The sequence below is a fragment of the Anolis sagrei genome, chromosome 4 (genome assembly GCF_037176765.1).
Source record: "Anolis sagrei isolate rAnoSag1 chromosome 4, rAnoSag1.mat, whole genome shotgun sequence".
NCBI classification, from domain to species: domain Eukaryota; kingdom Metazoa; phylum Chordata; class Lepidosauria; order Squamata; family Dactyloidae; genus Anolis; species Anolis sagrei.
In genome coordinates, this window is record NC_090024.1 from 133,318,334 (window position 1) to 133,390,422 (window position 72,089).

General features: G+C 40.5%; 2 protein-coding genes and 1 pseudogene across 3 annotated transcripts; 1 reads left to right on the forward strand and 2 right to left on the reverse strand.

Moving 5' to 3' along the window:
- Window positions 1–8,047: 8,047 nt before the first annotated feature.
- PCDH12 (protocadherin 12) lies at window positions 8,048–26,348 on the forward strand. Its single transcript, XM_060774269.2, has 5 exons — window positions 8,048–10,082; window positions 12,856–13,715; window positions 16,987–17,084; window positions 20,719–20,831; window positions 24,446–26,348. The coding sequence occupies exons 2-5, from the start codon at window positions 13,113–13,115 to the stop codon at window positions 24,841–24,843; spliced, it is 1,212 nt and encodes a 403-aa protein (XP_060630252.2). The 5' UTR covers window positions 8,048–10,082; window positions 12,856–13,112; the 3' UTR covers window positions 24,844–26,348.
- An 859-nt stretch (window positions 26,349–27,207) lies between these two features.
- Window positions 27,208–49,942, reverse strand: DELE1 (DAP3 binding cell death enhancer 1). Of its 2 annotated transcripts, none has more exons than XM_067467704.1 (11): window positions 49,800–49,942; window positions 49,603–49,696; window positions 44,379–44,451; window positions 44,094–44,229; window positions 43,772–43,912; window positions 40,522–40,583; window positions 39,170–39,263; window positions 35,798–35,940; window positions 29,673–29,834; window positions 27,727–27,868; window positions 27,208–27,623 (listed from the first exon to the last, which is right to left on the reverse strand). In XM_067467704.1, exons 1-11 carry the CDS (start codon window positions 49,834–49,836, stop codon window positions 27,394–27,396), a joined length of 1,314 nt encoding a protein of 437 aa, XP_067323805.1. In that variant the 5' UTR covers window positions 49,837–49,942; the 3' UTR covers window positions 27,208–27,393. The 2 variants fall into 2 exon arrangements, with proteins under 2 accessions (XP_067323805.1, XP_067323804.1); XM_067467703.1 differs by having other exon boundaries at window positions 43,772–43,915.
- A 12,006-nt stretch (window positions 49,943–61,948) lies between these two features.
- On the reverse strand, window positions 61,949–62,010 carry LOC137097042 (U6 spliceosomal RNA; annotated as a pseudogene).
- Between the last annotated feature and the right edge of the window lie 10,079 nt (window positions 62,011–72,089).

The following is a 72,089-nucleotide window of genomic DNA, read 5'->3' on the forward strand; positions in this document are numbered from 1 at the left end:
CCAAGAAAACCAATAGAAATTCAGAATAATGCTGCATTTTCAAGGAAAAATTAATGTATCTGAAAGAACGGGAACAATGCCCCCCACCAAAGGCCCCAGAAATATTCACAAAACAACAAGAGCATCAATTATTTCTTAAATATCAAATTAGCAGCACCTCCTAATCTAACCAAACTATCATGTCAGCTGCAGAGAAGCTTTAAATTCAAACTTGGTTATCTGTGCAGCATTTGAAAAAGATGACCATAACAAAACCAAGGGAAAACTAGCAACATTTTCTATCCAAATGGATCCAAATAGTCATGGCTGTGCCATGTGTCAAAATGACTCACTGCGCAGGTCTCCCAAGATGGGATTGTTGAGATTCAAAGGAGATGACATCTGCCAAAGGAGATTCAGTTCAGGACACCTTCACAATCTCAGCTATGATTTCCTTTGGTTTTCCCCAGATTTCCCTGTTGTTCCTCCCTCCACTTTTGGGGGGGATATATTTAACATTCCTTCACCTGCTTTCCCAATCTCTCTCATCCTACCTAAAGTTCTGGCAATGGAAGAAACAGAAAAAAGCCCAGTATGAAACCAGTGGGACAGCCTCACTCAATGGAATCAGCTGGATCCTTCCGCCAGCCATTGCGCATCATAAAGGAAAAAAGTAGTTCCTGACCACAGGGCTCAATACATGCCTTGTAAATCCTTGCTCACATAATAGAAGGCCGAGCATCCTTTAGCTGGAAATCCGAGATACAAAATGCTTCAAAATCCAAACATATCCACTTGGATAGCTGAAGAAGTGACATCCAAATATTCACCAGGGATCATCCAAACCAGTTATTCCCAGACTTTGGTTGTCCAAAGCAGCTGGGGGATCAAATTTTGGGAAACACTGGTCCAGACTAGCTGGGTCATGGATGTATACACACTACAGAATTATCGTTTGACCAGATGAATTGTCACAGTGCAATGCTATGGGATTGTGGGATGTGTAGTTTTGTAAGATATTTTCTCCTCTCTGTCCAAAAGCTCTGATGTCAAAACAAACTACAAATCCATAGGATGGAGTTATGGTGGTTTATTTATTTATTTATTTATTTACAGTATTTATATTCCGCCCTTCTCACCCCGGAGGGGACTCAGGGTGGATTACAATGTACACATATATGGCAAACATTCAATGCCAAGACACACAACAGAAATAGACAAACAGTCGGAGGCTATTTAACTTTTTTCTGGCCGCCAGGGGAGCTGTCACTTTCATCGTCCATCTGCGACACTGATGAAGTACTTCCACATTCCCCGCATGCTTTTGCTGGAGTGCTTTGCTGGAGTCTTTTTTATGGCCTTGTAAATTTTGTTAAATTAGCCTCCCCACACATAGGTGGTACCTAATTTTCCTACTTGACAGATGCAACTGTCTTTCGGGTTGCAAAGGTCGACAACAAGCTACACAATTGGGCGGAAGCTCACTCCGATCCGGGCTGGCTTCGAACTCATGACCTTGTGGTCAAGAGTGATCTTAATGCAGCTGACAGACAACTGTGCCACAGTCCCAGTTAAAGTGGTCTCAATCTGCTACAATTCTGCAGTGTGGATGGTTCCTTAAGTCTGTGATGCCCAAATTTCTTTCATCATGTAAGACTTTAGAAGGCATTTATTTTCTGTGGAACCCAGACTCTATCCCTGATTTGTTTAATCAAAACGTATATTCTGGATCATTTTGCAGAAATTCAAATTCGTTTCCCAATTTCCCATATAACATTTAGCTTATCTATGATCATTAGGGCAGCCTTCCTCTCGGTCACAAACCTGGTTGGTGGGAACGAGAAGGAGGGTCTTCTCTGCAATTGCCCCTCGCCTCTGGAACTCTTGAAGGAGATCAGAATGGTCCCATCACTGTCCTCCTTTGGGAAGTGAATAAAAACCTTCCTATGTACCCAGGCTAGGAGATTAAGATAGTCTGGGGAGGCCCTACTCTCAGTCTCGCCCACTTCACAAGTGCAACTGGTGGGGTGGAGAGACTCCCTCCGTAATGGGGTCAGATCAGCCCTCTCCATCCTGCCTTTCAAAAAAAGGCTAAAGGTGTGGATGTGGGATCAAGCCTTCAATTAGTAACCCACTACAGAATTAAGGAATAGTGCAATGACAATTTTGGGACAGCCATATACTATGATTTTGGATAATGTGATTTTAACAAGTGATTTGAAGGTTTGTTATGTTTTTATGATTGTTTTAATATATATGTTAATTTTATTATACATGTATGTTTTACATGGCATTGCATTGTTGCCTATATATGTAAGCTGCTTTGAGTCCCCTACGAGGTTGAGAAAGGCAGGGTATAAATAAGGTAAATAAAATAAATAAATAATAGTTTTGAAAATAATTGTCTGATTACATTTTGAATCACAGAATGTTGTCTGCAGTGAGTCAGGATAGGTAGGGGATAATATATTATTGTACTGTGTAAACTGTTATTTTTTTATTTTTAAAGAAAAAAATCAACTGTAAAAAAATAATGTCCTTTAGAAAACAGGCCTTATATGTAGATCTGGGTTAATAAAAGGAAAGCTGTTTAAAATGTTTATTTTTCTTTAGTAGAGAAACCTCTCTTATCTACTGATACAGAAGGAAATTACAACATTTATCTCCCGGGATAAATGGTGAAGGTTTATTCTTTTTAAGGTTAAGGAGAACAAAAATAATCAACAGAAGGAAATACTATTGGCCCAGTTTTCCAAGATGCTTAAAAAAACACCAGCTAATTCAGGATCCTATCTAAACATGTTTCTCATAGGATCCTTCTACACAGGCCCAAAACCTGTGATGGGTTGCTGGTTAATGTGAGGCATCCAAATAATGCCTTGGATTAATCCAAAGTAAACTGGGATTTCCTCCCAGATCAACCTCTGGTCAACCTGGAAGGTATGTAGCCAAATTCGCGGAGTTTGTGTCTGGTGTGGAGCCTCAATCCCAAGAGGAACTGGGATTTAAACCCCAGTTCCTCTCAAGATTTTGACCTGGGCGGAAGGGACAATAGGCTGCTAAAGAGCTACACTATCATATATATATAATCCACATTATCTGCTTTGAACTTGATTATACGAGTCTACACTGCCATGTAATCCAGTTCAAAATGGACAATCTGGATTTTATATGACAGTGAAGGGTCAGTGTAGACTCATAATGTAGGCCACATCTACATTGCTATATAATGCAGGCTGAGGATGCAGTTGAACTTCATTGACCTTTGCCTGGATCGACACTGCCGTATAATGCAGTTTCAGAATAAAGATTAACTGCATTGAATTGGATTATATGGCAGTATAGACTCATATAAAGGGCGGAACATAAATGTTGTAAACCAGTGTTTCTCAACCTTCCTAATGCTGCGACCCCTTAGCACAGTTCCTCATGTTGTGATGACCCCCAACTGTAACATTATTTTGTTGCTACTTTGTAACTGTCATTTTGCTACTGTTATGAATTGTAATGTAAATATCTGATAGTCAGGATGGATTTTCATTCGCTGGACCAAATTTGGCACAAATCCCCAATACACTCAAATTTGATTACTGGTAGGGTTGGAAGGGATTGATTTTGTCATATAGGAGTTGTAGTTGCTGGCATTTATAGTTCACCTACAATCAAAGAGCATTCTGAACTCCACCAACGATACACTTGAACAGAACTTGGCACACAGAACTCCCATGACCAACAGAAAATACTGGAAGGGTTTGGTGGGCATTGACCTTGAGTTTGGGAGTTATAGTTCACCTACATCCAGAGAGCACTATGGACTCAAACAATGATGGATCTGGACCAAACTTGGCATGAATACTCAATATGCACAAATGTGATCACTGGTGGAATTTGGGGAACATAGACCTTGACATTTGGGAGTTGTAGTTGCTGGGATTTATAGTTCACCTACAATCAAAGAGCATTCTGAACCCCACCAACAATAGAATTGGGCCAAACTTCCCACACAGTACCCCAGAATCAACAGAAAATACCGTGGTTTCTGATGGCCTTTGGCGACCACTCTAACACCCCCTTGCGACCCACCCGTGGGTCCCAACCCCCAGGTTGAGAAACACTGTTGTAAACAAACAAACAAACATAATCCAGTTCAAAGCAGATAATGTAGACTATTGGCTTTGATAATCTAGATTATATGGCAGTGTAGAAGGCACCTCATATAATCCAGTTCTATGCAGTTAAATTGCATTCTGAAACTGCATTATGTGATCAGTGTACCTCACATAATGCAGTGTGACTATTTTAAACTGCATTATACGAATCTGCACTAATGAGGCTTCAAACTGCATTATATGGCAGTGTAGATGGATCCCAGTTTAAGGAGAAGCATTAAGCATCCTCAGCTAGTGCCTGTCATGCCCTAAACTAAATCCTAGTGCCTGCCATTCCCTAAACTAAATCCTAAACTGCAAACCCTAATATTCCATGTCAATGAATGTAGAATAATTGTGCGATAATAGGATGTTGCGGAAGAGACTCTGCTCAAGTATACTGATAAAACCCCATTTGCCCTGGAATGCTGCACACATGTTTATTTTTTTAATTTCGGATGTATTCTGTATTTTTGGTGAGTTTGCATTATTAAGTAAATTTATTTGATCAACATCCACATTTCTACTTGTTGGGCCAGGTTGTTTTTCCGTCTCCCGCTGCAACTCCCGTGCCATCTGGAAGCATATTTCCCAAGGCCAGCGGAGGCGGCGGCTACTGCTGCCGCGAAGTAACCATGGAAACAGGAAGTCAATTTGGAGACAAATTGTGGAACCAGGAAGGAAATGTGTAAATGGGGAATATGTTTTAAAATCGTTTGGCTCCCCTGATCTGAGCCTCAGAAGCGATAGAAATGAACTTTATTTGGAAAATGGTATCCAACTCTGTGCTATGCTTTCCCCCCTTAAGAAACGGAAGCCAAACTGAAGTTCGAATGGGGATGTGATGAGTCTCAGCATGCACACCCCCTACCATCTATCACATAATTTTACTCCTGGGGCCTAACTACCCTAAAAGTAGCAGATCCTGTCTGATCTTGGCACCGACGTACAGTCATCCTTGGATGGGAGATCACCAACAAACACCAGGTGCTGTAGGCTATGTTTCAGAAGAAGGAACTGGTAAAAACACTTCTGATTATTCGTTGCCTAAGAAAACCCTATTGAATTTATGGAGTTGTCAGAATTCAAGAGGTAATTTGAAGATACGTAGATGCAATATTTGAATACACTAGACCCACATACTGTGCAAGTTTGCGTTATGTGATTTTAGTTATATACTAGCCGTCCCCTGCCACGCGTTGCTGTGGCCCAGTCTGATTATTTGGAAAATAAAGTAATGAGAAAGTGTTGGTTTTTAATATATGTAATTTCTTTCTGCTTGTGGGTAAACAGTATTTCTTGCTGTTTCTTTGTCAGTGTTGATGTAGAGATTGTCTTGTTTGCCTACTCTGGAACATGCAACATATAATTGTCCTTCTTCAGGGGTCCCTTTCAAATCTAGGATACTATTGCAGTGAACCTAGGCTCTTCTGAAAAAAAAATCCCCACTAGAGTTTGTTGGAAAAGTGATACCTGGGCATATTTTATTTTATTTATTTATTTGCTGTGCTCTCACACCCAGACCCTATAAAAATAAACTAAGATGTGCTTCTCTCTTTGTCTGGGTGGACCGCTGGAGTCTTTTTTTTAGAAGCTTGAGATTTTCAGCAATTGAGGCTACTTCAGTCTTTAAACATCAAAACAGAACATTTATTTCTCAAAGTCCTTGCAGACTTGGCACAGCTTGGCAAAGTTACAAACAAAACAGTCAATTGGTGAAACCTTAAAGATGATCTTTCTTTCTTTACCTTTAGTTAATGAGATAACTTTTCCTCAAAAGGCAGATAAGATTCTGGAATCTTTCACCCTAACCCTGAGCTGCTATGGTTTAGAAAAAAGCAGGTTTTTCTCCTATCTATAGCTCAAGGTTAGCTTTGGAGATGAAGTAATGCTCAATATATAACTCAATACCTATTCTATCTATCTCTATAGTACTCAATAGCTTCTCTATATAAAACTCAATATGCTTCTATATAGCTCAATATCTCAACAATACATTTATCTATCTATCTATTTCTCAATCATTATTATAATGGTTTTCTCAGAGTTACCTGCTGACCAACAGCACATCTGAAGCTTTCTTTCTGAACTGAAAGAGGCAGGGGAGATTCTAAAATGGAGATTTTAACCTAGGAAAAAAGGCGGTCCCTAGACCCAAAGAGATACTTTCTAAACCAATAGCTGCAAAGGAGAAGGCTGGCTTTCTAGCCTCTAATGCTGTACACTTTCAGAGTGCAGCTGAGATTGTAGCAACCCTGGGGAAATGCAAAGGAACACTATCCCATGCAACTAAAGGTAATGCAAACTATGCTCCTGGAAGACGGAACATTTGCTATATTTATACCCCACCCTTTTCACCCCAAAGGAGACTTAGAGCAGCTTACATATAAGGCACAATTTGATGCCACACAATTATACATCAGACAAGATAAATAAATATATTAAAAACCAAGCACTAAAAACATATCAAGCAATTAAAACCACTTATTAAAATCACATAATGTAATACCATAGTCAAAGGCCATTCCAATTGTCATTGCACTATTCCACATTCTCTTATTGCACTGGGAGATTGCTATTCAAAAGCTTGGTTCCACAACCACATTTTTAGCTTTTTTTTCTGAAGGCCAGGAGGGAGGGGGCTGATCTGATTTCCACAGCCAAGGGGCCACCACTGAGAAGGCCCTGCCTCTTGTCCCCACCAGCCGCAACTGTGAAGGAGGTGGGACCGAGAGCAGGGCCTCCCCAGAAGTTCTTAACCTCTGAGATGGTTCATAGAAGGAGATACATTTGGACAGGTAAGGTGGACTGGAACCGTCCAGCATAAAACACAGAAAGACAGATTAATTCTTGTTCTATGTGGCAACTCTGCAAAACATATGATAAAGCCAAGTGTAGTGCGCAGATTAAAGATTCCGCACACCCTTAACAAGAAAAGCAAGTTTTTTCCTGGCAGCAAAATATAAAATTGTAATTGACAGTCATCTTGTTGACTGAATGGTTTCACCAATACTATATCCCAGTAATGAAAAAAATATTTACAACAGGAAGGCTTGGCCTATATGGTTCTATCATTAGTAGATAATGTACCTGGGTTACCTGTATCTCTTTGATATGAAAATATTCAATATTGTCTTCTTACCGCCCATTACAACCACACTGATTCAGCCCGTTGACCAGGCCATGTAGACCCAACAGGTATTTGAGCACTGTGTGGCAGCAATTGATACGGATCCTAATGTGGATATAATGCAATGCAGAAAAACTTTCACAATTGTTGATGCAGAAACATTAATCAAAGCTGCAATGGATGAATTAAATCCACAAATTGCAAGATGGAGGAACTTATGGAGTGGCGTTGTGGAGGATTTACATTTCCTCCTGAGAGTTAATGCAGAAGTTAGGAGAATCATTGAAGAAATATGACAACTTGGAGAAACAGAGATGGATGCTGGATGAGGAAGTGGAAAAACATCCTACCGGCAACATCTGCTTCCAACATCGACATTGAACTATTATCATTCTCCTGGTGCTACAAACTAGGATCACCTTCTCTTTCCTCTTCTGACAAGATCTCTGTATCAGAAGTCTTCAATGGCTACAAGGCCTTTGTCATCCATTTTAGATTTTAAAAAAAGGTTCTACATGATATACAAAAATGAATTATGCAAAAGGTATAGGAATTGACCCTTTGCATAGTATGTGGACCTACTGTAATTTTAGAGCACCCTCTGCTGCCCAGTCTGTAAAGATCTTACTTTTTGTTTGCCAGGCTTCAAACATCTTTTGTAAAATATTCCCAGAAATGTTAAAATAGTAATAGATTATAATCTTTTCATCCTTGTTGCTAAACAGGAATAATGCCTGAATGTGTAAGTGTACATACAAATCATTTGTTTACTCACATCTTTTCTCTCATATTCTCAACAAAGCCCATACCTTGGAGTAGGAATTTGACTTTTTTTGTTTGTGACTTGCATGTAGTCATTACTGCTTTGAAAACCAACAAACACTGCAAATATATACATAGAATCATAGAATCAAAGAATCCTAGAACCATAGAGTTGGAAGAGACTTTGTGGGCTATCCAGTCCAACCCCATGTCAAGAAGCAGGAAAATCGCATTGAAAGAACTCCTGACAGATGGCTATCCAGCCTCTGCTTAAAAGCCTCCAAAGAAGGAACGTCCACCACACTCTGGGGCAGAGAGTTCCACTGCTGAACAGCTCTCACAGTCAGGAAGTTCTTCCTAATGTTCAGGTAGAATCTCCTTTCCTGTAGCTTGAAGCCATTGTTCTGCGTCCTAGTCTCCAGGGCAGTAGAAAACAAGCTTGCTCCCTCCTCCCTATGACTTCCCCGCACATATTTATACATGGCCATCATGCCTCCTCTCAGCCTTGTCTTCTTCAGGCTAAACATGCCCAGCTCTTTAAACTGCTCCTCATAGGGCTTGTTCTCCAGAACCTGGATCATTTTAGTTACTCTCCTCTGGACATATTCCATACAACACTTCTGGGATCTTCAAAATGATTTCTGAAGCTCTTCCCTTTCCCCCTTTGGATGGTATAATATGGTCGCCTTTGCAGTCTCTAATAGTTGGAATTTCAATGAGGAGTGGTGTGACTCAAGGTGGAAGCCCAAAATTTGTGAAGTCCAAGTTACTGGACTAGAGTGTTTCAAGCAGAATTGGAGTGTGAAGTCGCTGGAAAAGAACACAGTAAGCAAAGCACTGATAAGATCGAAAGTGAAAAGTGAGGGAAGTAAGGTTGACTTTGTTCTCATGTTAACATGTAATGAGGCTTTTCTCCATACCACACACTGCTTGGTAAACCAAACTGCTGGATGCAGTTTTGGAGTCAATAGGCCACCATGTGGGACATGCTGACTACAGACTTTGCTGAGTAGACCAAACTGATTTCTTTGTTTTGGCATGTCCAGGTCAAGTGTTGGGTTTTTTCGTCACACCTTAAGTCTTGGTGTTGCCTGTTGGATGCAGACGAAGCCATACGTTTTCCCAGTTTCCTTGCAAGCCCATCTAGGTCAAGCATCACACAGCTGGCCTGTTGCCTCCCCTTTCCTGTAGGCGAGGTTTCCCTAGGAAATGGCTTGGCAGGAAACTGAACGAAGTAAAGGGGCCGGGGTGCACACATTGTGCTCTTACTGAGGCTCTGACAGGGAGGGAAAACCATGGGGAGCACTAAGGTGAACATTTGGACTAGAGCTCCTCTTATCTAGAGACTGTAGTCTTCCTGAAACAAACAAACTGGAAAGGAGGATCCAGTGTCACCGTGGAGTTTGAAGGATAGCAGGGCTTAACTATGCTATGCTTTCATTCATAATAATGTTGTTAGTATTATACATTCTGGTCATTCATTTTTCTGTTGGTTGATTGTCAGAAAGTTACTACATTTGCCAGATTATATTGTCCAGTGTTAGAGGAAGTACAGATTAATAATGTGTTGAAGAGGCTGAGGAACTTCCTATACAGAGGACCATTGGAATATTAAAGGTATTTAATTCTTTTGTAGATTTTTCCCCACTTTCTTAAGATGGTTTGTTAAGTACATGGAGGTGGTTGAAGAGAGAGCCACTCTACCATCAGAGAGAGACCTGATTTGTATTATTTTTGCTTCCAAGAATATGGATCAATGTGGAATTCACATCTTGGATATCACTGACAGTTTGCCTCAAATTCTGGCACTGGAATTAGAGGTACCAGAAACTGTGTTGTTAGACTGAGCCCTGAAGCCAGATGCTGGCTCTAATACCTTCTGTTCCGACTTCCTGTTATCCAGTGAGAATTTTGTCTCGGAAATAACAGCTGGTTATGACAACACTTGCTTGGCAGCACTGGTGGCAGTTAAAGAAGTGGATTGGGAGCTCAACCCTTCTGATGTAGGTGTTCAAGACAGAGGCCATGATACGAATCCCATTCCAGCACATTGCAAAAATTTGGTAAGTGGATTTGTCAGCGATAATACTTTTGATATTAAAATCACCTTGGTAAGACAGTCAACAGTTGGAAAGTTAACTTAAGGATATCTTTGTTGTTCTGATGACAGTATTTGACTCTGATTTGTGGCAGTGTGGATTTTACAGCATCAAATGTATACCTTTTATGTTGTGAACCGCCCGGAGTCCCCATGGGGAGATAGGGAGGGACAGAAATAAAGGGCCATTCCACACAGCCCTATATCCCAGAATATCAAGGCAGGAGATCCCACGTTATTTGAGTGTGGGCTCAGATAACCCAGTTCAGAGCAGATATTGTGGGATTTTCTGCCTTGATATTCTGGGACATAGGGCTGTGTGGAAGGGCCCAAGATTTACTTACGTACTGTTTCAGGTAGTTATGGGCAAGTAGATTGCTACTCTGGTTTGGGTGGCTAGCCTTTTATCTTGAAAACAGTCAAAAGCTGTAAGCCACCATTTATACCAGTGGTCCTATTTATTTGTCGTGTCAGGGCAACCAGTCGATTATATTACATTTCTAACAGAACAAAGCAAGCAAACAAACAGACAAAATACAAAATTTGTGAGTTTGGTAGTTGATTAAATGTCCTTTGACCAGTAGCTGGCCACTTGGAGTGCTTCTGGTGTTGCTGCAAGAAGGTCCTCCATTGTGCATGTGGCAGGGCTCAGGTTGCATTGCAGCAGGTGGTCAGTGGTTTGCTCTTCTCCACATTCGCATGTCGTGGATTCCATTTTGTAGCTCCATTTCTGAAGGTTGGCTCTGCATCTCGTGGTGCCAGAGCCCAGTCTGTTCAGTGCCTTCTAAGTCGCCCAGTCCTCTGTGTGCCCAGGGGGGAGTCTCTCATTTGGTATCAGCCATTGGTTGAGGTTCTGGGTTTGAGCCTGCCACTTTTGGACTCTCGCTTGCTGAGGTGTTCCAGCAAGTGTCTCTGTAGATCTTAGAAAACTATTTCTAGATTTAAGTCGTTGGCGTGCTGGCTGATACCCAAACAGGGGATGAGCTGGGGATGTCTCTGCCTTGGTCCTTTCACTATTGTCTGCTACTTCCCGGCGGATGTCAGGTGGTGCGATACTGGCTAGACAGTGTAATTTCTCCAGTGGTGTAGGGCGCAGACACCCCATGATAATGCGGCATGTCTCATTAAGAGCCACATCCACTGTTTTAGCGTGGGGAGATGTGTTCCACACTGGGCATGCATACTCAGCAGCAGAGTAGCACAGCGCAAGGGCAGATGTCTTCACTGTATCTGGTTGTGATCCCCAGGTTATGCCAGTCAGCTTTCATATGATATTGTTTCTAGCACCCACTTTTTGCTTGAACCAGCATGCAAGCAAGCAACCAGTGGTCCTCAAACTTTTTAAACAGAGGGTCAGGTCACAGTCCCTCAAACTGTTGGAGGGCCGGATTATAATTTGAAAAAAGCATGAATACACATATCTTATTTGTAGTGCAAAAAACACTAAAAAACAATACAATCATTAAAATGAAGAACAATTTGAACAAATATAAACTTATTAGTATTTCAGTGGGAAGTGTGGGCCTGCTTTTGGCTGATGAGATAGGATTGTTGTTGTGTGCTTTCAAGTCGTTTCAGATGTAGGTTGACCCTGAGCGAGGGCGGGGTAAATGACCTTGGAGGGCCGTATCCGGCCCTTGGGGCTTAGTTTGAGGACCCCTGATTTAGACAGAAAGTCGAAAGAAGCTTTCTGAGGTTGCTAGTATTAAATTAGAGGACCCTTTACCTGCTCCAACTAGATGCTTCATTGTTCAGAGCAGAGATGCTGATGACAATATTCCTTGCTTTGAAGCAAATCTTTATAATGTTTCCATTGCTAAAAACAGTGAGATTGCATCTACTTTGCAAGTTGTCAGGGATGCAGAAGTATGCAGTGGGAACATCTGAGTCCATACAGGATCCATTGCTGAGAAGATTACCAGCTTTGACTTCAAATTGTAATATCTATGAATATACAATAGCCTGGGTTATCCTCCAAAATTTATGTTAAAGTCAATGCATGTGGTGTTAATGATAGCTCTGGAATGTGTCCAAAGTAGGGTGACTAAAACGATCAAGGGTCTGGAGAACCAGCCCTATGAGGAGCAGCTTAAAGAGCTGGGCATGTTTAGCCTGAAGAAGAGAAGGCTGAGGGGAAACATGATAGTCATGTATAAATATATGAGAGGAAGTCACAGGGAGGAGGGAGAGAACTTGTTTTATGCTGCCTTGGAGACTAGGACGCAGAACAATGGCTTCAAACTACAAGAAAGGAGTTTCCATCTGACCATTAGGAAGAACTTTTTGACTGTAAGAGCTGTTTGGCAGTGGAACTCTCTGCCCCAGAGTGTGGTGTAGGCTCCTTCTTTGGAAGCTTTTAAACAGAGGCTGGATGGCCATCTGTCGGGGGTGCTCTGAATGCAGTTTTCCTCCTTCTTGGCAGGGGGTTAGACTGGATGGCCCAACTCTATGATTCTATCCTTGTGGATAATAAAACTAGAGCTAGGTGGTGTCTTAGGCTGGATCTACACTGCCATATAACTCAGAGTATCAAATCAGACAATTCAGGTTATCTGTTTTCTACGCTGCCATATAATCTAGTTCAAAGCAGATACCGTAATCTGAGTTTTATATGGCAGTGTAGATGGGTCCTAGGTGAGTATAATCTGTGTGTGGATCTTAAATGGCTTATGTTCTCAATATTCTCAACCAATATTCTCAGCTAATATTCCATTTATTGTTCACTCTACTTGCAACAGGTGGGGATTCTGGTCCAAATTGGGCATTGCTGCACAACATTCAAAACGGCAATGAAACTGGTGTGTGAAGATCTGCATTGCTAGAAGCCTTGTCGTGAATGTGACCTGAAACTATCTGTGAGTGACCAAGGGGAGGTACTGCTCTACCCCAGCTTCCGGGTGAAGATAATATTTAGTAGACATTTTGAACATATGCTGGATCTTTTTCCTGTATCCCAGCCTGTCTGTAGTAGTTGCTTGCCTTTTCTCTGGTCAGCATGGGCTTGATTATGTCTTTGTGTAGAAGGGAGAAGCCTGGTACTATGGCCTACAACTGCCGGGAAGCAGAACAAGTGTACAGCCAACAGCTGCTGAAGAAGCCTCCCAAACCCATTGAGAAAGCAGACATCTGTATAGTGCCCGTATTGCGGCAGGAAGATGCAAAACAACCAGGGGCTGAAGTAGAGGCTCTGCCAGAAACTGTTTGGACCGATTGCTTGGGAAAGACATGCCACATGACTCCAACTCTGTACAGGACTCTGAGGAACCAGCAAAACCAAATCAGCTTTGTTGAACGAAGCGAACGGTTTGCTCTCCCTGCTATGCATGTGCAGCACAAGCCTTTGCCTGCTCTGAAGACTGGAAATCCTTGTGCTCAGGATGTGCAGCCCACTGGCCAAAAGGGCTATTCTGTTTCCTGGCCCAAGGGCCCTTTATCAGAAATGGCTCCACAATGCCAAGGCAGGCTGATTCCCAAAGCAAGCCCAGAGGAAGCTCACAGTCGCCGACACATCTTGAAGAGCCTGGTAAGGCTCTCCATGGCTGCACTTGCCGAACAAGTCCCTGGAGGACAGTTAAGCATCGAATCAGCCCCTGTACAGGTAAGAGGTGGCTGAGAAAAGGACGTGATGGGAAATGTATGGGTACAATAGTAATGGTAAAGGTTTTCCCCCTGACATTAAGTCCAGTTGTGTCCGACTCTGGGGTGTGGTGCTCATCTCCATTTCTAAGCCAAAGAGCCAGCGTTGTCCATAGACACCTCCAAGGTAATGTGGCCAGCATGATTGCATGGGCTCCTGGGTACAATCGGCATAGTTATATAATACAGTATTTTAAAATACAATTATTTTTTCAGATCTTTGTTTCAAAAATTACAACTTTTAAAAAGTTAAAACGAATAATTGGCTAAACAAGGGTGGTAGGCCATGAGGTAGGCTGATGCTGACCCAATAACAAAGTAAAGCACAGTTGTCTATTGGGGAGGAAGAGGCAGCATTAATATGATGATGATAATAATAATAATAATAATAATAATAATAATAATTTATTTATACCCCGCCACCATCTCCCCAAGGGGACTCGGGGCGGCTTACATGAGGCCAAGCCCAACAACACATCAGCAAAAACAAAACAGCAAGCAAATAAAACAGTACAATTAACATAACTTACATATAAACAATAACACAGAGAATTTAAAACCTTATGGCTGGGCCAGATGTAATCTTAAAACCTTATGGCTGGGCGTGAGCAGAGGTAGGATATATCTAAGCAGGAGGGTTTTAAAAGATAATGTAGGGAGACCAACCCAACGGGTAGTAAAGTGCATTGTTTTTCCAGGAACTGGTACCATGTTTATATCTGTTCGCTCCACTTGTTTCACTTTTTCCTGGAAGCTCTCCAGACATTGGCAGTTGATAAATCAATGATACCACTAGTCTAGTGGTTCCCAACCTTTTTTTTTTTTTTACTAGGAACCATTTTGACCAGGGACCACTTGACCAGGGACCACCTTGACCAGGGACCACTCTCCAACATTAGTACCAAAACGGTTACGAATCAGTTTTTGGTCAACTTTAGATTCAATTTGATTATTTGGGGTGCTGAATCAGAAAATTGCATTGGATAGACCACATCAGCTCTAGTTTCTGATACAGAACATATGCAATCCAGTAGTCACCATCTGCTTGCTCACAGAAAACCATATTTAATAATCTAGAGCTGCATAACTTATTTTAGGCCCACAAATTGGGAACCGCTGCACTAGTCTATGAACCACCAGACAGCCATACTGAATATCACTGGCTGGGTGAGAAAATATTTATTTATTTATTTACCGTATTTATATACCGCCTTTCTCAGCCCAAAGGCGACTCAAGGCAGTTTACATTCGGCACAATTCGATGCCCCCCAACATATAAAATACAATTAATATGAGTTCATAAAAAGTCAATAAAAACATAAATCCTTAGCGTCTCCTTACTAAAATCACTATTCCATTGCATCGTCCATCATTCCATTACTTCTGACTAATTACTTAATAGGGCTGCACATGTCTCTATTTATTTCTAGAGCCGTAAGATCGTCTGGGGAGGCCCTGCTCTCGGTCCCACCTCCATCTCAGATGCGTTTGGCGGGAACGAGAGACAGCACCTTCTTAGTGGTGGCCCCTTGGCTATGGAACACCTTTCCTGGGGATATTAGGCCTGTCATTGCCTAATTACATTGTATTTGCAAATGCCTGCTCAAAAAGCCAGGTTTTAACTTTTTTGGAAAATGTTAAGAGGGAGGGGGCCGATCTAATATCCCCAGGAAAGACGTTCCATAGCTGAGGGGCCACCACTAAGAAGGTGCTGTCTCTCGTTCCCGCCAAACGCATCTGAGATGGAGGCGGGACCGAGAGCAGGGCCTCCCCAGACGATCTTAGGGCCCTAGAAATAAATAGAGACATGTGCAGTCCTGTTAAGTAATTAGTCAGAAGTAATTCTCATGTCGTTCAGTGAGATGTAGGACCCTTCTGGACTGCCATCTAAAATCCAGATTATCTGCTTTGAACTGGATTATATGGCAGTATAGACGGCACCTTGGTTTATTTATATTTTATTTATTTGAGGTTCTTTTACCCTGCCCTTTTCACCCCGAAGGGGACTCAGGGCGGCTTACAGAAGCAAGGCACAATTCGATGCCAGCAGTACAAAACAATCAAAACATAAAATTACACAATTACATCACACTAGTTCATGCATTATATCAATAACATCAATAAAATCAATAAAACCAATACAAACCCAATTCCTCTCTTATATGGTCAGCGATCGCTAACTCATAGTTCTAGTTTTCCGTTCCACTTCATCAATCCTGTTGGTCTTATTCGCCTGATTGTCTTATTTAATTGCCAGATTGCCCAAAGGCCTGGTCCCATAACCACGTCTTCACCCTCCTCCTGAAGGAGAGGAGGGATGATGATGCCCTGATTTCCCCTGGGAGTGAGTTCCACAGGTGAGGGGCTATCACTGAGAAAGCCCTGCTCCTCGTCCCCACCAGCCTCACTTGTGACAGTGGTGTGGTCGAGAGCAGGGCCTCCCCAGATGATCTTAGATTTCGGGGTGGGACGTAGAGGGAGATACGTTCGGACAGATACACTGGACCGGAACCGTACAGGGTTTTGTAGGTCAAAACCAGCACCTTGAATTGTGCTCGGAACTGAACCGGCAGCCAGTGGAGCTGACATAACAGGGGGGTGGTATGCTCCCTGTATGTCGCTCCGGTGAGCAATCTGGCTGCCGCTCTTTGGACTAATTGAAGTTTCCGAACAGTCTTCAAGGGCAACCCCACGTAGGCCGCGTTGCAGTAGTCTATTCGGGATGTGACAAGAGCGGTTTCAGATATGCTTTTTGGATTTTACAAACCATACTCCATAGGGCTGAATATAATGCCAATTTCTATTTTGTTTGTCTTCTACCTTTCACTGATATAGTGACAGATACCAGTGAGACATGGGAGGGGAGAGTCTGAATCTCACCCCAGTCTTCAACATGTGTAGCTACTGTACTCTTTCAAGTTTCCAGTAGCGGATGTTGATGAAGACTTAGCTTAAAGGCATCACTGCTACTCAGGTTTGCTTGATTTACATCCTGTGTTTGTTTACACAGAAATAAGCTGCTGTATATATATATGAGGCACCTCATACCAATACAACTGGCTTGGGGTGAAGGGAGCAAGACAGAGAGAGTTCCTACTCTCTGATATCCAACTGAAAGAAAATCTCTTTCATATATATATAGTCCCTGAATGATGCATTGAGGTGGGGATATCCTGTCAGGAAACAGCTTTGGCAAGAATTGTTTGCAATAATTGGCTCTTCCTGCCTTTCAGCAAATCTCGCAGCTGCTGTCTCTTCTGCATCAGGGCCAAGTGCAGCCTAAACCCAACCACCGAGGGAATAAATACACTGCCAAACACGTCTGTTGTCGGTGAGTTTTATATATGCCGTGTGCTCTAAAGAGATTCAATCCAGAGATGACTGTGGCATTGAAGCCTTGACTGTCACTGGAACCATCAGATTGATAATAGGCGCAATTCTGTGCCTATAGGGCAATGTTTCTCAACCTGGGGGTCGGAACCCCTTTGGGGGTTGCGAGGGAGTGTCAGAGGGGTCACCAAAGACCATCAGAAAACATAGTATTTTCTGTTGGTCATGGGGGTTCTGTGGGGGAAGTTTGGTCCAATTCTATCATTGGAGGGGTTCAGAATGCTATTTCATCGCATGTGAACTATAAATCCCAACAACTACAACTCACAAATGTCAAGGTCTATTTCCCCCAAACTCCACCAGTGTTCACATTTGGGCATATTGAGTATTTGTGCCAAGTTTGGTCCAGATCCACCATTGTTTGAGTCCACAGTGTTCTCTGGGTGTAGGTGAACTACAAACTCCAAAAACTCAAGGTCAATGTCCACCAGACCCTTCCAGTCTTTTCTCTTACAGCTTACAGCTTTTTTATATTCCACCCTTCTCACCCCGCAGGGGACTCAGGACGGATTACAGTGTACACATATATGGCAAACATTCAATGCCAATTTTTGACATACAAACATATACAGACATACACAGAGGCTATTTAACATTTTCTGGCCATCAGGGAAGCTGTCGCTTTCATCGTCCATCTGCGACGCTGATGAAGCACTTCCGCATTCCCCGCATGCTTCCCCGCTGGAATGCTTTGCTGGAGTCTTCTTTATGGCCTCATAAATCAGTTAATTTAACCTCCCCACACTTTAAGGTGGTACCTAATTTTCCTACTTGACAGATGCAACTGTCTTTCAGGTTGCAAAGGTCGACAACAGGCTACACACAATTGGTTGGAAACCCACTCCAACCCGGGCTGGCTTCAAACTCATGATCTTTTGGCCAGAGTGATCTTAATGCAGCTGACACTCAGACAGCTGCGCCACAATCCCGGTGCAGTCTTGGTCATGGGAATTCTGTGTGCCAAGTTTAATTAAATTCCATCATTGGTGGAGTTCAGAAGGCTCTTTGATTTTAGGTGAACTATAAATCCCAGCAACTCCAACATTCCCAAATGACAAAATCAATCATCCCCATCCCACCAGTATTCAAATTTGGGCATATCGGGTATTTGGGATTTGAAAATACATCCTGCATATCAGATATTTACATTATGATTCATAACAGTAGCAAAATTACAGTTATGAAGTAGCAACAAAAATAATGTTGTTTGGGGGTCACCACAACATGAGGAACTCTACTAAGGGGTCACAGCATTAAGAAGGTTGAGAAACACTGCTATAGGGGTTGCTTTTTACTTCTCCCACAACTCGCGAACTACACAGAAGCTACTACAGGGGAAATTAGACAAAGGTTTAGTTGTGGCCTCACCTGCAGTTTACTGGTAAAACAATGCAGCCTCTTTCCTACTTCTACTTAGGCGATCCCTATTTGTCTGAGTAAGATTGTCTTCCAAGACCGGTATACTGGTGGTGGGTCTGTAGGTGACTGTGGAGCCCTATTCTTGATCTGCATGTTCTCCTTCAATGAGGGCATTGGTTCCCAGGTATAAGGTGGTCAAGTTAGGGTTGGCTTGACGCGCCTTCCTCTTGGCATGTTTCTTTCGCTCTCCATTCATAACTCTTCTAATTCTACAGCACTGCTGGTCTCAGCTGAGCTCCAGCTGGAGTGCTCAAGGGCCAGGGCTTCCCAGTTCTCAGCGTCTATGCCAGAGTTTTTAAGGTTGGCTTTGAGCCCATCTTTGAATCTCTTTTCCTGTCCTCCAACATTCCATTTTCCATTCCTGAGTTCGTAGTAGAGTGCCTGCTTTGGGAGACGATGGTTGGGCATCTGGACAACGTGGCTGGTCTAGCGGAGTTTTTGGCGGAGGACCATTGCTTCAATGCTGGTGGTCTTTGCTTCTTCCAGCACCCTGATGTTTGTCCGCTTGTCTTCCCAAGAGATTTGCAAGATTTTTCAGAGGCAACGCTGATGGAATAGTTCTAGGATTTGCATGTGACGTCTATAGATAGGCCACGTCTCGCAGATGTATAGTAGAGTTGGGAGGACAGTAGCTTTATAAACAAGCAGCTTGGTATCCCTACGGATGTCCCGGTCCTCTTTCCACTCCTTTTGCCAAAAAAAAAAAAAAAAAGGGGGGGGGGCGGAATTACCAATCAGTGGAGAATGGGAGTAAACTATGGTGTAGTTGAGGCTTGCGAGTTTTGAGACACTCATTATACTTAATCTCCTTTTAACTCTAGCATCAAATACATTGATCCACACCCAGCAGTGAACCATCACAGATCAGTTGCTACAGACAGATTTTCAAATTGTCTGAGGCCAATTCAAGCATAAGGTTTCCATTAGGTTTTAGTGTCCTGACATGCCCCCTCTGAAACAGCAATTGATGTGCCTTCCCATCAGTATTTATTTACTTACAGTACTAGCCATCCCCTGCCACACGTTGCTGTGGCCCAGTCTGATGATCTGGAAAATAAAGTAATGAGAAAGTGTTGGTTTCTAATATATGTAATTTCTTTATGCTTGTGGGTAAAGTATAAAGAAATTATAAAGTATTTCTTGCTGTTTCTTTGTCAGTGTTGATGTGGACATTGTTTGGTTTGCATACTCTGGAACATGCCACATATAATTGTCCTTCTTTAGCGGTCCTTTTCGAATCTATGATACTATATATCTGTGTGTGTGTGAATCATATCTGTCTATCTATATCTATGGCTGGATGGCTCTTTGTCAGGAGGGCTTTGATTACGTTTTCTTGCCCTAGTGAAGGGAGTTGGACTGGATAGCCTTAAGTATTTTCTGTTGGTCATGAGGGCTCTGTGTGGGAAGTTTGCCCCAATTCTGTCGTCGGTGGGGTTCAGAATGCTCTGATTGTCAGTGAGCTATAAATCCCAGTAACTACAACTCCCAAATGTCAAGGTCTATTTCCCCCAAACTCCCATCTGTGTTCATATTTGGGCATATGGAATATTCATGCCAGGTTTGCCCAGATCCATCATTGTCTGAGTTCACAGTGCTCTCTGGATGTAGGTGAACTACAACTCCCATTATGAACTCCAACAATGGAATTGAACCAATCTTGCCACACAGAACTCCCTTGACCAACAGAAAATACTGGAAGGGTTTGGTGGGCATTGACCTTGAGGTTTGGAGTTGTAGTTCACCTACATCCAGAGAACACTATGGACTCATACAATGATGGATCTGGACCAAACTTGCCATGAATACTCAACATGCCCAGTGTGAATGAACACTGAATGTGAATGAACACTGGAGGAGTTTGGGGAAAATAGACCTTGGCATTTGAGAGTTTTAGTTGCTGGGATTTATAGTTCACCTACAATAAAAGATCATTCTGATCCCCACCAATGATACAATTGGGCCAAACTTCCCACATGGAACCCCTATGACCAACGGAAAATACTATGTTTTTGGATGGTCTTTGGCGACCCCTCGTGACCCCCCCAGGGGTCCCGACCCCCAGGTTGAGAACCACTGATATAGACGATGATAACTGTGATAGGATGTCTGGTTTCTGCTTTGTTGGGTGGTACCAAGCTGCTTCTTTTTCCCAGGAACCCTCACCCAGATGCAGAGCATCTCATAACTAAGGAGAGCAACGAGAATAGACATCATGACCTGGACCTACTAGGAGAAGAACTTGGGAATCTTTTAGATTGTCCATCAGGTGAGATATGCTCAGTCATAGCTTTTCTACATTAGTGGTGGTAAGTGCCTGGAGCAATATTCTGCCTGTCATGGATCCATGAGTGAAAAGGTGAGAAAAGAACAGCCAGTCAGCCTTCATATTTCACATCATATTTCTGCCCTTACTCCTAACATAGTGATAATACTATATTACCTATGGATAGGCACAGAAAGAGAACAGCATGTTGCTAGGATACTTTTGTGGTGGCTAGTGAACGCAGTAGGTCTCCTGAGTGAATAATTTAGCTTGTTTCTGCTAGGAATAGACAGAACAAGGAACTATGTTGCTCACTGGCGCCTTTTTATATGCCCAGTACTTTGCATATAAAATTGCTTGGACCCATTCTGACTTGGCTGCTGGACCCAGACTGCTGACCAGGGTTAGGTATAAAGAACATATAATTCCCTTGTTACATCTCTTTGGGGGTAAAATTCAAAGCTGGACCTCTACAATCCCATATGGCTTGGGCCTCAATTATCTGGTGTGATAATCTCCCATATATATCGACTTGATTTTTGAGATCTTCAGGGGAGCCCCTTCTTTCTGTCACATCATTCTCATAGTTACATTTGGGGGAGGGACAAGAAGGTCTTTCCAATGGTGGCTCTGGAACAAGCGTCCAAGAGGCTCTGGAGACTTCTACAATGTCCTTGCAGCAAGTGTCAAAGGCTTTTCTTTTGATGGGCCTTAGGGAACTGATTGCTCATGTACTATGTGCATTTTTTTTTTACTTTAACGCATTAATAGTTCCATTCTATCTCAACTTTTGTATGTTTTCAGTGATACAATGTTTTTAAAAAAATCTGTTTTCACTTTTTAAATTCTCCTTGAGTCTTTAAGCTGGGGAAAAGTAGGAAATGAGTAAATGATCTGTCTAAATTTATATAAATAAAAATGTAATGGTCTTTTGTGGGATTAACATAACTCAAAAACCACTGGGCGAATTGACACCAAATTTGGACACAAGACACCTATCAGGTCAACCAGTGACTACCACTCATAAAAACACTGAAAAACACAGTGGAAAGAGACTTAAAAGCCAAAATAAATAAATAAATAAACATCACAACACATGTGCAAAACCACATATAAACACGCAAACACACATATACACACACACAAAACACATATACACAGACTGGGCCACAGCAACGCATGGCAGGGGATGGCTAGTAAATTAATAAATAACCCCCAGCCACAATTTTAAAAAATCTATTAGCCTGTCCGCCTGCTAATATTTTTATATATTCCACCTTTCTCCCAGTATGGGATCCAAAGTGGCAGCTCCCAGTACAGGCCCATAGTATACAATAGGACTGAGCTTCCCTTGAATTTTTTATCCATAGGGGGTCCTGAAACCAAATTCCAGTAGTGACCAGGGAGCCACTCTATTCATATGCACACACACACACATGTACACACAAAGGTATACACATGTACCTTCCTTTATGCATGCACGCATACAGAGAACAAACTTCCTTGTTTGGAGATGAAGACAAAAATCTTAGCTAACAAAGGGGAAATGAAGAATGACCATATTTACTCAAGTCTAATGCGCACCTCACATTTCAAAACCCTGAAACCAAAAAAAGGATTTGCTGGCGAATGTAATGTACAGCGGCAGCAAATGCACTGTTTGTAATTTGGCCAAAAAAGGTGCACATTGCAGTTGCTGCCTGCTTAGAATTCCTTCTTCCAAAACAAAGGCATTAGTACACCAAAGCTTCCAGCAATGGGAAATAAAACTTTAGGGTGCATCTATCTATGCTGTAGAATGAACCCGCTTTAAATGTCCTAGCTCAATGTTATGAAATTACATAGTTTTACAAGGTTTTGAGCTTTCTCTGCCAAAGAATGCTGATGTCCCACCAAACTACAAATCCCACAATTGCATAGCATTGAGTCAGGGCAGTTAAATTAGAGGTGACATTCCTCAAATAGGAGCACTAAGTGTTCCTGAAGCAGTTTTCCCCTTTGCTTTGGCACAGCAGTAAGATTACCGTATTATGCAAATCTAATGCACACCCTAATTTTGGTGAGGTAATTTAGAAGGTGAACATTAGACATGGCACTTCCTCTCATTTACATAGATGGAAAAATAATTTGGCTGACATGCTTCTAGCCAGCAGATGGAGACAAAGCAGTAGGTGAGCTCTGGGATCAGTATAACTGGGAGGAAAGGAGAAAGCTAATTCAGCAGCTTCGTAAATGCATTGTAGAGTCTTTCAAAGTTGCTGCAAGAAATCAGTTAAACCTTTCAAACTGTAACTAGCAACTGCTCTGATAGCTAAGTTGGAGATTTCCACATAACCTTTCCCTCATGCCTGAAATGGAACTCACAGAAACTTGAGTACCGTATATTCCGGCATATAAGACAACTGGGTGTATAAGATGACCCCCAACTTTTCCAGTTGAAATAGAGTTTGGGATATATTCGCCGTATAAGACTACCCCTCTTCCAATGCACACCAAATGAAAATTTAAAAAGCATCAGATTTGATTTCAATATGGTGATTTTCCTATTACTATACCTCCTTCTCTGCCTCTCAGATCTCGCACCTGCGCACCTGCACCACTTCACTGCACTCTTCAGGAGCGAGATCTGAGAGGCAGAGTAGGAGGTACAGTAATAGGATACAAGGGTGGGCCAGACAAGTAAAAGAGGTGTGTTTGTTTGGGCCCAGAGCCACTCTATCTCTTTTGTCTATACCCCCGGGTGCCCTGGACGCCTGCAGCTTGCTCCACCCTTCACTTACACCTTCCCGGTGAGGCGCCCCTTCACCTCACCATCGGGACTGCATTCAGTCCACGAATCCTGATGAATGGATTTTCTTCTACCGTACTTGTACAACGTTGCCCTTAACGCTTTCATGCAGTCGCTGCATATGGCAGGGACACGGCCATTGTCATTTTTGAACTTCCCCCACCATAAGCAACAACCACAGATTCTCCAATCCGATTGGAAATTTCATCACCCGCTCTATAAGATGACTCCCATGTATAAGACAACCTCCGCGTATAAGACGACCCCACATATAAGATGACCCCTGACTTTTGAGAAGATTCTTGAGAAGACTGGGTTAAAAAGTAGTCTTATATGCCAGAATATACGGTACTTGTACCCTCAACCCCCCCCCCCCCTTAGAGATAACCCATAAAAACTACAGACTCAGGACCGGACCCTACTGTCAACTTCTGCTGGAGGGCCTAGAAATGCCTATTAGGTTCACCTTCCCATCTCTAGCTTTTGAGATGTTCCCAGGGATTTGGAGCCAGGGAAGGGGTGGGAAAAGTACAGTGCAGCCTGAAAAGTGTAGCATAAACAGATTTTTAAAAGATGAAAACAATTGGGGATGCGGTCTAAGGGCCAGCCTTCCATGGTTCTATGGGAGGACAATACATCACCCTAACTCCCAGCAGTTGCCCATTCCTGTTCCAAGGGTCAGAAGCTTGTCTTTATTATTATTTCAAAGGAAGATTGAGATAATCAGAAAATCTGAATTCTATGATCAACGGGATTGCAGAACTCATACGGTCTTGAGTTTGTTTCTTCCATGGCAACTTTATTAATCTGTTCTTGCCCCACTTTGTAGGGCTTGGCCTGGACCGGCAGACTGAAGCAGACCCAGCATGGATGAGCAGGCTATCCATTCCTCTCTCAGTTGACTACAAGGACAATGTTGTCTCTCCCAGTGCTCTACTGTTTCCAATAAGTCAGGAAACTACAAACAGAGACGAACCCCACACTTTTGAGACCTTTGGCAAAGCAAAAGGATGCAAACTGAACACAGCCGAGCCGAGGCTGGCAAGCACCTTCCTCTCCGAAATGGGCACTCTGTTTGAGATGATTTTGGCTCAGAATCCCAGACCTGAAACTGATTCATCATTGAGCTTCTTGCAGCAAATGTCAATATGTAACAAAACCCTAGACCTGGATGGAGATGCTTTGGGAGCCAAGAGTAACAGACCTTTGGGCCACAGAACATGTTGAAAAAACGTTTTCAGTACAAAGGTATCTCTATGTCCTCTAGTTGCACCAGCAAAGTTGTGTGAACAAAAGTGCATGCACCTGCATGAAAAGAAGCACATGGAACAACCTTAAGACATAATCATATATATGCCAAATCTTTTGCTTTCCAGGTACTGTCAGCCAGTCTGCCAAATTTAAGAAATACCTTCTTAACATGGAGTGAAAACTGCAGAGATTCTAATTTCATTTCCTCACAAAACCAGGCTATAGGAAAATTTGTGTGGGAGGTTCTAGCTATTGTGTTGTCGAAGGCATTCATGGCTGGAATCACTGGATTGCTGTGAGTTTTCCAGGCTGTATGGCCATATTCCAGAAGCATTCTCTCCTGACATTTCACCCACATCTATGGCAGAACCTCTGAGGATGCCTGCCATAGATGTGAGTGAAACGTCAGGAGAGATGGCTTCTGGAACATGGTGATACACCCAGAAAACTTACAGCAACCCAGTTCTAGCTGTTGTTAACATGGATGGGACAATGAAAGGAAGTTTGGAGTACAGAAACATTTTCACCTCAAAACCTTTCTGATTCTGGGAGCAGGACTCTAAGGCAATACTGAAGTTTGATTGTCTTGTCTTTATCACACTTTCAGCCTCCAGTAGAAATTTCAGCATACTTTATGTTCCCATTCTCTGGGTTTGTGTTTTTTTTTTTTAACTAATATGACATTCTCAGGAATCACAATTTTGCTTCTAAACTCAGTTTTTATTCCAGCAGATTGACACTGCTGGTGAGAGAAAAGATTTTAATGTCACACCACTTTTGATGTCACAAACCTATATACTGTACAATCAACTTTGGGCTTACAGCTTGGATAACTCTTGGCATCATTTTAAAATTTCTCTTTTCAAAAATGTAGGCAAGAACTAGTTTTTTTGCCATAGAATCCCTTTTCTAGTAACAAAAGTTCAATGGTTTTTGTAATGCACTATGGACTGCAGGACCAGTGCACAGTAGCTTAGCATTAGCTTTAAAAAATTATTATTAAACCAACTGCCTATCTTACATTGGTCCTATCCATATCCAGCAATATTTCAGTACCGTGTTTTGAAAATCTTCATATTGGACTTTGTATCAGGCATTGAGTTTAGCTTAGAAACCAAATTGTTTATTGCATTCTATAAACTTCATCTTAATGAAGATTTGCTGTCATTGTCCGATTACTGCTGAAAAGAGACTTGATTGCCCGCTTCCCTCTGATTAAATATTACCTAGATTCATCATTTCAAACGTACTGCCTTTTTTTTTTTTTTTTGCTGCAGCAGTAAAGTCCAGCTCTGAAGTTTGTGAGACACCCTTTCCTTGAGCAAATCACCACTTTTACTTTCCTAGGTATAGAAGGAAAATACCATAGTCACACTTTTTATCCCTTTTTTGTTCAAAGTGGGGTGGTGGTGTGCAAATATTATGTGATTAAAAAAACTGTCTTTTGTTCTTTGGTTTGTTTTTTTAAAACAAACAAATAAACTTCCCTATTTATTTATTTACTGTGTTTATATACCACTTTTCTTTTCCGAACTCAAGAATGGAAAACGGAATGTTGGTGGGCAGGAAAAGAGATTTAAAGATGGGCTCAAAGCCAACCTTAAAAACTCTGGCATAGACACTGAGAACTGGGAAGCCTGGCCCTTGACCGCTCCAGCTGGAGGTCAGCTGTGACCAGCAGTGCTGCAGAATTTGAAGAGGCACGAATGGAGGGCGAAAGAGAGAAATGTGCCAAGAGGAAGGCACATCAAGCCAATCCTGACCAGGACCGCCTTCCACCTGGAAACCAATGCCCTCACTACAGGAGAAGATGCAGATCAAGAATAGGGCTCCACAGTCACCTACGGACCCACTGCCAGTGCACTGATCTTGGATGACAATCCTACTCGAACTATGAGGGATCGCCTAAGTAAATAAGTATACCACTTTTCTAACCCCGGGGGGAACGAAGGATGATCTGACCTCAAACAAACAACGCCATTTCTGTTTGCTTTTTTACTTAAACCTGCCTTGCCTTGGAGAAAAAAGGAGGGAAGATTCCCCCTCCCTTCCTTCCTTTCCTAAGGCAAGGCATTTTACAAAATCTGGAATCGAGCTGTTTGGAGAAAGGAGGGGAGAGTGGAGCTCCAGAGACTTCCATTGCATAGTTTCTAAACTGCCTTGCCTTTGGAAAAGGGAGAAAGGGAGGGAGAATCATTCCCAAAGGACTCTGCTGCTATTTGGCAAGAAATGCAAAAATACCAATTTTGCCACCCAGAAAAAATGGGGGTGCAACCATTATGCATTGGTGACTATTATGCAACGAAATATAGATGAGATAAAATAGGACAGAATCCAGGGTTGCTTTATTTGGCAGCATTATTTATTATTCAGCATCTTCATTGCAATTTTTAAAATAATTATCAAATAATATATTTAGGATGAAATGCAAATACATGTGTTTAACACCCACATATTTGTTCCTAAAAGTATCATGGTGCCAGCCAGATGCAGATATCTGAAGATTATGCTTCTTCATCGGCCATGCTAGCTTATTACTGATCCTGGGGACCAAGCTAAGGATGGCAGTTTGAGGGTAAGGCCATCTGAGAAACCTGGACTATGCATACAGTTCATGGAGCCACTTGCTCCTTCTCTGAGGCTTCCTGTGCTCCAGGAGCGAAGTATATCGAAGACTGGCTGGCCCAGGCCCTGAAGACAGGGACTGGATGAAAAGGTTCCCACTGCTTGTACCAATGGACGCCATCTCTCCATACCTAGGAATCAAAAAGAATTGTTACAATGGTAATAATCTACATGCCCCCTTCTTCTACACACCTTCACTAATTTGGTTCAATAGCAGGTCCCTCAACCCAGTACCTGCTATCTCCTCCTCTGCCGTGACTTTCATTCTCTTTTGTGCAGCATTGCAGCTTGTACTATCTGCTTGCTGGTAACGTCTTCTGTGGATTCCAAGGCCATTCTCATTGTGAGCACCCAAATGACGTCTTCTCAAAGAATTCTGCATGCAAACACATGTCATTAAGATCCTTGGTATAGAGAGAAAAAAATGCAACATCGATGCATCTGTAAGCTTCCAATATTTATGTTCCTTCTCAAACTATTCTCTAACAGTATTCATAAGTACACACTGGCTTCATGGGAACCAAAGCCCAATCCACACATTACTTTGATATAAGAGTAGCAGCAGCCTGCTACTTCTTGGTCCAGAATTAATCTACTGTTCTGCAACCAAAAGAATATGGGCTTCTCCCATTTAGTCACCTGTTCATTTGGGAAGCTGTGTTGATTTCTATACTACCAGGATAATATGAGTAACTGGCCTAAATGGTTTAACTGAAATGAACAAAATTATAAGTATACTGTGCATCTATGGATTATGATAGACATTTTGACCATCTCTTTGAAATAATTTCAAATTTCAGATATTATACTAATGAATGTTTCTATTGGGCTCCCATATTAACTTGCCTAAATTGGGAAGCACACACTTAATTCTCTGTTGTTGTATAAAGATTGCACTCTGATAGTTATATTTCAAAGCTTTAAGACAGTTAGGATCTTCTGGTGGGGCCCTGCTCTCGGTCCCACCACTTTCGCAATCGTGTCTGGTGGGAACGAGAGACAGGCCTTTTCTGTGGTGGCCCCTCGGCTATGGAACTCTCTCCCGATTGAGATCAGATCTGCCCCCTCTCTCCTGTCCTTCAGGAGGCTGGTGAAATCCTGGCTATGGAAAGAAGCATTCCCAGAGTAATGGTTGAAACCGGCTACAGAACAAAGTTATCGACCACACATACGGACTGAGTTGGACATGATTTTATCTTGGCGATTTGACTTATTTGTCATTTTAATTGATATGTATTTTAACACGTTATTATATGATATTTTTAGATTGTACTATTAGCATTGAATCCTTGCTGTAAGCCGGTCTGAGTCCCTCTACGGAGGTTGAGAAGACTGGGATATAAAAGTTTTAAATAATAATATAATAATATAATAAGGTAGAATACTTTGTGCCTGTCTCAAAGATTACTGAAAAGACTGTGGTCTGTTTTCATTTTTGGCATCCACTCTGTGCCATGTTCCAGCTAAAAAAACACTTTTAGGTCTTAATTGTAAATCTCACTGACCATGCAAGGAACCAGAGGACTGAGGGTGCATATAAACTCCAGAATTAATGTAGGTTGACACCCCTTTATTGCAACGACTCAATGCCTTCTCTGCCAAATGTGCTGCTACGTCACACAACTATACTTTCAATAGTATTGAGCCAAGGCAGTTAAAGTGGTGTCAAATTACATTACTTTTGAAATGTAGATATGCCCTCAATTATGCCCACTTTATTGCACAAATATATTTAATTTCTTTATACATCCACGAAAGATTATTTTTTTCCAAAAGATGTAAGGTCTAATTAAATAGCATTTTTGATCAACAACTGTCTCAAAGAAGACCACTGCATAAAAGTCAGAGAATCCCCAACAAAAAGATATTTATGATGCAGATAGACAATAGATTTAGGCTCATCGTATCCAGGTTAGATAATTTCTGCTTTGTGATGCATGCTCTAGGCAATAGTGCCCAGTAAAAATAATGAAGTGTAAGAAGCTGCACAATCTACACTGCATTACACTGGCTAAAAGAAATCTGGTTGGCAGCTCACCATCCAAACATGGTATATACAAATCTAAACTGCTGGGAGTAAAGTGAGGAATTTGCAAGTTACTTGTAATTTCCAACAACTCTTTTGGAAGGTGCACTTTCCTCCTGAAGACAACAGCAGGATTCTATTAATGTACAGTCACCTGGGTTAGCCTTGGTGTGGTTATCTGGTCCAGCAAATCAACTGGTTTCTTTATATTTCCATTGCTGTCTCTAGAGGGGCAATTGCAGAAAAGCCACCTGGCATAGTGATACTGGGCCAAGGCATGCCCTTGGAGAGCGGCTCGTTGATAGTAGAGGACTGCCTAGAAACAAATCATATCAGAGAAGAGGGATGCTTTATAATAATACACCCCGTATTTACTCGAGTATAACGCGAATGGAATGCACACCTCAATTTTGAAAGTATATATTATAAAAAATATAATGCATCCAGCCTCATGCAATTCCCAACTGGTCTCATTCAGGAGGCCTTCAAAACTGAGGGAGAGGTTTTGAAGGTCTTGTGAATGAAGCTAGTTGGGAACCGCATGGAACAGAACCTAGGAGGGGTAGATGAGAGACTTCAAGGCCACCCCCCCAAGAAGCAGGATTCCCAGCTAAGTAGCAGGAACAAATGGGTTTTTTCACGCAGGTGGGTTTATGTGCACAATTTGAATATGCTATCAAAACTAAATATGGTATTTTGTAAGAATAAGCATTAGAACTTGTTTGGTTTAAGGTTTTATAAATTGACCCATTCAAAATACATATGGCTCTCCTGGATGTAAGACACACATGGGTCATTGGATATGGGTCACTGAATGTGGGTGGACTACAGCTCTCATCCTTCTTCCTTAAATCTCCCGAAACTTTGCCAGCATTTAAAGTTGATCATTGTGGGATGTGAGCCAAGTTTGGTCTGGGTCAGTCCCACACAACACAAAAGAAATAATAATACTAATCTTTATTTGTATCACGCCCCCTCTCCAAAAAGGATTTGGGCGGCTTACAACAAATAGCTATAAAACCAAGCAGGAATAAAAACATAATACATAATAGATAACGAAAAAACAAAAACAAAACCATTGCAACTAACTAATAGTATCATAATAAATACACAGATTAAATTTGGCAGGATTAGAAACTGTCAAGAATGTTATCCCAGTACGAGTCACTGAGAAAGAACTATGGAGAGTGTGAGTGGATAAGTGAGAGTCTGCCAGGAAACTCCAAATTCTGTCTTATATCTGAATCCTGACAATGTTCTTTCATTAAAACTCTTTATGTGGCTTATGAATATATAAGGAGCCCCCGGTAGCGCAGTGGGTTAAACCCCTGTGCCGGCAGGACTGAAGACCGACAGGTCGCAGGTTCGAATCCGGGGAGAGGCGGATGAGCTCCCTCTATCAGCTCTATCTCCTCATGCAGGGACATGAGAGAAGCTTCCCACAAGGATGATAAAAACATCAAATCCTCTGGGCGTCCCCTGGGCAAAGTCCTTGCAGACGGCCAATTCTCTCACACCAGAAGCTACTTGCAGTTTCTCAAGTCACTCCTGACACAACAAAACAAAATGAATATTTAGCTTATTCCATATTTCTGCTTCCTCTTTATTTTTTTGCTTTCTCTTGTGTGTCGCTTGCTGAATTAAATACCCTCTCATGACTACCTTTAATGCCTCCCACTGAGTAACTTTTGATGTTTCCTCTCCTTTATTGAAGTCCAAATATTCCTTTAACAATTTTCTATTTTTTTCTATATCAATTTCTTTTTTTAGAAGGTTTTCATTCAACCTCCATCGATACTGTGGTCTCTCTCCATCCAGTTCTAATTCTAGGGCACCATGGTCCGAAAAGGTCCTGGGCATTATATTTATTTTTTTAATTTTGATACTTAGCGAATTTGTGGCCCAGGCCATATCAATTCGTGACCACGAATCATGCCTGCCTGAATAGTAGGTAAAGTCCCTCATTGTGCTATTGTGATGCCTCCAAGCATCTAATAGGTTGAGGTCTCCTAACCTCTGAATAAAACTTTTGGGTAATAAGCTATTTCTATTTATGCCCTTAGTCTTTGTTCCACTTTTTAAAGATTTATCTAACGTGCCGTCCACTATTCCATTAAAGTCGCCTATAATAAGTAATTCATCATACTCCACCTTTTTTATCTCAGTTTCCAGTTTTTTAATAAACTTCATTTTTGAGCCATTGGGACAGTATATGTTACATAATAGTATTTTTTGTGATTTTCTTTCTATAGTAATCCCCAAAAATCTTCCTTGCGTGTCCTTGAACACTTGGACTGGGTTCAGCCATTCTTTTACGTAGGTCGCCACCCCTCTCTTCTTCTCGCTGTATGATGCTAGAAACATTTTCCCTAGTTTGTTTTGTGTTAAATGCTTGGAATGTCTATCACTTATGTGGGTCTCTTGGATCATAATTAAGTCGTATTTCTTTTTTACTAGGAAGTTGAAGTATTTTCTCCTCTTATTCGGAGAATTTAAGCCGTTGATATTGTTGGAGTAGATCTTAATGGGTTTTCTGTTCATGGTTGGTTACTTTCCGACATTTCCCACTGTTGTATTTCTGGAGGTACCATCAACTGATAATTTTCGGGGGAGAATTCCCTCAGTCTTTTTTGCTCTCTTTCATCTTCTTCCTCTTGTGTTGATCTTGGCCATTTGTTTGAACCTTTTTCAGTCTTTTCTTCCTCTTCCTCTTCCGTCTCCTTCTCTATTCTTCTTTCCTTGCTGTTTCCGCTGGGGTGTCCTGTATGTCCATTGTTTTGGAATTTCCTTTGTGTGGGTTCCGCTGCTTTCCCTTTAATGTAATCATTGTAAAACATTTTTGCACTCTCTTCGGAATTTAACCAGAATCTTTTGCCGTTCATCGTGACCGTGATGCCATCCGTTTTTTCCCCGAGGAAAAACTGAAGGAGAACCCGAAGGATGGAAGGTCCATATATGATGCCAGAATATTGAGGAAACAAATAGAATTACTGCAAACAGAAAATATAGATCGGCAAATGAAATTCAATAAAGTTAATTATTTTCAGAACGCGAATAAAGTCGGAAAGTGGCTTGCTAACAAAATTAAAAGGCGGAGACAAAAACAAACAATAACAAAAATCATAACGAAGGGAAAAATACACACGGAAAATCAGGAGATAGTAGACCAATTTCAACAATTTTATAAGGTGTTATACCAAAAAGTAAACATACCATTAGAAAATGTCTCAGAATATATAGGTAATCTAAGAATCCCAAAATTGACAGAATCACAAAGAGAGGCCCTGAATGGTAGGATTACCCCGTGGGAAATTGACAACGCAATTGATAAATTAAAACTTAACAAATCACCAGGCCCAGATGGCTACACAGCTATCTTTTACAAAAAATTTAAAACAGAATTAGGACCCTTATTAAAAGATATCTTTAATTACGCTTTAGAAAACAAAATTATCCCCAAAACATGGGAAAAAACAAATATAACCTTAATTCATAAAGAAGGAACGGACGCCACGGACGTAAGGAACTACCGACCAATATCTCTGTTGAATACAGATTACAAAATATTCGCAACAATAATGGCAGAAAGGTTAAAAAATTTTCTAAAAAATTGGATCTCCGGGGAACAGGTTGGGTTTCTACCCAATAGACAAATAAAGGACAACATCAGGATAATAATTGATTCAATAGAATATTATGAAAAACATAATGAAAAACAACTTGCCCTAATGTTTATAGATGCCGAAAAGGCCTTTGACCGAATAAATTGGGACTATTTAAAATTGTTAATCAAGGAGCTAGATATGGGATATCATTTCCAAAACGCGGTCGAGGCGATATATTCGAACCAAGAGGCCACCTTACTAATTAATGGAGAGGAGATAAAAGAACCAATAAAATTAACACAAGGTACCCGCCAAGGCTGCCCTTTATCCCCGTTATTATTTATTCTGGTAATAGAAACACTAATAAGAAAGATAAATGAGGATAAAACACTTAAAGGATTAAAAATAAACAACTACAGCTTTAAACTAAGGGTATACGCGGATGACGTGGCGTGTATAGTGGAGGACCCAATAAATACTATTAAAGATTGGTTAAAAAAGATAGAAGATTTCGGGAAGGTTGCGGGTTTTAAATTGAACAAGCAAAAGACAAAATTATTAGTTAAAAATCTGGACCAAAAAACAAAAGATAATTTACAGGAAATCTCCGGCATAAAAGTCGAAAGCAAGGTGAAGTACCTAGGGGTCACCATTACCAAAAATAACACCAATCTGATCAAAAATAATTACGAAGTATTATGGGCCAAAATCCAAAAAGACATAAACAAATGGAAATATATGAATTTTTCTTTATTAGGTCGAATCTCAATCGTCAAAATGTCTATTTTACCCCAACTCCTATTCCTTTTTCAAACCTTGCCGATTCTAAGAAATGATACGTTATTTAGGAAATGGAAAGCGGAAATTACTAAATTCATATGGAAGGACGGTAGACCTAGAGTCAGCTTCAAAATTCTAACAGATGAAAAAAAAAGGGGCGGACTAGGTCTACCAGACTTCAAAGCATATTATGAGGCTTGTAATTTGGTTGCGATGAAAGAATGGGCCTCCCTGAAGAATAGAGCACTATTGGCGCTGGAGGGTCACGATCTTAGGTCAGGTTGGCATGGGTACCTTTGGTACAACAAAAGAAAGACAGAAAAAGCCTTCAATGACCACTATATAAGAGTGGCCCTCCTAAGAACATGGGAAAAATATAAATCCAGATTATATACCAAAACTCCACTATGGATATCCCCCTCTGAAGCTAAGCATAAAAGAGAATTGGAAGAAAAAAATTGGCTATTATATAAAGACTTATTAAAAAGAATGGAAATAGAGGGAAAAGGGAGATTAGTATTAAAATCGTTAGATGAAATAAAAGTGTTAAACAATAAGACAACATGGTTAAAATACCACCAATTGCATCAAGATTTTAAAGAAGACGAAAAGGTAGGCTTTAGTGAAGATCAGGGGATATGGGATATTGTGATGAAGAAAGAAAGGAAACTAATTAAAATTCTCTATCAGCAGATACTTACGTGGTCCACAGAAGAAGAAGAAATTAAAGACTGTCAGGTAAAATGGGCCAGGGACATAGGACATAGTATTTCCACAAAACAATGGGAAGAAATATGGACAAGGAAAATAAAATACGTAGAAGCTAGCGATATGCGAGAAAATTGGTATAAGACCTTTTTTAGGTGGCATTATACCCCAGTTAAAATATCAAAATTTAATAAGAAAGGTTCGAATTTATGCTGGAAATGTCAAGAAGAGAAAGGGACCCTGCTCCATCAATGGTGGTCTTGTAAAAAAGTTAAAAAATTTTGGAAGGATATACATATGGCAATGCAAAAAATAATTAAGACAAATTTCCCCCTTAAACCAGAAATACACCTATTAGGAATTCTAAATACCAAATTAGATCATAACCAAGAAAAAATAGTCTTTCTTCTTAGTACAGCGGCAAGAATGTTACTAGCAAAAGTTTGGAAGATGAAAGATACACCAACCCTAGAAGAGTGGGTCTTAAAAGCCTTGGATGTCATACAAATGGACAGTCTATCATCAAGACTTAAAGGATCACCCAATCGTACAGATTGGTCTGGTTTTGAAGAATACATTGTGGCTAAGGAGCTCCCGATGTATATCGACCTGTCTGGGATCTGAATAAAAGAAAAGAAGAAGACCAACTCGGTCGCAGAAAGAAGACACAATGGGAATCGTAGAACCCCGGAAGACTGACGGGAAGCAACTCCCCCACCCCCTCGGACCTCCCCCCCCCCACGATCCTTCCCTTCCCTTCCCTTTCCCCCTCCCCACCCTGCCCCAATTAATCACGGACTCCCCCCCCCCACCCCCTCTATCCCCTCCCCTCTCTCATCCCCCCTCCTCCCCTCCTGAATCTGAATCCTACACTCTTGTAAATTTACAACTTCAATAAAAATTTATCTTAAAAAAAACAAAACAAAATGAATATATAGGGTTCTGCTGGATCAGACCAAAGGCTTAAGTCCAGCACTGTGTCTGTTAATGACAAATAGATATCCCAATGGGGATGTCGACATGTGTTCACTTTTTCTTTTTCTCCTCTGCTATTAACCCTTCCTCCTTCCATCAATATTCCCATTTATCCTGGTTACCACTAAACACTTCAGATGATTAATAATACACTCTTAGGCAAGTATTCAGCAAACAGAAGCAAGACACAGTCCAGTTAACAAAGGAGGACCTTGGTAATGTCTTTCTTGGTGCCTCTTCCATGTTCATAGCAGACTGCCACGTTGAACTGGGCTTTGCTGTAGTTCTTGTCCGCAGCCAGCTTGAAGCAGGAAAAGGCCATTTTGTGTTGCCCTTCTTGCATGTACTGAAGCCCTAGGACAATAGTAATAACAGACAACTTCAAAGCCCGTCAGTTAGAGGTTAGTTTGTTGGCAAAAATTGGAAGAGGGTAGATATTAAAATATGAAATGTGCCAATCCCAGAACCTACGCTGCACCTTCATATTCGAGTTCTCTACAACCTAGAAAAAGAGAACAAAGTAAAATCTGCTATCTCATTTAAAAAAATAAAACGGAGAGCAGAATTTTATTTTAATGCAGTTATAAAGATCACTTTTAGCAAAAGAAGAATAAGCTCTCATCAAATAAAAGTGATAGCTGCCCTGTGATATTATGGAGTCGTATTAGGAAACATCGTTCAATTTATTGGTTGTACAATACTAGCTTGACACTTGACTTTAGTTAAAGAGTTGGTCTGGTTGGCCTCAGTGGAATAGGGTGAAAACAGAGATAGGTTTAGGGGGCATCTTGAACTTTAGTAACCTACAGCTCATTATAATGGTGAAACACACATTTCTAGACTAGAAATACTATGCTAATGAATCAATGAAAGAATTCAATAAACGGCTGTTATGGGATTTTCACTGAATATGCACGTGTGAAGAAATGTGATTTAATTAATCAGCAACATGGTTGTAATGACCTGCTAATTGCCCTATTGAATTGTATAAATGCTGCCGCAATAAAAAGCTTTGGTGTGCTTATTTTTGGATTCAAGCACACTGAGGCTTTTAAGAACCCAGGTTTTTTGGGTAACACTAGGGCTGGGCAACTGCGGCAAGGATGACGAATGCTTTCTGACATGAAGAGAATGAAGGCCACACTTCTTTGTTTTTCAAGTCTTTAAAAATGTCGTTAAATTTAAATGTTTGATTTTACTCAAAATTTAAAATAAGAGGAAAAAAGGGGAGGAAAAAGGAAGAAAACGTTTAAGACCAATCAGTTTTTATATTCACAGTGAGCTTGTGTGTTTATAAACCCACAGAGTGGGTAAATGATTGGGTATAAAATATATTTATACAGTTATGAGAGTGGGATGGAATGCAATGGGATGTAAACCATGACCCTTGCTCTACATCTTCAAAGCACTGTGTTGCAGAACATTTCAACACTCCCCAATACCAGCAAATGATTTACAAGTTGTGGTCCTTGAACAAGGAAATTACAATGGAAGACTACAAAGAGAAACTGAATTATAAAATACCAGCACATTAAGAGATGTATGAACAAAGACAGCGGCTTTATGGAACACTACATGTATTAATACATAGTCTTCACAACTGGAGGTATAACAAAAGAAATCTCAGAGAGTTTTCAATATTGGGAAACTAAGCTTTGGGAAACAATAGAGTTAGCATAAATGGCTGTTATTTTTCAATTATGATTTAACAAGAATGAGCTAGGAAATTGCGGCCTGGAAGTACAATCCTGTAACTCAGGGTGCATAGGTGAAGCCCACAAAGAGTGCTTTCTCTGAAAATTGGTGTTTCCATGGAGATGCCAAAAATGGCCACTTATTGTCAAAATGGAAAGGGGATGTCTGAAAACCAATTACTCCAATCAAAGGAAGTTAGAAGTATTGAAAGAGTAAAAAATAGCCCCTCGGGTGGGCAGGCACATAATACCTAGTTCTTGCAAACAGATGAGTCAGGAGTTGAAGGTCTGCTACCTTTTATTTGATGAGAGCTACCCTTCCACATTCTCTAGTGTATGAAGTAGTAAATAAATTCTATCAGATATATACGTTTAAGAACTTGACTACAGAACAGACAGTCCCTGAGTACAAATGTTTGACTAACATAATAATAATAATAATCAACTTTATCCTGCCATCATCTCCCCGAAGGGACTTGGGGTGGCTTAAATATATCAGATATATTTAAGTATATGTATAAGAACTTGACTACAGAAGAGACAGTCCCTGAGTGCAAATGTTTGACTAACATAATAATAATAATAATAATAATAATAATAATAATAATAATAAACAACTTTATCCTGCCATCATCTCCCCGAAGGGACTTGGGGTGGCTCACAGGACACAGTCAGTAGCCTAGCAATTCAAACAGGCATTTCTTAGGATTACTGCTACTGCTGCATTTACCACCAGTCCATAGGACAATTGAAGTCTTTGATCAGCCCAAGCTTCATAAGGAGAGAAGATTAAGGCTGTTTTTAGCCATCGCTTGGCACCAGAGGCAAAAGAGACTTTCAACCACCCCAGAGAGTTGTCTTCTCCCAGCAAGTGCTCCCTTTGTAATGTATTGTTTTAAGTTACCTCAGGATAATCCCGGGTTGACTTAACCCTTCATTCCTCTTGTTTCAGTAAACTTATTTTGGTTTCTTTTCACCTCGCCTCAAAGTGCCTCTGTCTGCTAAGGGTCTTAATCTCAACAAAAGCTATCAGATAGCCTCCGAGTAAAGTCAGACAATATAGTTTCCTCAAAGGCTTGGGCGTGTCATCACAGCAATAAAGTTTATATACATCATATCCATCCAGTCTCCTTTTCTTATTCTTACCTCATTTGGAAACATCTCCTGAGTTCAGTAGATAGGACACATGAAAATACCTAATTTCATTACAAAGTCACTCACTGACTTATATGAAGCTGCTTCATATTGAATCACATCATGGGACCTACCTACTTCAACAGTGGCTTCCTAAGATCTTTATACAAGTGCTTCCAAGTACTGCTACTAGATACCCCTTTAACTAAAGATGCTGGAAAACTGAACTTAGACATTGAGTGCTTTACCACTGCCACAAGTCACAGAAAAGTGGAAAAGTGTAGTCAATATAGTAATTTCCTCTGCAGATCAGTGCCTCATTGACCAATCAGTAGAGTCCTCTGCAAACTATCTGCAATCCCAGTGGTTCATGAATCACGCAATAGGGAGTCAGTTGCTTTGTACAAAGACCTGGCCTACCACAAAACTGGGGCTAAACCAAGATTATGTGACTGAGATCAAGATGAGAAGCAATAGGAACAGGGCAAAGAGTTGGTGAATGTTGCAGCTGGAGAAGAGGTAGGTTGTACTTCCACTGAATGTTATGGTGGTAGTTTACAGAGCAATGGAAGCTGTGAGGACAGCATGATCAAAATCAAAATGAGGAAAATATAACATTAGGTTGCAAGCTGCTTACTGATTTGCCAAGTTTCTCCAACCTTCTAGGCTTTTTCTCAGAAACTATGATATTATAAACACATTCAAATCTTTTCTCAATGAAAGTTAAGCTATATATATGCCTGATAAGCTGTTACCGAGAATGTTGAATGCCATGGAAATGCTGGTTTGAATCACCTGTTCCATTTTAGAAGCAGCTTCATTAACAGACACCTCCTCTGCCACATTGCCCTGTATAGAAAAGGCAAACAATTAACAATGTGCATAGGTTATAGCTCTATACACCTGTGGCCAACCACTGCCATAGCTTTCATTGTACAGTGCAAGTAGTTTAGGAAATCTCAGTCCCTTTTACTAATATTTATTTTTATTATCTTCTTCACCAAGACATGCTGTTCATTAGCAGTTGCCTCATTTATAACCTGCAAATGTGATCACCAAGACATTCTGTCCCAAAGCAAAACAAGCAAGCAGGCAGGGTGGCTGGCTGGCCGGCTATATTTCTCTGAGACAGGATGGAATATACCATAGCTCCAAAGCGTCTAGCTGTCTCATGAGGATAAACAGTGACAATATAATCATGACACTAACCCACTGTACCAGTTTGCAAATATATGGGGTTGCTAGATAGTCATTGCTTGATAGTCATTGGGAAGAAATGTTTCGTAATTTAAACTCAAGCACATACATGTATGTGTGCAAAATGCAAACCTGACTTGCAACTTACAACATCACAAGATACAGATCAATCGATAATAAAACTGAAGCAGTTAGATTACGTATGTTCTATGATGTGTTGCCTTAGGTTTTTCCTATTTTTGGGGGGGTGGGGGGTGGGGAACCAGTTGAACTATCACTAGCAGAAATATCACTATGAGGGAAGTTACAAAACGGAACATAACAACACTGCATATCTTCATTTGTGTCCTAGTTTCTCCATTTTGTCTCTTCTCTTTTGTTAGTCTTCAGATTATCTACAGTTAGAATATTTCCAGCAAGGTCTACTTCCTGTTAGTTGTTTTGAAATTTATTTTTAGAGGGAAATATATCAAAAGACCATATTGTATCTCTTAATACATAACACTGCTGTCAACACCTCTGCATATCTCAGAAAGATCTGACAGTAAGCCACATGATGAAGCTTGACAATTAAAAATATTTTACTTATCAGTGAAACTGTATTAAGTCTGAAGTATGTAATTTCAATACTTTGGTGCCATCAAGTGGTAGATGTACATATTGCAATACATACTGCAAAACTGGAAAAAAGATTGACTAAAAGTGAAAACATTTTGTCACTAAGACCATTGTTTCCTGAACAGCTTGAACATCTACAAAATATTTTGTGAAAGAATGTCCACCTATCACATTGTGTTTGTTTCCCACCCTGAAGAACAGTGCCCCCCCCCCCCCCCCCGGCTCATTACCACAAAACCTATGAATATAATCCATGCTAGAGCTCAAACCAAAAAGAGTTAGGTTGTAGTACCTGTAAATGCAATTGGCATAAGTCCGGTTCAAGGTCTGTACTAGATGCAAAGAAGAAGCTCCCTGTAATAAAAAAAATAGCAGATGATCAAACCATGGGAGATTTGCTTTTCTGTCATGTATTAGGTTCTCAACCATAGCTCTTCTAAACAATCAGCAGCATTTTCAACTACATCTTACTATGGGCAACCAACTTCTTGTAAATCCAGTCACTGAGAACTGAGTCCAACAGCTAACTTGACTAGTACACTCAGCATGAGTGGGTAACCTGTGTACATGATACATGATAAAACTATTGACAAAAAAGGAAGAACATCATGCCCATCTGGACCCTTACAGAAGAGACTGGGAACTGGGTTACACCATGCAATCAACCTTATAGATCAGTCTGTCTCCATGAAGTCTATACTCTGCTTCACCAGAATAGAGGGAAGCCTATGTCAAGTCACAGGGGGTTGCTTGTGACCAAGGATGTACATTCAATTGGCATGTTCACATACTTCTTTGAAGAGCTGCAGTATTTAAGTGCATGAGCATGATTTAGATGGCATCTCTCCAAGGGTTCTCACAGAACCCAAAATTGCTATTCTCTTGAATAAAATATGAAGTAGGATCCTAGAGTTGGCCACTGTACCAGAGGATCAGAAAACACCCAGTATAAAGAAAAAAATTAAGAAAAGAGTCAACAAAAGAGTCTTCTGTAAAGGAAAGTTCTGGCTCATTAATTTAAGGTATAAATAAAACCATGGACAGGTAGACATTCTCTAATTAGACTTCCAAAAGGATTTTAACAAAGTATCATCAAGGATTCCTCAAGAAACGATAGTAATAAAATAAGAGGAAATGCACTGAAAATTGGTTAAAGAACACGAAGAAGGGATCTTCAGAGGAAAGCAGTTGGTTCTTTCAATGATCAGTATTGGGACTAGTACATTTCATTCATAAATGATTTACAGTGAGAGTTGAACACTGATGTGACCAAATTTACTAAATTAATTAGGCTGAGAACAAATTTTAATTGTTAAGAGCTCTAAAAGCATCTCACCAAACAAGGATAATGGGCCGTAAAATGACGAATGAGACTCAAGGTAAGGAGTTCACTTTGTCCCAATAGACATCACTTTGTCCCAACTTCTCATGTATGCTGATGGATCTAAGTTGGCTGTGACTGACAAAAAAACCCAAAAAACAAAAAAACCCTGATCTTGTGATTTTGGTAGACTGCTTGTTGAAAATGTCAATTACTATGCAGCTGTTGCAAGAAAGCTGAATTTCATACTGGGCGTAATTAAAAAGGGGGATGATAATAAAATTGGCAATTATCATACTGTAGTTATACAAATCCATAGTGCAGCCACATCTGGAATGCAGTGTATAGTTCTGAGGCTCTTTCATGTCACACAATTAAAGTGCTGTGCTCCACTTTAATTGCCACGGATGCAGCCTACAGAATTCTTAGATCTGCAGTTTGGAGAAGGATGCTTAGAATTCTTAAACAGAGATCAATTCTTGTGCCTCTGACCAAAGTACAAACACCAAGATGCAGCTAGGGAAACTGAAGTAGAACATAGACCATATTTGTGTACTGTGAAACGGACCCAGGTCCAGTTACTGTAGAACAGGAAAAAGTACAGGAAACCAAAACGTTCAACAGATTGTCCTATGAGGAAAGTGCAATCTGGGACTGGAGTGTTGTGTGGTTTCCAGGCTGTATGGCCATGTTCTAGCAGCATTTTATCCTGACGTTTTGGCTGCACCTTCAGAGGAACCACACAACACACCAGTGATTCCGGCCTTGAAAGCCTTCAACAATACACTGGAAAATCTGGGACTGTTTTGCCTAGAAAAAAGACAAGTAATGGGAAAATGTGGTAGAACTATATAAAATTATCTATGGTTCAGAGAAAATAGACATGGGACAGCACTTTTCTGCATCTTACAATACCAGAAACTTGTGTCAATGACTGAAGTTGAATGTTGGTAGGTCAAAGAAAATACTTTATATAGCTAAGCTGTGGAACTCACTGCCCCAAGACGTAGTGATGACCTCTGACATGGATGGCCTGAGTCAGTTTTGGGGGAATGGCAGGGTACAAATGAAGCTATCTAGCTCCCTTTCAGTTTTGTTTTTGATATTGATTTAATGGATGATATTTGCTATGAGACAGAAAACATTTGCTTAAATATTTTAATTCATTTTATTTATTTATTTATGACATTCATATGCCGCCCTTCTCACTCCGAAGAGGACTCAGAGCATCTTACAAGATATATATACATACATACAATATGTTATATTATTGGCATAGTACAATATCAGTATTATATATTACTATATTGTACTATACCATTATATTGTAATATTATTAGTAATATTACATGTAATATAAAATATATAATTATAATATCATATTATTATTAGTAGTAGTATTATATGGTGTTACATTATAATATTATAAATATTATATGGATATACATTATATTATATTATATTATATTGTATTGTATTGTATTGTATCGTATTACATTACATTACATTACATTACATTACATTACATTACATTATATGATTAGCATAGAACAGAAGACAAGGTGGAACTGCCTTCCTGCCCCCCTCTCTCTTCACTTTGGGCCAGAGCAGCAGTTGGTGCTGGGGGGAGGGGCCCCAACCGATGAGATATCCTCTTTATTCTATCTGGGACAAGAGAAATGCCTCATTGCTCTTTTTATAAATGTCTTGCTGTGGAGAAGACAATGATGCTGGGGAAAATAGAAGGAAAAAGGAAGAGGAGCCAACCAAGGGCAAGATGGATGGTATTCTTGAAATGACAGGCCTGACTTTGAAGGAGCTGGGGATGATATTTGATGATGTACTGTTTTTAATATGATTTATGTTTAAAGTGTGGTTTTACTGTTGTAGTTGTAAAGCATTGAATTTTTGCCATTATCTATGTGTAAACCGCTTTGAGTCCCCCTCGGGGTGAGAAAAGCGATATATCAATGCTGTAAATAAATAAAAAAAATAAATAAATGGCCACATCTGACTGGGAGCTCTGGCGTGGGCTGGTCACGAAGAGTCAGAAGCGACTGAACAAATAAACAACAAATTGCTGTTATTGTTAATTTCTTGTGTTTTAAATATTGTTTTTAGGTTTATGTTAACTTTGTTCATCACCTTGGATTCCCTTTCAGGAAAATTGCGGCATCAGCTTAAAATATATTTTTAGCTTACCAAGAATAAAGATTTGCACCTGTGTTTGAAGGAAGCTGATATTCTTTAGGCTGCGGTTTTTTATTGGAAGGGGGATTCTTCACTTCACATCCAGAGCCCACTCCTGTGAAAATCTCTTGTTCCTCTTGGCCACTGGAGCAAGAAGGTGGTGCTGTGGGAGCTTCTGAAAGCAGAGAAAACCACACTCGCAGTTCGTAAGAGATGCCACTGTCTGGGTTCTCATTTAACAGAAAAGCTTGCCAAACATCTGAAAACTCAGTATTTTTCCTCACTCAAATTGGATGGAAGCTGTACTGTCCATTCTGCCCAAACTCAGTTCCACCATCCCCTCACAAACCTACCTGAGTGCTGATGCTGAGGCAGAACAGCAAATGGGCCCTCCAGCTGACGAACCCCAGCATCTCTTCTTCCTGGTTGCACAGAACTCAGCTGCCGGACCTGCTTGACTAACTCCAGAGTAAGAACAGCCAGGGTACTCTGACAAAGGAGAAAAAGCATTGGAGCAATTTTTATGGAGCATTTACACATTTTCATTATATACTCCTATGTTCTGCCATCAAAGCACTCTCTTCTAATCAAGCAATTGCCACTCTGATTTGATGACAGACAGAATACCTAACACATACCCAGGTAAAGGCATCCAAAGGACTGTAGAGATGTGAGAGGTCCCCATATCCACCAGCTTTGTGCTGTTGATGCCTGTTATATTGATTCCAAAAACAAAGACAAAAGAAAATAATATGGAATTAGGAGAATAACTTTGCATGCAGGATGCAGCTAAATTTGAAAAACAAGTCTATATGTACAGAGTACTCAAGTACATGCACACAGACTAATGCTAGTGAGGAAATTGTTGCAATTTCTCTTATGGCTGGAAGGAGAAAAATCACCATGTATATTTATCCTGTTGTTTTAGCTTCTTGAGGAAGGAGATATGCTATGAACTCTGTTTTGAGAAACTCCTTAATGCCTGAACTGAAAGATGCAAAAAAAGAGTGTGATTTTATACCCCCAGGTCGCGCTCAAACTAGTACCCCAAATTCCAACCCTGTGAACTATGCAGGAATGGACAAAATGCACCCCATGGGTCCTATGAGCCTCCTCATGGTTGGTGTCCAGAATCCCATATACCTTGATCTCCCCAGGTTTGGCTTAAAATTGCATGGGGGCAATTTTAGGTTGCAGGAAGGGTAATATTTTCAATCTCAGAAGTGTCTCTCAATAGTGTCCTCTGAGGTCCAGGGAAGGCAAGAGCCAGTGGGCGTCTACAGCCTGCCTGCCTCAATTACAACGAACTACAATTACAAGGCAGCTGTTGTTTCAGTTGATCATAAATATTAAATGCAAATGTAACAGTATCCAAATATCACGTAGCAAGGAAAATGAAATGATGTTGTATAGCCAACAACCAAAAGATAAATACTGAAATGTGTAATGTAGTTTGAATTTGTTCTAATAGTTTTTAACTGGGAATTTTTAATATTGTTTATATTTAATCTTGTTTTAATGTTCATATATTAAATGGTTATGCTAATGATTTTATGTTAAGCTGCTTTGAGTCCCCTTTGGGGGAGATAAAGCAGGGTATAAATAATAATAATAATAACAACAACAATAATAATAATGTAGAATAATACTCTCACATCTTTATAATAGTACATATGAAGATTTGTAAATCGGTAATACTGGCCAACACTCATTTTGGTGCCTTAAATGTTAGCTCTGTTTCTTGGTATATTTGACTTGCTCATTCAAAAAATGGCACCGGTTTTCTCCTATCAGCTCTAGTTTGTGAGATACAGAATACATGCCATCTACCAGTCACCATCTGCTCACTCATAGAGAACCATGATAACCATATCTAAGAAACTAGAGCTGATGTGGTCTGTCCAATGCAATTTTCTGAATCAAATGCCCCAAATAACCCCAGGAACAGGACTAAAAACCAAGACATTGAGAAGTTTGTTGGGTTATATTATTCATTTATTTAGTTTTTAGTCCACTTTTGTCATTATGCAGGACTCAGGAAGAGAGTGAGTGAAATCTATAACCCTTTTTTTTGAAACAGTTTTAGAATTCTGACACGGTCCCACTCTTGACCTTTGCTGGGGAAATACACCACAGATCAACGTCAACAGCACAGTTCAAAATACTTCCATGTTTGTATCTTGACAGCCATTCAATCTGAATGTCAGCAATGAAGTTATGAAATCTTTCACGAGAATGATGAAATCCCAACCCAAGCTTTCATATAAGAATTGAAGGCGTGTGTGTTCTAACAGCCTCCCTGCTGTCCTTCCGGAGGCAGGCTAAAATCTTTTCATTCAGGCAGGCTTTTAAAGAAGAAAAAAATTAAGACCAAGCCAGGGAGTGCTTTGTAATATTTTTATGTATTTTGAATTGGTTTTTATGGTTTCTATTATTCATTTTTAAGTAGCACACGGTTGAATTCTAATGTAATGTGTAGCTTTTACGATTTTTCACTGTGTATGGTATTGTTTTTACTACTGTTTGTTGCCTGGAGTCTCCTTCAGAGAAAAAAAGTGGTCTATAAATAAATATAATACTAATAATCCAGTGGTGCTTTTGCTCAATTCCCTCCTGTTACATCTGAGCCAAGTTGAGGGGGAATACGTTTGGTTATTTTCTTTCTTTCTTAAATCTCTACTGACTTTACAAAATGCATGTCTTGAGAAAGCTGAGAGCTGAAAAGAGCAGGGAGCTCTTTTCCAGCTTCATTGGAGGCAGGCTACTTCTCAGACTCCTCCCCACAGGGTTTGACATCACTTCAATTGCCATGGCCCAAGGCTATGGAATCTTGGGTGTTGTCTTTTTACAACTGCTTTTAAAATGTATTGTCGAAGGCTTTCATGGCTGGAATCACTAGGTTCTTGTGGGTTTAATGAAGGTGGTCAGTTGAAACATTCCCACCCACCTCCAGCAGAGAAGAGCTCTTTGCCCCACCCCAGCCATTCCACAGATATATAAACCCATTTTCCTAATTCCAACAGACCTCACTACCTCTGAGGATGCTTGCCATAGATGCAGGCGAAACGTCAGGAGAAATGCCTCTAGAACATGGCCCTATTCCCGAAAAAACCCCACAAGAACCTACTGCTTTTAAAATGTGATTGTGTTTTTATCTATGTTATTTATTTCGTATATTTTATGTTCATATGTTTTTTTGGCTTTGTTGTAACCCACCTTGAGCCATCAGGGGAGGCAGGTAATAAAGAAAATTTATTATTCATAGAATCATAGTGTTTGGAAGAGACTGCATGGGTCATCCAATCCAACACCATTCTGCCATGCCGGAAAAGCACAATTAAAGCACCACCTCCAGCCAGCCTCTGTTTAAATGCCTGCTAAGAAGGAACTTCCACTAACCTCCAAGGCAGAGAGTTCCACTATCGAAAAGCTCTATGGTTAGGAAGTTCTTACTTTTTTAAAATTATTTTAAAAATTATTTATATTGGGTTGCATAAATAAAGTATAACTATCTCCATTATATTACAGTAGTATTAAAGAAACAAAATCAATAAATACAGGTAAAGGAGATGACATAATTTCTGGTATAGCTCTATTTCCTAATGTTTAGATGGAATCTCCTTTCCTGTCATTTGAACCCATTGCTCTGAGTCCTAGGCCCCTTCTACACTGCCATATAAAATCCAGATTATCTTCTTTGAATTAGATCATATCGCAGTGTAGACTCATATAATCCAATTCAAAGCAGATAATCTGGACTTTATATGGCAGTGTAGAAGGGGCCCTATTCTCCAGGACCTTCTTCCTTATGACATCCTTTCAAATATTTAAATATGACGAACATGTCTCCTCTCAACTTTCTCTTGTGCAGGCTAAACATACCCAGCTCTTTAAGATGTTCCTCATAGGATTCATGGTTTACAGAAACCAAGACCCCTCCTACACTGCCATATAATCCAGATTATCAAAGCAGATAATCCACATTATCTGCTTTAAATGGGATAAGAGTTTACACTGCCATATAATCCAGTTCAAAGCAGATAATCTGGCCCTGATTGTTTCCTGTCTGTTTTCTGAATGTTCCTCTATATTTACTGTCCTGATTTTAGAGTTTTTTAAATACTTAAAACAAAAAACTTAATACATTAAGTCTAGTCGAATCCGACTCTGGGGGGTGGTGCTCATCTCAATTTCTAAACCGAAGAGCTGGCGTTGTCCGTGGATGCCTCCTAGGTCATGTGGTTGGCATGACTGCATGGAGCGGCGTTATCTCCCGCAGAAGCGGTACCTATTCATCTACTCACATTTACATGCTTTCGAACTGCTAGGTTGGCAGAAGCTGGGGCTGACAGCGGGAGCTCACACTGCTCCCCAGATTCGAACCTGCAACCTTTTGGTAAGCAAGTTCAGCAACTCAGTGGTTTAACCCAATGTGCCTTCGGGGCTCCTGAAAGAAATGATTGTAAGATTTCATTGAATTTTTTAAAAAAATTCTATGGAGAGAGTATTTATTTATTTGTTGTGTCAGGGCAACCAGTCAATTATATTACATTTCTAACAGAACAAAACAAACAAACAAACAGACAAAATACAAAATTTGTGAGTTTGTTAGTTGATTAAATGTCCTTTGACCAGTAGCTGGCCACTTGGAGTGCCTCTGGTGTTGCTGCAAGAAGGTCCTCCATTGTGCATGTGGCGGGGCTCAGGTTGCATTGCAGCAGGTGGTCTGTGGTTTGCTCTTCTCCACACTCGCATGTCGAGGATTCCACTTTGTAGCCCCATTTCTCAAGGTTGGCTCTGCATCTTGTGATGCCAGAGCGCAGTCTGTTCAATGCCTTCCAAGTCGCCCAGTTTTCTGTGTGCCCAGGGGGGAGTCTCTCATTTGGTATCAGCCATTGGTTGAGGTTCTGGGTTTGAGCCTGCCACTTTTGGACTCTCGCTTGCTGAGGTGTTCCAGCGAGTGTCTCTGTAGATCTTAGAAAACGATGTCTAGATTTAAGTCGTTGACGTACTGGCTGATACCCAAACAGAGGATGAGCTGGAGATGTCTCTGCCTTGGTCCTTTCACTATTGGCTGCTACTTCCCGGCGGATGTCAGGTGGTGCAATACCGGCAAAGCAGTGTAATTTCTCCAGTGGTGTAGGGCGCAGACACCCCGTGATAATGCGGCATGTCTCATTAAGAGCCACATCCACTGTTTTAGCGTGGTGAGATGTGTTCCACACTGGGCATGCATACTCAGCAGCAGAGTAGCATAGCACAAGGGCAGATGTCTTCACTGTATCTGGTTGTGATCCCCAGGTTGTGCCAGTCAGCTTTCATATGATATTGTTTCTAGCGCCCACTTTTTGCTTGATGTTCAGGCAGTGCTTCTTGTAGCTCAGAGCACGGTCCAGAGTGACTCCCAGGTATTTGGGTGCGCTGCAATGCTCCAGTGGGATTCCTTCCCAGGTGATCTTCAGAGCTCGAGATGCTTCTCTGTTCTTGAGATGAAAGGCACATGTCTGTGTTTTAGATGGGTTGGGATCAGCTAATTTTCCCTGTAATAGGCAGTAAGAGCACCTAGAGCTTTGGAAAGCTTCTGTGGAGAGAGTAATATATACTAATATGATAGGTAGCTCTGAGTACTAGTTCTTTCCCTATCATGATCCGGCTGTAAGTTGCAAATGGAAGAGGTTCGGCTGTTCATGCTCACAGAGGATTTCCAAAACATGAGAACAGGGCAGTGTGGAAGGGGCCTACACCTCCCTGGATGCCCTAGCCCTGAACCCTGGCAGTGACAGCGCTGTCAAACAGCGAGGAGGCGCCTGGCAGGAGCAGTGGGTTCTGCGCCTCTGTCCCCTCTGGGCCTGTCCCTCTCACCTGTCTTGGGTGCGGGCGGGCTCCCCTTCAGGGGCCTGGGCCGGAGCCACGGGGCGCGGGCGGGAGAGGCCGGCTCCTCCTCCGAAAGGCCTCACTGAACGGACACACAGAGAGAAGGGGGAGAAACAGAGACTCCAGTCAAGCAAGGAAAGCGAGGCGCACAAAAACAGCCCCCCCCCCCCCTAACGAAGGCTGACCTCCTCGGCTGAGGCTCCACAGCAAGCGCCACAACATGTTTCCTCGCGTTAGCCGGCGAAGACCTCCCGGGACATAGAGAGGGCCCGGCCCACTCGCGGCCAGAGCGGGCGGCGCAGCCGAGGCACGCGCTTCTCGTCAGGAAACGGACTTCCGCTTGGAGCGGAAACGGAGCGTCTGTCTCTCCTTTCCCTTTCGAAACGAGGAAGGCGCTGGATTGAGGTATGAGGCTCTGGTTTCAGGCGGAACACGACGCTTCAACCTCATCTTCTAACTATATAAATAAAAATGTAATGTTTGTTTGTGATACCATCAGAACTCAAAACCACTGGGGGAATTGATACCAAATTTGGACACAAGCCACCTAACAGTCCAATGTATGTCCTCCACTCCAAAAAATTGATTTTGTCATTTGGGAATTGTCGTTGCTGGGATTTATAGTTTACCTACAATCAAAGAGCATTCTGAACTCCACCAATGATGGAATTGGGCCAGACTTACCACACAGGGCTCCCATGACCAACAGAAAAAACTGGAAGGGTTTGGTGGACATTGACCTTGAGTTAGGGAATTGTAGTTCACCTACATCCAGAGAGCACCCACGATAAGTGAAAATCTGCAAAGTAGGGATGCCATATTAATTGTAATATTTATGTATTATCTATCTATCTGTAAATGCTCTGTGCATAATGAGTTCCTTAAAAACAAAAGAACCAATGAACGAAATCACACCAAATTTGGCAACAAAACGTCTCACAACACAAGGAGTGACCATCACTCGAAAAATTATGATTTTGTCATTTGGGAGTTGTTGCTGGGATTTAGAGTTCACCTACAATCAAAGAGCATTCTGGACTCCACCAATTATGGAATTAAACCAAACATGGCACACAGGACTCCCATGACCAACAGACAACACTAGAAAGGTTTGGTGGGCATTGACCTTCAGTTTGGGAGTTGTAGTTCATCTACATCCAGAGAGCACTGTGGACTCAAACAATGATGGATCTGGGCCAAACTCTGCACAAGCACTCAATACGCCCAAATATGAACATTGATAGAGTTTGGGGGAAATAGACCTTGACATTTGGGAGTTGTAGTTACTGGGATTCACAGTTCACCTACAATCAAAGAACATTTTGAACCCCATGGATGACAGAATCAGGGCAAACTTCCCACACAGAACCCCCATGACCAACAGAAAATACTTAAGGCCATCCAATCCAACTCCCTTCACCAGGGCAAGAAAATGTAATCAAAGTCCTCCTGACAAAGAGCCATCCAGCCATAGATAGATATAGATAGATAGATAGATAGATAGATATAATAGATATGATTTACGCACACACAGATATAGTATCATAGATTTGAAAGGAACCGTTAAAGAAGGACAATGATATGTTGCATGTTCCAGGGTGGGCAAACCAGAAAATCTCCACATCAACACTGACAAAAAAAACCAGCAAGAAATACTGTTTACCCACAAGCATAAAGACATTACATATATTAGAAACCAACACTTTCTCATTACTTTATTTTCCAAATCAACAGACTGGGCCACAACAATGCGTGGCAGGGGACAGCTAGTTTCTATATAAATAAAAATGTAATGTTCGTTTGTGGGATTAACTTAACTCAAAAACTATTGGATGAATTGACACAAAATTTGGACACAATACACCTAACAGTCCAACGAGTGTCCATTACCCCTAAAAACACATACACACACACAAAACCCCAGCGGAACAGACTTAAAAACCCAAAAAATACATCATATATACATATACAAATACACTCATATACATGCACCCATTTATATACACACACGTAGATGTATGCACAAACACACACAAATATACATATATACACACATACATATACATACACACATATACAAAGACATGAACACAAATGTACATATACACACATATACATGCACACACACACATATATACATATACACATGCACACACATATAAACAATATGTATGTACACATAAATATATAAATATATATACACACATATATACACCCAGATATATCTATATAAATAAAAATGTAATGTTCGTTTGTGGGATGAACAGAACTCAAAAACTACCGGACAAATTGACACCAAATTTGGACATAAGACACCTAGCAACCCAATATATGTCCTTCACTCAAAAAAAAATAATGATTTTGTCATTTGGAAGTTGTAGTTGCTGGGATTTATAGTTCACCAACAATCAAAGAGCATTCTGAATGATGGAATTGAACCAAACTTGGCACACAGTTCTCCCATGGCCAACAGAAAATACTGGAAGGGTTTGGTGGGCAGTGTCCTTTGGTTTGGAGGTGTAGTTCACCTACATCCAGAGAACACTGTGGACTCAATAATGGATCTGGACCAAACTCTACACAAATACTCAATATGCCCAAATGTGAACACTGGTGGAGTTTGGGAAAAATAGAAACTTGACATTTGGGAGTTGTAGTTGCTGGGATTTATAGTTCACTTACAATCACAGAGCATTCTGAACCCCACCAATGTTGGAATTGGGCCAAACCTCCCACACAGAAACCCCCATGAGGGCCACAGCAACGCGTGGCAGGGGACAGCTAGTGTGTGTGTGTGTATATGCAAACACAATATATACACAAATATAAACATATACACATAAACACATATATACACACACAAAGAGAAGACTGAGAGGAGATATGATAGCCATGTATAAATATATGAGAGGAAGCCACAGGGAGGAAGGAGCAAGCTTGTTTACTGCTTCCATGGAGATTAGGACAAGGAACAATGGCTTCAAACTACAAGAAAGGAGATTCCATCTGAACATGAGGAAGAACTTCCTGACTGTGAGAGCCGTTCAGCATTGGAACTCTCTACCCTGGAGTGTGGTGGAGGCTCCTTTGGAAGCTTTTAAACAGAGGCTGGATGGCCATCTGTCAGGGGTAATTTGAATGCAATATTCCTGCTTCTTGGCAGGGGGTTGAACTGGATGGCCCAAGAGGTCTCTTCCAAATCTTTGATTCTATGAAAACACATATACACAGACTGGGCCACAGCAACGCGTGGCAGGGGATGGCTAGTATAATAATAATAATAATAATAATAATAATAATAAAATAATAATAATAAAGACCTTGGCCTGCACTTAAACACAATCGGCGCTGACAAAATCACCATCTGTCTGTTGAAAAAGGCCACCCTACTCGGATCTGCACGCATTATTCCTGGAGTTTTTCACCTTTGTTTTTGTTACAAAAGACTGAAGTCTTTTTTGCTTCTTTCTTACCTGTTGAGGACATTCCTGCTGTAATTAAAATCCAGATTATCTGCTTTGAACTGGATTATATGGAGCCCCCGGTGCTGCAGTGGGTTAAAGCCCTGTGCCAGCAAGACCAACAGGTCACAGGTTCAAATACAGGGAGAGGCGGATGAGCTCCCTCTACCAACTCCAGCTCCTCATGCGGGGACATGAGAGAAGCCACCCACAAGGATGATAAAAACATCAAATCATCCTGACATCCCCTGGGCAACGTCCTTGCAGACGGCCAATTCTCTCACACCAGAAGTGACTTGCAGTTTTTCAAGTCGCTCCTGACACGACAAAAAAACCCCCAAAAACTGGATTATATGATAATCAGATACTCCAGTTCAAAGCAGATAATGTGGATTGTCTACTTTGATAATCTGGATTATATGGAAGGGGCTTAAGTGATTTTTTTTCCAGAAATATACAAAGCATGCTGGAATCTAAGAAACATTCTTTTATCAATAATAATGGAATCCATACCTTACATTACTCATGGATCCAATGTTCAGATTCTCAATAATTCATAAGAGTTTTAAATTGGACCTTCCTCTAGGGCTGCATCTACATTGCCCTATATCCCAGGATCTGATCCCAGATTATCTTCTTATCTGGCAGTGTAGACTCATATAATCCAGTTCAAAGCAGATAATCTGGGATCAGATCCTGAGATGTAGGGCAGTGTAGAAGGGGCCTAAATCACACCCAGAATTTCAAGTTCAGGTTTTAAAGGCACACAAATCAGTTTCTCCGTGGAATTTATTGTAGCATAGTTTTGTGGCATAAGGTCTACAACACCTTGTGACATGTGCCTTAGGTTTACAGACTGTTTTTGCTTCCAACACTAGGAAATAATTAGGAAGTCTAGGCATGACAGGTGGCCTCACTTTAGGAAGTGAGCAATACAACACTGAACGCTTTCGGGAAGTGTGCTTAGTAGTAGTAGCAGCAGCAACAACAACAGATGCAACATCTGCAACAACAGCAGGCTCTACCTCCTACTCCATTGCATCTGTCTACTAATGATGTCCTGGTGAAAGTAGCACCAGCAGGGTCATATGCTACTCAGTGGCACATACGTCTTGTTCAAAAAGACTAGATGGAGATCTAGCTGTGACATGACTTGTCCTTCGCCCTTGGCTCCTTTTTGACTCTTCTTTCACCAATTCTGTAAGACAGATGTCTCTGAAAGCATCCAGTTAAGAAAAATATGGAAAATTGGGACCAACATGACAGGATATTCAGGATGGACAATTAGACAGTTTTATTGAGTGCACAATTAGCTTATGGAGTATAATAAAAATGAGTAATTCTTGACGTGCTTTTAAATTGTAACTCTAGAAACCCACAAGGTCTATCAGCGGAGTTAGCCATGACAATGGCATAAACCTGCCACATAGTATTAATGTTTTGCCTTGGCAAATGCTAGAACTGAGATAGAATGAATTTGCAAAGGTTTCCCAGAAATTCCTTGTGCATGCATTGGATAAACGAGCAAAAGTGAAAAAGATGTGGGGGAGGTAAAGTTCTGTTTGCCTAATTGGCTGTTATTGTCTTCATGCAGAGACTGTGCCCCGGGTGACAAAGCTGACATTGCTGTTTTGCCTATTAGCCCCATTTCAACCAATGCATACTTGATGCAGAAAAGGCCCCCTCAAATCTGATGTTGCTGACATTTGCTGCTGTCTTAGTTGACCAATAACTTTGGATACAATACTTTAACCAGAATCGGTGTTCTGATTAAAAGAAACCCAAAGTTCAGTCACTTTGGGGTAAATAGAATAAAGCCATGTCACCAATCTAGCTGGTGTAAATCCATCCTAGATTCTTCTCTGTCTCTAATAAGAGGGATCTAATTGTGTTCACAAGCCATGGTTCTGTCAACATTTTTTACAGGTAGTCCTTAGAAGCATGTCCTATAATCCTCAGGATCCAACAACAATTTCCAAAAATTTAGTCAATGAATAAGTCTCTACGAAAAAAAATTAAAAATAAAATCGACACTGAGAAAGAATGAAAGAGGACAGCTTTAATTTTTTCTTTAAAAAACTTATTTTCAATACAGATTGAGCATACATCTGGAATTCTGAAATCTAAAATATTCCAAAATTGTAAATTGTTTCATGTCCATAGACTTTGATCCATGTACAAAATTATTATCTATATAAATAAAAATGTAATGTTCGTTTGTGGGATTAACATAACTAAAAAAACACTGGATAAATTGACACCAAATTTGGGCAGAATACGCCTAACAACCCAATAAGTGACCATCACTCAAAAAATGATTTTGTCATTTGGGAGTTGTAGTTGCTGGGGTTTATAGTTTACCTACAATCAAAGGGCATTCTGAACTCCACTAACGATGGAATTGAACCAAACTTGGCATACAGGACTTCCAAGACCAACAGAAAACAGTAGAAGGGTTTGGTCGGCATTGACCTTGAATTTGGGAGCTGTAGTTCACCTACATCCAGAGAGCACTTTGGACTCAAACAATGATGGATCTGGACCAAACGTGGCACGAATATGCCATATGCCCAAATATGAACACAGATGGAGTTTTGGGGAAATAAATCCTGACATTTGGGAGTTGTAGTTACTGGGATGTATAGTTTACCTACAATCAAAGAGCATTCTGAACCCCACCGACGACAGAATTGGGGCAAACATCCCACACAGTATTTTCTGACCAAGAGAAACTACTTAAGGCCATCCAGTCCAACTCCCTTCACCAGGGCAAGAAAACATAATCAAAGCCCTCCTAACAAAGAGCCATCCAGCCATAGATAAAGATAGATATATATGATTCACACACAGAGAGATATAGTATCATAGATTTGAAAGGGACTCCTAAAGAAGAACAATTATATGTTGCATGTTCCAGAGAAAGCTAACCAAACAATCTCCACGTCAGCACTGACAAAGAAACAGCAAGAAATACTGTTTATCCACAAGTATAAAGGCATTACATGCATTAGAAATCAACACTTTCTCATTACTTTATTGTCCAGATCACCAGACTGGGCCACAGCAACACGTGGCAGTGGATGGCTAGTAATTTAATAAATTATCTTCAGGATATAAGTACAACGGGGAAAGAAACTATAAATGAATTTTGTATTTAGATTTGAGTGTCATCTCCTATCTATTATCTATCTATCTAATATAAATAAATAGATATGTGTAAACAAAGATATTCCAAAATAAAACAAACTCAAGATCCAAAACAATCCTGGTCCTAAGCATTTTGGATAAGGAATATACTTTTCCTCTCTGTCTGGATCTACATGGCCCTATATCCCAGGATCTGATCTTAGATTTATCTGCTTTGAACTGAATCATATGAGTCTACACTGCCAGATAATCTGGAATAAACAGATAATCTGAAATCAGATTCTGAGTTTTAAGGCCGTTTAGATCCAGCTTCCCCTCTCTCTCTCCCCGACCTCATATACACTGCCATATAATCCAGATTATCAGATCAGATAATGCACATCTGCTTTGAACTGGATTATATGAGTCTACACTACCATAAATCCAGTTCAAAGCAGATAGTCTGGATTTTATATGGCAATGTAGAAGGGGCCTCCCTCCTTTCTCTATATATTAGCATATATCATACATGTATATTTGCAGAGCCAGTCTGATATAGTGCCTTGGGTGTTGGACTATGACTTGTGTAACTATTTTTTTCTTTTTGAATAAAAAGTATTTTAAAGAGTTTTATTATTCTGTGATTCTATGTGACTAATATACTTTTTAGATGCCAGCATGTCTGGGCACAACACATTAATCCAGGAAGTTTTCAAATGTCATCTTGTTCTTGCTTCAGGATCCAAGAAGAAGAAAAAAGTTCAGTGTTTCCTGTAACTTCTGAAATCTTTCACCTTATTTTGTAGGTATTTGGTCTTGATCTCTAGCCTCTGAATATGACAATCTTAGGTTGCTCCAACCTCCACTGTCTCCGTAACTACATGGCCAATTTCATCTAAGGGGTTTAAAGGGTACAGAGTTTGCATTAACCAGCCTTAAAGATGAGTATCTTGGGAGATTTCAGCAGTCTGTTCTAAATAGCTGCAAAAATTGGAAATAGCATCTTGAATTCTTTGCCTCTGTTAGTGTTCTGTGTCGTGATGGCTGGGTTTTTCTCCTCCTCACTGATTATACAGGTTATACAAATATTCCTCATAGGTTATACTCACAGATTATAGAAATAATTAGGAGAGATGATATAGCTCAGTGAGGGGCAAGAGGAGGATATCTTCTTGTAAATTGTATTTACACTGGAAATTGATTTAAGAGTGGCTAATGGTATTCAAAATACCATTAATGGAAAACCTGAACATATGGAAATACTGTGTGAAAAAAATGGCATGTTTCCCTTCCTTAACATTTCTGATAATGAATCATCATCCCCACTCCCTCCTTGATGGTACAGGAATCTATGATACAAAAGTCTGGAAATCGAAAGAAATGCTGGCATGATACATATGCCATTACACTGGAACTACTAAAAACTAGTGCTCCGTTTGGGTCTGCCCTTGAAAAATGTTCAGATGCTGCAGCTGGTGCAAAATGTAGCTACCAGACTGATGTCTGGTGTTCATTTTAGAGATCACATAAAATCGTTTCTCCTATTTGCTTCTGAGCTGAATTCAGGGTGCTAGTATCAACACAGAAACTCCTAAATGGCTTTGTCCAAAGACATCTAAAAGAATTGTGCCATCACACCCAGACACTATAAAATTAAAACTAGGATGTGCTTCTCTCTTTATCTGGGTGAACCGCTGATTATATGCTAATCAAGGTGGTCAGTTGAAACATTCACACCTAGTTCCAGCAGACAAGAGTCCTTTGTCCCACCCTGGTCATTCCACAGATATATAAACCCTTTTTCCTAGTTCCAACAGACCTCACTACCTCTGAGGATGCTTGCCATAGATGCAGGCGAAACGTCAGGAGAGAATGCCTCTAGACCATGGCCATATAGCCCGAAAAAACCTACAACAACCCAGATATTAATATAGTAAATAAATAAATCTTTGAGGGGGTATGGGCCTACCTGACCTGCTATTGTACTTCGAGGCGTGCGCCCTATCCTGGGTAAGGGAGTGGGCACTGCTTAGGAAGAAGAGATTATTAAGTCTAGAGGGAGCGGACACCAGGAGAGGCTGGCATGCCTACTTATGGCTAGGGAAAGCAAAGATCGAAAAAAAAATTTCGAATCATTTTATCAGAGCAGCCTTACTCAGGGTATGGAGCAAATATAAAGAAAGGCTCTATACGCGAACACCCCTCTGGTTATCCCCAATAGAGGCACTCCATAAAAAAGAGCTCCCCAGTAGTAAGTGGTATACATACAGGGATCTGTTAGAAAAGAAAGAGAACCTATGGGAATTAAAATCCCTTGAATCATTGAGACATATGGATGAAAACTTTTCCTGGTTCCACTATCTCCAAGTGGTGGAAAGCTACAAAGACGATCATAAAATAGGTTTTGCCCCTCAGGAGACATTTTGGGAAACAACTATGAAGAGAGAAAAGAAGGTAATAAAAAGTTTATATCAGAAACTGCTGGAATGGTTCACAGAAACTGATTTAATTAAAGAGAACATGATTTCCTGGGCCATAGACCTAGGGCACTCCATTCTTCTTAAGGAATGGGAGGAGATATGGAGATTTAAAACTAAATTTGCCAAATCTGTAAGTATTTTGGAAAGTTGGTACAAAATGTTTGTGCGATGGCATCTAACCCCCCAAAGGTTAGCGAAATTTCAAAAAGGGGTCAACAATCTATGTTGGAAATGCGGGAAACACTTGGGCACATACCTACATGTATGGTGGGACTGTAGAAGAGTCAGGGCTTTTTGGAGGGAAATCCACCGTGAAGTACAGGGCATACTCCAAATAAGGTTTGAGTTGAAAGCGGAATACTACCTCCTGCACCTGATTGACTTTAAACTAGACCGTAACAAGGAGATGCTGTTGTACCACCTCACGGCAGCGGCAAGAACTGTATTTGCCAGCAAATGGAAGACAAAGGAGCTCCCGACGCTAGAAGCATGGACACTAAAAATTAGAGACTTCATGGAACTAGACTCTCTGGCAAGCATTGTTTATGATACCAGTAAAAAAAAGAGGATTGACTGGCTTCCTTTGAGACAATACTTGAAGGAGAAGAAAAGTATTGTTTTATGAATACCTTTTGATTAAAGTGGAAAGTTTATGATGCTTAATTATGTTTATCTATGGAAAATATATCCAATATATTTACAAAGCTGACAGGGCCTCGTGGAAGGTTGAGGAAGTTCACTAGGTGTAACGTGAGCACTTGTATTGTACTGTATTTAGTAACTGTTCCCTACTTCCCCACCCCATTCCCCACCAACTCCCCCCCCCTCGACACACCATGTTTCCATCTCTAGGCTCCCACAATCCTCGGCTATTGTGCAACCGCCTTCCTACCAGCAAGGTTCAGGGCAGGAAGGCAATGATTAGGGAGTCTGGGTGACTCGAGGTTAACATGTCTGATGTTCTATGTTTTATGTCTTATGTTCTACTGTTTGTTTATATTGTATTGTGTGGTCTGTGTACACAACTAATTGTTTGGATAAAACTCTAATAAAAAAATAATTAAAAAAAATAAAAATAAATAAATAAATCTTTTATGTGTTTGTAAGGACAGTGTTTGTGAACTGGGAAAATGCAGAAATAATTAACTATGCAGAAATAATTAAATATGAAGTCACAGTCGCAGGACATTATGAACTCTTGAAATTGCACAATTTTTCTTGATTTTTTAAAAAAAAGATGAATGGAAGAAGAGGGGCACTGCATGGGAGGAGTTGTGTTCAAACAGCTGGAGTAACCTTAAATCACTTTCAGCCTTCTAAAAGTTTTTATTAGTGCAATAAGAAGAGTCGCTATCCTGGCATGTTCCAGTTCAAAGCAAGATGGGTTTTCAATGTTAATGTTGGACCTCTTTTTAGAGCAGTGGTTCTCAACCTGTGGGTCCCCAGATGTTTTGGCTTTCAACTCCCATAAATTTTAACAGCTGGTAAATTGGCCGTGATTTCTGGAAGTTGTTGGCCAAAACATCTGGGAACCTAAAGGTTGAGAACCATTGTTTTAGAGCCTTGTGCACCAATATCCCAAAGTAGTATCAAACTCCATTAATTGTTCAGATAAATGCACTACTAAAGAGGCTAAAAAGCTCTTTCCTTGCTGTTCTTCTGCTGGCAGGAAAAGGCTTTATATTCATTCAAAAAGGATTTATTTTTTTAAAAAATTAAAGATCGTTAACCAAATACCTTGATGAAAGGGAACGACACTATTTTAATAGTACTACTTTTAAAGAATTATTCTAAATTATTAATTATATATTTTAATTATTATAATGTCATGAAGAGTATCATTCCAGTTTAACGGTGAACCTTTCTATGTTTTAAAACTATGTTGTGTTTGCTTTAATTTGTAGGCTGTTTTGAGCCCCAGATAATAGTTAACATTGTTAACAAAAGGACTTAAAATGGAGAAGCAAATGTTGTTGAGGCAATAGTCATTCCCCGTGCTTATTGATAATGCTTCTCAAGTTAGTATTTCCAAATTCCTAAATTCCAAGTTGTTGTTATTCATACAACACCAGTTAAATTGAATAAACAATAGCATCATTATGTTGGCAATGAAGTGCAAGAAGGATACTTTCCTATATGAGTAGTTCAGAAATTCTGCATTTCTGAAGATTCATTATAGAGTAGAATATTAGAAATGGTGATGAAATTATGCTGTTGAAATTGCTTCTACAAGATAATTAAAGGAATGAACAATCAGACACTATTGTTTTATTAGTATGCAAAGAGATCTTGTATCACCTTAGGGACTATCTGAGATTGAAGTTAGTAGCATAAGCTTCCATAGGCAAAGTCTACTTCTTCAGATACAGTAGTTATGGAACAACTTGTTTTATTAGTTGTCGCACATCTTTGAAAATGGAAAACATCAAAAATATGGTAGAATATTACTGTGGAGAACTGTAAAAGGGACCATAAAATCAGTCAGATTCAGCATGATATCCTTTTATTGCATTCATAATAACGAGCATTAACATAAATGAATATCTCTGATTATTATTCCCTAATCCATATATGCTTGCTTGTTTTATCCTAAATAATAATAAAAAAAACTTTATTTATATACCGCTTTATCCCCCTGGGGGGACTCAGGGTGGTTTCCAAGCAACAACATCAAAACATGCAGAATCACAACATGAACAAAAAATAACTGTAACAGCAACATAAGCATGGAATTACCCGACAACATATAAATATTAAAAGTAAAAATCCTGCCTCTCTTCATGTCTATTTGTAAGGGCATGGGAAAGGAATGGGTCAGGACAATGAAAAGGTTGGGTCAAGATTGATACAAATTGAAATAAGATGGAACCGGCATTTGGGTACAGTACTGTAGTAGGTAAACAACAAAAGCGGGGATGGGTATTTCCAGGGGCCTGTTAGGAGAATGACCAGAGTAATATATAGGGGACAAGATCGTGTCCGGACAGTGTCTCGGCTGAGCTAGCACTAGTCACTCTTGAAGATTTGTTGAAACCACCAAGTCTTCAAACTCTTACAAAAAGAGGGGAAGGATGGGGCCTGTCTTATTTCCCTTGGAAGGGCATTCCAGAGGTGTGGGGCCACCAGTGAGAAGGCCCTCTCTTTCATCTCCATGAACCATGCTTGTGACGGAGGTGGGAGCGAGAGGAGGGCCTCCCCTGAGGATCTTAGAGTTCACGCCTGTTCATAGATGGAGATGCAATCGCAAAGATAGGTGGGGCCCGAACAAGGGGCAATGCTAATCTTCTCTGTACCGTTCCAATTTTAGTATATGTACTGCCAAAGTGTATTAGGGTACATATCCCACTTGAACCAATTATTTTCATCCAAGTTTTATTTACAGGGTGATTGCATTGACTCTGTAGGACAGCCTACCTTTTCTCACAATTTTCAGTTCACAATTTTTCAGATCCAAATGGTCAACAAGGCACCTTGGGATCCTTCTCTTTTCAATGAAGTGTGTGGTGCCTAAGCAGGAATGCTTGCAATGGGAAGCAACCTATATGAGAACAGACTGCTCATATAGGACCGCTCATGCAGAAGCCAGTAGGAGATCTGATTCAACTATGGATTTCTGCTCCTTCAGTATATATTTCACACACACATGCACACACATTGTCTTGCTATTAACAGTTTTCTCTTTGTCATGTCTGATCAATAAATGTTTTGTGTTACAGCTGTGTCTCTGCTTAACTCATCGTTGTCCTTTCCAGTGCTTCCCATCCCTTCTCACAGGAGGTTAGCGATACTTCCTCTCTTACAGCACTGTTGGCTCCCTTGCTTTGAGATCTGACTGTACCTTTCAGGTGGAACAAAACCATTTTATCTTCACTGGTTCTCCAGTAGTTTGGAATTGTCCTGCATTTTGGCCATTTAGACCAAGCAGATGTGTCCTTACATTGTGCAATTGTGTGGTGGAGGCTCCTTCTTTGGAGGCTTTTAAACAGATGCTGGATGGCCATATGTTGGGGGTGGTGGTGCTTTGAACATGATTTTCCTGCTTTTTGGCAGGGGGTTGGACTGGATGGTTCAAGTGGTTTCTTCCAACTCTATGATTCTGTGATTCTGTGACTGCAGATCATTGGGATTGTTGCTTCTTGACAGTTGCATGACCAATTGCATGCGTGCACCAGGTTGTAAAAGCGGCTGCGGCATGCCATGAGCTAGCACAGATGTGCACAATTGCACCAATAAAATTTTAAAGGGAATGAAAAAAAAACTTGGATGATCAGATTTTTCAGCATTTCAAAAACGATAGTAAGAACAAGCATCTTTCTGCAATTTCCAGGCCAATGGGAAATTCGTAAAATCCTGATAAAACTAATAACATTCCATGCTATGATGGAGAGCTATTGTATGGGGTTCCATCCCATATCTCAATATATAAAAGTGAAAATATGTATGTATGTTCCAGGATGGCTCCCAGATTGCTTGATGGACATCCGGAGAGCTATGTGAATCTCACTGACAATTGATCTGGACCAAACTTGGCAGACAAGTCAATAATGACCAACTTAAAGTAATGGCGGGGTGTTGGTGAAGGAATGACAGGCGATGATGAAAGCTGTAGTCTACCCACATCTCCCACTCATGATGGATCTGGACCAAACATGGCACACAGACCCATTATGGCCAATTTAAAATACTCATAGGTTTGGGGCCAGAAGAAGATGGGAATTATAGTCTACCTATATTTGGAGACCGAATGCAACTAGCAGTGAATCTGGACCAAACTTGGCACTCACATCCATCATGACCAACTTAAAATACTGGTGGAGGTGATGGGACATGATCAGAGTTGTAGCTGGGGGGGGGGGGGGTGTATAAGCGTTCCTACCCCTCCAAACCTGGTTTACTCGTGAATTTTAACTGGTTAACCAATATATGAGTAAATCAGGTTTCTTTTTTTTAACCTGACACATTTCAGGGCAGGGTTGAACTTTTAACCCCACCCCCCAGCTACAGCCTTGGGACATGATTCAGGATGATGGGAGTTGGATCCCACCCACACCTGAAGAGTATACGATTCCCACCCACAACTGATGGTGTAGCTCTCCTCCAAACCAGTCAGCTCATCATACTTGCCACAATGCATCTCTCAACATCATTACCCTTTTGTTAGGCACACTGGGGATGATTGAAGTTACAGCACAAGTAGAAGGCTGAGCTGCCTGAATATTTAAGAAGACAACAATGAATTGCAGTCCAGCCAGATCCTGAACTGATGGGAGTTGCATCCGGCCACATGTGGGCTTCTTAGAAATTCCCGCCAGCCAGCCAGAACCAAATGAAAGAGGACAGTAGAGCTACTAGAGGGTGTGGCTAGTACCCGAGGGACAGAGAAACTACTGCTTTGTGTTTTAGGATGGTGACAACAAATTCCTGTCAACATAAATTTAAAAATCACTTTCATTAATAAATACAATTACAAAATAACCCGGTCAATGCAGGGTACATAAGGTAGGATTATTTATACCTTATTCTACATGAAAAAGAAGCAAAAATTGGGTTCAAGTATGTGAATATGAACATATGACAAAACATGTGTCTTCATTACTTGTCTTTTCCTGCTTTGTTGCAGAGTTGGGCTTCTCACTACATTTGAGCTCATCTTTAAAAGAATCAGTAAAGAAGTTACAAGAAAAATTGGAGCAGTTCATAATAATACATATGCCTAATAATATCAAAAGACTATGATCCAAATCCATTTTACTTTATCCCGGGCCATGAGAAGGGCAGTCAGATCTTGCAATCAGGATTATATTAAGGGGATTATTTCACCTGAAGAGGTGTCTCTGAACTTCAAAGAGTCACTCCCCCATCAATATGTTAAACATCTCTCAAAGCAATTAAGGATAGCAATTTGATGAGAAAGAAAAGTTTTAAAACTTTGCATATTTAAGATATTAATATGAGAAATATACTGCCTGGGAATGATTAGCCTACATGTGGCAAGAATTGTACATCAAGTTCCAATTAAGGTAGTGTCATAGAAAACAGAAGACACAAGAAAAAATTAACATCTCATTTTGCTTTGGCATAGGTATAGATTACTGTATACAGATTACAAGGATCCCAGATCCCAAAGGATGTTGCCATGGCAGTTAAAGTGGAATGTAGCACTATAATTGTGAGATGTGAAAGAGTCACAGGATTTTGGAAATGTCATTAATACAGAGAGAATCATAGAATCATAGAAGAGACCTCATGGGCCATCCAGTCCAATCCCTTGCCAAGAAGCAGGAAATTGCATTCAAAGGAACCCCTGACAGATGGCCATCCAGCCTCTGTTTAAAAGCTTCCAAAGAAGGAGCCTCCACCACACTCCAGGGCAGAGAGTTTCACTGCTGAACAGCTCTCACAGTCAGGAAGTTCTTCCTACTGTTCAGATGGAATCTCCTTTCTGGTAGTTTGAAGCCATTTTTCCATTGCATCCTAGTCTCCAGGGCAGAAGAAAACAAGCTTGCTCCCTCCTTCCTATGACTTCCTCTCATATATTTATACATCTCTCCTCTCAGCCTTCTCTTCTTCAGGCTAAACATACCCAGCTCTTTGTCATTTCTCATCGAGCTTGTTCTCCAGACCCTTGATCATTTTAGTTGCCCCTTCTCTGGACACATTCCAGCTTGTCAACATCTCCCTTCAGGTTTTTGGTGCCCAGAATTGGACACAGTATTCCAGGTGTGGTCTGACCAAGGCAGAATAGAGGGGTAGCATGACTTCCCTTGATCTAGACACTGTACTCCTATTGATACAGGCCAAAATCCTGTTGGCTTTTTTTGCCGCCGCATCACATTGTTGGCTCATGTTTAACTTGTTGTCCACGAGGACTCCAAGATCTTTTTCAGAAGTGCCTCCTAGCCTGGAATACCTAGTTTCCATCCCAGTCTTTTCACTTTGTCTGTGTGAATTATGTAGGCTTATTCCAAAATTGGGAATACTCTTAAATCCAGAATTGTCCACATGGGAGGCCTAGATACCTTTCTTTTCAGATAGTTGGATGTAAACAACTTTTTTCATTGCACTAAATTATTCAAAATACTGTGTATAAAATAGCCATCTGGCTATATCAATAAGATGTGAAACATAAATTAATTTTGTGTTTAGACAAGGTTCTCATTCCCAAGATAACTCATTATGTACTTTATATACAAATGCAGTTATTCCCAAATCCAAAGAAATCTTAAATTCCACGCACTTCCGCTCCCAAGCACTTTGGATAAGCAATACTCAAGGACACTTAGAAGGAGAATATATCCCCACCATTTCTGCACCCTTTGTTTTGCCCCCTTGTATATATTCCATGAGATAAAGCAGCTTTTGACTCTCTCTTTCCCTTTCATCCCTTACCCATAGAATTACTTTATTCACACTGTTTCATGGGTTAAACACCGAGGAGTCTGTACAGTAATATATCTAAATAAATAAATACATTGTGCATAATTGATAAAAATGGAAATATTATAGCCTTTTCATATGTTTTGTAAATTATACCAGTCATGTTTGAAGAGGGAAGTTGGGTTCTGGAGAGGGAGAAAGATGAATGTGTGTGGTTTTTTTTCTACAGCGTTGACTAATTTTAAAAAAGGAGTTACCTACTGCAGTGGCAGAAGTGGGCAAAGCTATAATAGGATCAAGGGACCACCTCTGTTTCTGGTGGGTCATGAATCATTGTTTCCTAAGGCAGAGTTGCAAAGCCTGTTCTATTGGTAGAAATATGTATCTCTGGATTCCCTTTGACATTTTTATTATTACAAGATAGTTCCCCTGAAGGGGAATGAATAATGCTGCTGCTGCTTTTGTATATATAAAACCAAATATGGAATCCAGTGGCAATTGTTCTGTTTAATTGTGTTTCCATCAGCACCGAGACACCCACCTTTCTACAATAATGAATTACAGCAAACTCCCAGAGAAAAGCACAGCCAGAAATCAGAAGCATGATGAGGATAGATGCAGTCCATAGTAGAAGCAAGGCAGTTGAGAGTAAAATAAAATAAAATATAGAAATGCTAAAATAATGTCCATTATTTAAGGTTTCCATTTTCAGTCTTTTGGAATAACAGATCATGTCTATCAGGATGATCGATAAAAAGCCAGATACTATCTTTTTCACTTATAATATTCAGCCACCAAATGGACCAACATGACATCGGGATAGTGTTTCTTTTTGCTTTCAACTTCAAGGCTAGATTAGGCATGATGGTCATTTAGACTGGCATCTGATAAATGACCTACGGCTGTGGAGAAGGGAGGACTTCACTACCATGCTTGGTAGTGATTTCACTATGTCCTGCCTTGCAGTTTAAGATCCGAGGAGGCCCTGCTCTCGCTCCCGTCAGTGTCGCAAATATGTCTGGCAGGGACGAGAGACAGGGCCATCTCAACTGTGGCCCCTCGCCTGTGGAACTTGCTTCTCATCGAAGTAAGATCAGCTTCATCCCTTCTATCGTTTAGGAAGAAATTGAAATCATGGTTCTGGGACCAGGCTTTTGGACAACAGACATAGATAGTGTAAGGGATCACGGGCTTAGAGTGCGGGGTCCCTTTTTGAAGAAATCCACAGAGTCCAAATGGTTCATGTAAGACACCATTTAATCAAGCTGATCAACATGAGACGGACAGAAGCTCTTCTGTTTGTGCTTTCAAAGACTGCCCGCCCCCTCCTATGTTGCTGCTGACATTTATACTCAAGTAATATGTCATGGAAAGTACTCTCTTTCCAGCCCCCTCTTCCTTGACCTTTTGATGGAAAGTACCTTCTAGTACATGCAGACTCTGCACTTAAATCAACAACCTTTGAAGTTAACCACAATACAACATCCTGTGTAAGAAAGTACCTTCTTGTACACATCTTGTTTCTTAAAAACATTTTCTTCCGTATTGCTCTTTTTCTACAGAGAAATGGTATGTCTCTCTTTTGCTGTTAATTTCATTCAAAGCCCCTTACTTAGTATTTGCAAATTTCGCTCAAAGACCCTTTCAATAGCACTTTGGATACGGAATTGGAATGGTGATACAGCTGTTAATACTGTTTTTAATGTTTTAATGAATGTTTTACTAATTGTTTTAATTGTTATTATATTGCTCTGTTATAAGTAGTGGCATCAAATTGCTGCCAAATGTAAGCCGTCCTGAGTCCCCCTTCAAAGGTTGAGAAGGAATGGGATAGAAATATTGGAAATAAATAAATAAATAAATAAATGCTCGTGCAGTGACTCCACTCCCTAGACTCACTTGCCTTCCGTGGGGCCTGATATGGTGGCTATGGTTGGCCAAAAAGCATCTAGAAGTGTCTTTCCCTTTGGCCAGAGGCATCATAATGACATCATCTTTCAGGATTTTTGGAAAGGCATGACCTTTTAGAAATTATAACCTTTTGGAAAACCAGAATCTCTATAGCCTTTTTCAGAAAAATGACATTCACAACCATTTGAAAATCATAACCTTTATAAAAGTATGATCTTCCAGAGAAGAGCCAAAACCTTGTTTGAGTAAAATCTTCTCTTTAGTGGTATATAGCCACATATACTTATGCAAGGCAATTTGGCTTTCAGCTGTTAGACTGATGACCCATTTGTCTCTGATCTGTTAAAAACAGAGATTATGCCAATGCACAGAACATAACAGTTCTTCAGAGGTGTTCCTTTCAGTGCCCCAAAATATCTACTATCCCATAAAACATCTTGATTCAATATCATGCTCTCAAGAGACAAAAATAAAGTAGACTTCGTTAAAAGTAATATATCTGGTTTACTCACAACCTTCATGTATTCAGCATACAGGTACATAACTTGCCAATCAGTTACAGATAGGTCTGAAGTAGATTTTCTGTGCAGATAATACAGGATATTTTTTTAATGATCTTAACAGTCCAAAGTCTCATAGCATCGCATGGAGTTGGAAGTCTAAAATGGAGTCTAAAGTCTAAAATGGAGTCTGAGCTTTGAGTAGTCCCAGATCTGATCATGTGGTTTGCAGCCCCTCCCACAACCTCAAGAAACAAAGAGTAAAGGAAAGCTGCATACCAAAACATATGCACACACACACACAATACAGTAAGAAAACATACAAACGAAATACTAGTGGAGGCTTGAAGAAGGTTGCTATTTCCAACAAGGATTTCTGGAAGATCTCAAGAGGATATCTTTACTGTTGTGCAGCTATAGGCACTTGGCTTTTTGGCGCCTCCCTTGGCCACATTAGAGATGGCTCTAGGAGGAAGGGGAGATGGGAAATAGAAACGAGTTTTGTTGTGGCAGAACTTTATGTGGGTGTAAGATCTCAGTATTTATTTCAGAGCTTTTTTCAAATATCTAAACATTCTTTTTATTCCACATGGGGAGAAAAAATTGGATTTAAACCATCTGGATGTAGAAGTGACCAAAATAGACATTCTCCATCCTTTAGAAAAAGATGACCAGCTTTGCATCAGACTTTAACTCTGAGTAAAAGCTTGGAGCTCATTCAGCTTAATAGAGCAGAGGTCCACAAACGTTTTAAACAGAGGGCCAGGTCACAGTCCCTCAAACTGTTGGAGGGCTGGATTATAATTTGGGAAAAAAAAGATAAATGAATTCCTATGCATATGCACATATCTTATTTGCAAAAAAGAAAACACTTAAAAACAATACAATAATTAAAATGAAGAACAATGTTAACAGATACAAACTTATTAGTATTTCAATGGAAAGTGTGCGCCTGCTTTTGGTTGATGAGATAGGATTGTTGTTGTTGTTGTTGTGTGTTTTCAAGTCATTTCAGATTTAGGTTGACCGTGAGCGAGGGCCGGGTAAATAACCTTGGAGGGCCGTATTCGGCCCCCGGGCCTTAGTTTGAGGACCCCTGACATAGAGGATGTTTGTTTAGTACATATTAACTGATCTATTGATCTGCAGGGTTTCCTTCTTTTTGTGTGTTGTTGTTGCTGCTGGTTTGGTAGTTCTGATATTTGTTCATCAACACTAATATCTATACCATTTCCATTCAACATCAAATTGACCTGGATTTTACAGAATTTTATTATTCTCAATGTTAACATTAATATTGGTTGTTGTGAAAAACTCCAAAGCACATTTATTAATTTCATAGGCAAGTCAATATTTTTGTAAGAAAAATTATTTTAAAAGACATCTATCATAATGTTGGAAAATCCACAAGGTGAGGTTTTGGACTAGCTTCACTGCCTTTATCTCTTTTTGACAAAAGAATACCAAACGTGCTATCGAATTGCTAACAAAAAAGACTTCCTCCACATGAATAGTTCACGTTTAGAATAATAAAAATTATATGTCACTGGGTGTGGGGAGACTATCAGGATTTTAGAGATGCTTATGTGGTACATGGCCAAAAAAGGGAGCCACTGCTCTAAGCAGAAGATGAGGGGAGAATGTCTCTAGTTTTGATGGGATCACCTTTGGGCAAGAGGAAAAGACTGTGCAAATCTGCAACTCTGGTGATAGAGCAGCTGCTTGTTACAATTGGTAAGGCTTCATTGATTTGTTGCTGTAGTTTGCAAAGCCCCTCCAAGAGGTGTATGGATTCACTTAGCTTAATCCTTCCCTCTAAGTGTTCAGGGCTCACCCTGTGCATCCATCTTCTGACTAGAAGCAAATTGACTATATAAATATTCCTTATCTCATCTCTGTAAGAGGATGAAAGAATAATCCCCTAATCTCACCTTCATCTGGGAATAGTCCTTCTAGTTAAGATTTCTGTATTAATTTTAGAAAAGGAATATTTTGTCCTCCTTCTTTTTCTGTAGGAGTGTGTTTGACAGTTTGTGAGCAACTGTGATTAGTATCCATATACAATGCCTGATGATGACTCCACCAGGCCATTTCTAGGTCTCAGGTTTGGGCCTTATGTCATCAAAAATTGGACCTCAAATTATGAATTATGAGAAATGGCTTCATTGAGACATAAACAGTGAGTCCACATTGCCTTTGTCCTGTAGTAATCCTTACCTTGGTGTGACGGCACGAGTGGCGCCATCTATGTATAGAACTGTTAGCTGCAAGATTTAAACTGTTGTATCATGCTTAATCCTGCCCCTTTTACCCTGCTTATGTATAGTTGTATGGATTGGTTACTTATAGCTGTCAATTAGTACTGTTTGGCTCCACCTCTTCCTGCAGGAGGGGAGTGCTTCCTTTCTTTTCATTCTGCCATCAGAGTTCCTACCATATGGACGTGAGTAAGAGGCTTGACTCTAAAAGACCCTGATTTAAATTACCTCTTAGCACCAGTTCTGAGGTTTTTTACCCTTGAGACTTGTGCTTCATGTTCAGATGAACCTGAACGATGTTGGAAGTCTCAAGCGCCTTCAAACTGGTTCTTTTGGCACTAAAGGAAGATCCTGAGTCTTCAAAACATAGGCCATTTGAACTGGGGTTGTGGTTTGCTCCGGCATTCACAGCCATTGAGGAAAGAGGAAACTTGGTGAGGCTTCTCAGCTTCAAACACCTTGGACCCAGGACTAATTGAGACTGTAACATATATTTTCCTTCACCCCTCTGAAGTTTCCAGCTCATTGCTTTAAAGAAATAACCCTTTGTGATCAATAAAACTTATTTTGAGTTATTTACAGCGTTTTGGGTTTTTGAGAGTTCCAGTTTCCTATAGGAAGGCAAGAAACAATCCCTTGGGGGAATGATGCCACGTCCATCCCTCCTTCATTAAGAATAATAGCTCCCAAGCGTGACGGCACACTTGGAATGTTGTCCGACACACCCCAAACTCCAGGAAACAATCCCTCAAATCATCTTAATCCTTTCACAATGAACCAGGAGGGAGACTCAGGGGAACACAACATGGAATTGTGCCAGAGCCCCTGGGTCCTTTTTTCTGTTTTTGCCTGATATGATCTGGGAACGTTTCTTCTGCTATTCCCCAAATCAGATCATCCCACCCTGCGACACCCATTGCAATAGCCACCACCCTAAAGCAACCATTGTTTATCTGGACTAACAACATTTTATCCACCGGAGCCAGGGCATTAAGTCCATTATCGATTGCCACACTACATTCCTTTCCAATCATGCCACTCTCAGAGGTAGATCAATATATGGATTGACTCTTCTTGCACAGGAGTATTGAATAGCTGTCAAAATGTAATAAATATGCTATGCATTCACAATTATGGTATGTCAGCTCTTTGAAGTGCTTTCTCAGCTGACATCCTCTCTGGCCATTGAGAAATAAAACTCTGATTTTGCCTTCAACCTGTCTGTGTCTCATTTGGCCTTCTGGGAAGCTAGACACACAGTGCTCCAAAGGTGCGGTTCTTGCTCATGCTGAAATAACACAACACAGAAATCTCAGGGCCAGGACAACCCCAAACTGACAAACCAACCCATACGTGTTGGGA

What these genes read in the sequence shown, in the direction of transcription:
- PCDH12 (XM_060774269.2), top strand. Translation starts at nt 13,113, where the DNA reads ATGGGCTTGATTATGTCTTTGTGTAGAAGGGAGAAGCCTGGTACTATG. An exon ending in TCGAATCAGCCCCTGTACAG is followed by an intron (nt 13,716 to 16,986) that starts GTAAGAGGTGGC and finishes CCTGCCTTTCAG; the next exon opens with CAAATCTCGCAGCTGCTGTC. An exon ending in GCCAAACACGTCTGTTGTCG is followed by an intron (nt 17,085 to 20,718) that starts GTGAGTTTTATA and finishes TCTTTTTCCCAG; the next exon opens with GAACCCTCACCCAGATGCAG.
- DELE1 (XM_067467703.1), bottom strand. Translation starts at nt 49,836, where the DNA reads ATGTTGTGGCGCTTGCTGTGGAGCCTCAGCCGAGGAG. An exon ending in TCAGCTTCCTTCAAACACAG is followed by an intron (nt 40,584 to 43,771) that starts GTGCAAATCTTT and finishes TTTTTATTACAG; the next exon opens with GGAGCTTCTTCTTTGCATCT. An exon ending in TATGCCAATTGCATTTACAG is followed by an intron (nt 39,264 to 40,521) that starts GTACTACAACCT and finishes TTTTCTATACAG; the next exon opens with GGCAATGTGGCAGAGGAGGT.